The 72089-nt window shown below is 35.3% G+C and overlaps 1 protein-coding gene and 1 pseudogene across 1 annotated transcript; one reads left to right on the plus strand and one right to left on the minus strand.

The window, feature by feature from the left end:
- The first annotated feature begins 27573 nt into the window (after window positions 1-27573).
- Window positions 27574-28434, plus strand: LOC136319290 (syntaxin-7 pseudogene; annotated as a pseudogene).
- Window positions 28435-29661: 1227 nt separating this feature from the next.
- Window positions 29662-57873, minus strand: LOC136319291 (NKG2-C type II integral membrane protein-like). Its single transcript, XM_066252608.1, has 5 exons — window positions 57804-57873; window positions 57208-57309; window positions 33574-33669; window positions 32373-32524; window positions 29662-29727 (listed from the first exon to the last, which is right to left on the minus strand). The coding sequence occupies exons 1-5, from the start codon at window positions 57871-57873 to the stop codon at window positions 29662-29664; spliced, it is 486 nt and encodes a 161-aa protein (XP_066108705.1).
- Between the last annotated feature and the right edge of the window lie 14216 nt (window positions 57874-72089).

The following is a 72089-nucleotide window of genomic DNA, read 5'->3' on the forward strand; positions in this document are numbered from 1 at the left end:
ATACCTTGTTTCTTATTTCCCTTTTTATTACTTATGCTGAATATCTATGAAGGGTAGAGAAGTTCAGACAAACACTTCAGTCACTATGATCCTGCTTGTTAGAGTTGTTTTATATAAGAGAAGTAGCTGTTGAGATGAACAGGGATTTACTATACACACAAATGTCACCATTTCTCCAACACTGTCCCAGAAAGACTGATTATTTTTATTTGAAAATACTGAGTTTGACAAATTAATTACCTGTTCAGACTTATCTTTTTGATCATTTAGTTTGGAGACCTCTCTTTGAAAGTTTGATAATTTCTATTTGTTTCTCCATAGTGGTAACTGGTACAATTATGAAAAATTATTTCCATCATGAAATAGTATTTCTATTAATTTGTTAATAAATATAGTTAAAATACAAAGAACCTTATGTCTGGCAATATTGCAATTATGCAAGGAACCATGTGGTTGTACAAAGTATGCAGATATTTTATATTCTGGCTTCTGGGATCTCCATAACTGCTACAGGTAGACATGCTGCTGGTACACTACTCTTTTCTCCATATGTTGGTATGACTATTATTGTACTTTAGATAATCTGTCAGTGGATCTACATTTCTTCCCTCTGACTACTATAAGAAGAGTATTCTTTGTAGACAATTAATGAAGTGGGCCATGTGACTTGTTTTGATAATATAATGTGATTGGAAAAGTAACAGTTTATGAATTTTGAGCACAAGTATTAAGAAACACATTTTTGTTTGAAACACTGAGAGTTGCTAATCACTGCTAAGAGAAGGTCATATACCAGGTAACCCACTGTTTGAAGAATAAAATTTATAAAAATCATCTGAACTGAATCTATGGTCTGGAGCTAAGCCCATATATGCTTGGCCTTATGAACTAAAAGCCAACCAAGCCACAAATGGGTAAATAAAAAATAAATGAATGAAATAAACATTTGTTTTCAAAAGTCAATGCAACTGTGTTGTTTTAACACAACATAAGCAATTAGATACAGCTGTAAGGTATATGTTATATGAAAATAAATTTGGGAAGGAGACAAGATGGCCACAGAGTAGTTGGACATTCCAATTCCCACATCCAAGAACCAAAGTAGATTACAACATAATTTTGAGAACAGTCATCTTAAAAGACCAACTTTGGACTAAACTAAGAAAATTCTACAGTCAAAGAACCCACATTGAGACTGGTAGGAAAGGCAGAGATGCTGAAAGGGCTGCTCTGCTCCCAAGAGTGAATGGTGGGAAGGATTGCCTGGCAAGTTGTGGATTGTGGGTCCTCAGCCCCAGAACTAGAGTCCCATCCCAGAGCCCTGGAGCCTGGAAGGGGGGAACGGACTGTACTTGGCTGAGAAAGGATCCTAGATACTGTTTAAGAGGAGACAGAACTCTCGGACCCTGGCTCTGTATTAAAGGGACCACATGGAGAGCCTAGCTCACAGCAACCTTCCTGGGGCTCCAGGAGTGGGGAGCACTGGAAGGGCTGGAGTTGTCAGGGAAATTTGGTTCAAAGGCACAGGGGAGACAATTTGAGGAATGGACAACCTAATCCCTGGGTTGAATCACTTCCCAAATCTAAAGTGAATATTTGTTCTTGGAGCAGCAACACCAGCAAAGGGAAGAAATTACCCCACTCACTGGAGGTTCTCTTGCTCCAGTCAGAACAAGAAGGTACTTAGAGGTAGGCAGCATGTTAGGGACACAGGTAGGGAGTGCTGAGGTCTGAACATCCTTCCACACACACACTGCTGAGTACTTGCCAGGGGCAGACAGGCCGGTGGCAACGGGGAGTGGCTGCAGGAGCCAGGGCAGTCAAAAGAAGCACATGTGGGCCTTGCCACTAAGGCGGAAGTTGTGGCAGCCGCTATGGAGGTCAAAACGAGTGCTCAAGCCTGCCCATGGCACAAGCCCGGGCTACGGTAGAGGCAGTCCAAGTGGGCATGTGTGGGCCTGCCAGCAGACACGGGACCATAGCAGGCTGCTGCAGAAGTCTGAGTTTGCATGAAATCCTGCCTGTGGCATGAGCCCACCCTTGGCAGCAACTAGGGCCTGGGAGAACTCAGAGGTGGTTTGAGTAGCCATGAGCGGGCCAGCCAAGGGCAGTGGAAGCCACAGCAGCTGCAGAGGTGGCCTGGCACTGGCAATGCCCAAATGCTTGAGGCAGAAACAGTGGTGGCAGGGGGCTGTCAGAATGACCACACATTGGGAGCACAGAGGCTACACCCACTGAACCCTTGTGACCACATGCTTCTGAGTGCTGAAAAAGAAAAAGAAAACAAAATAAAATAAATAAAAAGTCTAGGTAGAATAACACCTAAGGCTAAAGCACAAACCACATCCAATACTGTACCTAATCACTGAATTAAAGTACTGAGCCCAACAAGTAGCCAGCAATAAGAGGCAGCAGAAAGCGGATCTCAGGGAACTTGAACTTTTAAAGGAACTTACCCCAGACCAAAAGTAGATAAAAACTAGCCTAGAGGCCCTGGCCGGTTGGCTCAATGGTAGAGTGTCGGCCTGGTGTGCAGGGGACCTGGGTTCGATTCCCGGCCAGGGCACATAGGAGAAGCGTCCATTTGCTTCTCCACCCCCGCCACCCCTTCCTTCCTCTCTGTCTCTCTCTTCCCCTCCCGCAGCCAAGGTTCCATTGGAGCAAAGATGGCCTGGGTGCTGGGGATGGCTCCTTGGCCTCTGCCCCAGGCGCTAGAGTGGCTCTGGTCACAGCAGAGCGACGCCCTGGAGGGGCAGAGCATCGCCCCCTGGTGGGCAGATCATCGCCCCCTGGTGGGGCAGAGCGTTGCCCCTGGTGGGTGTGCTGGGTGGATCCCTGTCGGGCGCATGCGGGAGTCTGTCTGACTGTCTCTCCCCATTTCCAGCTTCAGAAAAATACAAAAATACAAAAAAAACCCCCAAAAAACAAACAAAACAAAACAAAAAAAACTAGCCTAGAAATGCAGCTGATATTTACAATGGCACCTGGGCCTAGCAGAGGCAACCACAAGATCTGGATTGTCAGTAGTTCCAAAAAGGTTGATGAAAGCCAGTCATAGGCAGAGACCCCCACTGACCTGTGCCAGGACCTGGCCAAGTAGGTCCAGGGCAGGCACATCCAGCAGCCAGACATGGAGAGCATCAGTTCAGAACCTAAAAACTCTTGTTATAGTGGTAGTTTAAGGAAGGGCTCCTCACAGCTGACCCAGCTAAGACATAGAAAATGCCAACACAAATAGCAAAAATAATAATGATAGCAATAAGTATCCCACAGTAGATTACAAACAACAGCTGATGCCAACCCAAGAAGACCTAGAAACAACACAACTGAAAATTGGAGGCAGACAGTACCAACCCTAGACTCAGTTAGCTACACAAACAATACACCCAAAGGAAGGGTGCATACACAGACAAAATGGGAAGACAAAGAAATGCAATCCAAATGAATCAACAAGAGACATCCCCAGAAAAAGAACTGAGTGAGATCAAAATAACCAAATGACAGGATGCAGAGTTTAAAATAATGATTGTTAGGATGCTCAAAGACCTTAGAGCAACAATGAATGGACATAATGAACAACTAAACAAAGAGATAACAAGCATCAAAAAAGACATTGAAATCATAAAAAATAACCAGTCAGAAATGACAAATACAATATCAAAAATGAAGAATACACTAGAAGGAATTAAAAGCAGGTTGGATAAAGCAGAGAATCAAATCAGCAATTTAGAAGACAAGATAAATGAAAACATGGAAGCAAAGCAGCAAAAAGAAAAGAGTATCAAAAAGTCTGAGAAAACTCTAAGAGAGCTCTGTGACAACATGAAGGAAAATAGCATCTGCATCATAGGGGTTCCGAAGGAGAAGAGAAAGAAAAAGGGATATAGACCTGAATGAAGAAATCATAGCTGAAAACCACCCTACATTGATGCAGGAAAAAGTCACACAAGTTTCAGAAGCACAGAGATTCCCACTAAAGAGGAACCCAAAGAAACCTACACCAAGACACATCATAATTAAAATATCAAAGCTAAGATAAAGAAAGAATACTAACAGCTGCAAGAGAAAAGCAATCACCTAAAAAGAACCCCCATAAGAATGACATCTGACCTCTCAACAAAAACACTTGAAGCCTCAAGGGAATAGCAAGAAATATTCAAAGTAATGCAGAACAATAGCCTAAAATCAAGACTTCTTTATCCAGCAAGGTTATCATTTAAAGTTTAAGGAGAAATAAAAAGCTTCCCTGACAAAAAAAAATACAAAAATAAAAAAAAACAAAACTCAAGGAATTCATTACAAACAAACCAATGCTGCAAAAAATGTTAAGAGGCCTGTTGTAAACAGAACAAAGGGGGGGAAATCTAGTAAAATAAAAATGTAGATTTAAAGATTAAAGTGTCAATAAACAACTACATGTCAATAATAACTTTAAATGTAAATAGATTAAATACTCCAATCAAAAGACATAAGGTAGCAGCATGGATAAGAAAACAGGACCCATACATATGCTGTCTACAAGAGACTCACCTCAAAACAAAAGATACACATAGACTGCAAGTATAAGATTGGGAAAAAATATTTCATATTTCCATTAAAAAATATTTAATGGAAATTAAAAAAAGGCTGGGGTAGCAATACTTATATCTGATATAATAGACTTTAAAACAAAGGCTATAGTAAGAGATAAAGAAGTTCATTATGTAATGATTAGAGGAGACATTCAACAGAAAGAGATAACCATTTTAAAAATCTATGCACCTAATATAATGCACCTAAATATATAAAGCAGACTTTGATGGACATAAAGGACAAGATTAACAGCAATACTATAATAGTAGGGGATTTCAATACCTCAATAACATCACTGGATAGATCATCAAGAAAGTAAATTCACAAAGAAACAGCAGTCTTAAAGGACACACTACATCAACTGGATTTAATAGATATCTTCAGAACCTTTCACCCTAAGGCAGCAGAACATACATTCTTTTCAAGTGCTTATGGTACATTTTCTAGGATAGACCAAATGTTAGGCATAAAATGCGTCTCAACAAATTTAAGAAGTTTGAAATCATAACAAGCATCTTCTCTGACCACAATGGCATAAAACTAGAAATTAACTATAACAGAAAAAATAATAAACACTCAAACATTTGGAAACTAAAGAGCATGTTATTAAATAACAAATGGGTCAACAATGAGATCAAGGAAGAAATAAAAAATTTCCTTGAAGCAAATGAAAATGAGCAAATAGCAACTCCAAATGTATAGGACACAGCAAAAGCAGAACTGAGAAGAAAGTTCAAAGCATTACAGCATACCTTTAGGAAAAGCTCAAATAAACAACTTGACCCTGCTACTAAAAGAACTAGAAAAATAACAGCAAGTAAAGCCCAGAGTAAGTAGAAGGAAGGAAATAATAAAGACCAGAGCAAAATTAAATGACATAGAGGCTAAAAAACAATACATAGGATCAATAAAACAAGAGCTGGTTCTTTTTTTTTTTTTTTGTATATTTCTGAAGTTGGAAACAGGGAGACAGTCAGACAGACTCCCACATGCGTCCTACTGGGATCCACCCGGCATGCCCACCAGGGGGCGATGCTCCGCCCATCTGGGTCGTTGCTCTGTTGCAACCAGGGCCATTCTAGCACCTGAGGCAGAGGTCATGGAGCCATCCTTAGCGCCCAGACAAACTTTGCTCCAATGGAGCCATGGCTGTGGGAGGGGAAGAGAGAGACAGAGAGTAAGGAGAGGGGGAGGGGTGGAGAAGCAGATTAGCGCTTCTCCTGTCTACCCTGGCCAGGAATCGAACCCGGGACTCCTGCACGCCAGGCCGATGCTCTACCACTGAGCCAACCGGCCAGGGCAAGAGCTGGTTCTTTAAAAAGGTAAACAAGATTGAGGAACCTTTATCCAGACTCACCAAGAAAAAAAAAGAGAGGACTCAAATAAATAAAATTATAAATGGGAGTGGAGAATTAACAACTGACACAGCAGAAATACAAAGGATTGTAAGAAAATACTATGAATAAGAACAGTATGCCAAAAAATTAGACAACCTAGGTGAGATGGACTAATTTCATTAAATATATAATCTTTCAAAAATCAATCTGGAAGAATCAGAAAACCTAAACAGACCGATTACACCAAATGAGATCGAAACAGTTATCAAAACCCCCCTGAGAAACAAAAGCCTTGGTACAGATGGCTTCACAGGCGAATATTACCAAATATTCAAAGAAGAACTAAGTCCTATCCTTCTCAAGCTACTGTAAAAAATTCAAAAGGAGGGAAGACTTCCAAACTCCTTTTATTAGGTGAGCATAATTCTGATTCCAAAACGAGGCAAAGACACTACAAAGAAAGAAAACTATAGGCCTATATCCCTGATGAACTTAGATGCTAAAATTCTCAACAAAATATTAGCAAACTGGATCCAGCAATACATAAAAAAATAATATATCATGATCAAGTGTGATTTATTCTGGGGAGGCAAGGCCGATACAATGTTCAATCAATGTAATTCATCAAATAAACAAAAGGAAGGAGAAAAACCATAGGATAATATTAATAGATGCAGAATAAGCATTTAATAAAATCCAGCACCCATTTATGATCAAAACTCTCAGCAAAGTGGGAATATAGGAAACATACCTCAACATGATAAAGGTCATCTAAGATAAACCCACAGCCAACATCATACTCAATGGGCAAAAATTAAAAGCAATCTTCTTAAGATCAGAAACAAAAAAGGGATGCTCCCTTTAACTACTCTTATTCAATACAGTTGTGGAAGTCCTAGCCACAGTAATCAGACAAGAAAAAGAAATAAAAGGCATCCAAATTGGAATAGAAGAAGTAAAATTATTATTATTTGCTGATGATATGACACTGTACATAGAAAACCCAAATGTCTCATTCAAAAAATTACTGGACTTGATAAGTGAATTCAGCAAGGTGGCAGGATATAAAATTAATATTCAGAAACAGAGGCATTTTATACACCAACAATGAACTGTCTGAAAGCTAACTTAAGAAAACAATCCCCTTCACTATTGCAACAACAAAAAAATAAAGTACTTAGAAATAAATATAAACTAGGAGGTTAAAGACTTGCACTATGAAAATGATAAAACATTGATAAAAGAAATAGAAGCATATACCATGTTCATGGATGGGAAGAATAAACATCATTAAAATGCCTATATTACCCAAAGCAATTTAGAAATTCAGTGCAATTTTTATTAAAATACCAATGACATACTTCAAAGATATAGAACAAATATTCCAAAAATAATATGGAACCAAAAAGGAACATAATAGCCTAGCAATCTTGAAAAATAAAAATAAAGTGGGTGGTATCACACTTCCTGATATCAAGTTATACTACTAGCCATTGTACTCAAAACAGCTTAGTACTGGCATAAGAACAGGCATATAGATCAATGGAACAGAACAGAGAACACAGAAATAAACTTATACCTTTATGGATAATTGATATTTGACAAAGGAGGTGAGTGCATACACTGGAGTAAAGACAGTCTCTTTAACAAATGGTGTTGGGAAAATTGAACAACTACCTGCAAAGAAATGAAACTAGATCACCAACTTACACCATTCACAAAAATAAACTCAAAATGGATAAAAGACTAAAATATAAATTGTGAAGTCATAAGCGTCTTAAGAAAACAGAGGCAGTAAGCTGTCTGATATCTCTTGCTACAATATATTTGCTGATTTAACTCCCCGGGCAAGTGAAATAAAAGATAGGATGAACAATTGGGACTATATCAAACTAAAAAGCTTTTGCACAGCTAAAGACAATAAGAACAGAATAAAAAGACAAACTACACAATGGAGAACATAATCAACAATATGTCTGATAAGGGTTTAATAACCGAAATTTATAAAGAACTTGTAAAACTCAACATCAGGAAGATAAACAATCCAATCAAAAAATGGGAAAAAGAAATGAATAGACACTTCTCCAAAGATGACATAGAGATGGCCAACAGACAGATGAAAAAATGTTCAACATCACTAATCATTAGAGAAATGCAAATTAAAACCACAATGAGATGCCATCTTATACCAGTCAGAATGGTGCTCATTAACAAAACAACACATAATAAGTGCTAGCAAGGATGTGGAGAAAAGTGAACCCTCCTGCACTGCTGGTGGGAATGCAGACTGGTGCAGCCACTGTGGAAAACAGTATGGAGATTCCTCAAAAAATTAAAAATGGAACTGCCTTTTGACCCAGCCATCCCACTTTTAGGAATATATCCCAAGAACACCACATCACTGATGCAAAAGAAGAAATGCACTCCCATGTTTATGGCAGCATTGTTTACAATAGCGAAGATCTGGAAACAGCCTGTGTCCATCAGTGGACGAGTGGATTAAAAAGCAGTGGTACATATACACAATGGAATACCATGAAGCCATGAAATAGAAGGAAATCCTACCTTTTGCGACAACATGTGTGGACCTGGAAACTGTTATGTTAAGTGAAATAAAACAGGCAGAGAAAGAAAAATATCATATGACCTCACTCATTTGAGGAATCCAATGAACAATGTAAACTGAGGAACGGAATTGAGACAGAGATGGGATCAAAGGAACCAGAGGGAAAGCGGACAGATGGAAAGGGGATAATAGGATGGGATAATCCTGGAGGGAATGGGTGAGGGCTTTGCCGGGAGGGGACAAGAGGGATGTTGAGGGGAACACGGAGGAGGGGGGATGCATTCAGGGGGACACTAGAATCTATGTAAACACAATAAATAAAAATCAATTAAAATAGTTCAAAATGTATTTATAATCAAATAATTTAAAATGAATACGGCTGTTTTCAATTGCAATAGAATTGTTATTGCAGTACTAGATGACATTTATTATGTACTTGGTTATAAACTGTTGTTTAACTATTTTGAACAGCTATTTAAGGAGGTACAGTATAGCTCTTTGATAAAAACTTATTTATATAAAGTTAGCTTCAGAAATCTAGACAGATTTCCAACACCTTATCCAAAGTGCTGCTCAGCACTCATCTGTCTTTTTCTACTATTTCAGTTAGAGGAAGTGTTGTAACGATGTCTAAGGCAGGTACAAAATATACATATTTCTGGGTTAATCAAGCTGAAATCAGGTGCTGCCCTGACCACAGAACACAAGACATTGAATTTTAACTTTCAGATATTGGGCCATCTTTACCTTACAAAAAAATCATGTTTAAAAAATTATAAGGATATTTACAATGAGCATGCGTAAATTTCATTTTAAAAAATCAAGGAATAGCCTGACTAGGCGGTGGCGCAGTGGATAGGACGTCAGACTGAGATGCAAAGGACCCGAGTTCAAGACCCTGAGGTTGTCAGCTTGAGCACGGGCTCATCTGGCTTGAGCAAAAAGCTCACCAACTTGGACCCAAGGTCGCTGGCTCAAGCAAGGAGTTACTCGGTCTGCTGAAGGACCACAGCCAAGGCACATATGAGAAAGCAGTCAATGAACAACTAAAGTGTTGCAATGTGCAAAGAAAAACTAATGACTGATGCTTCTAATCTCTCTCTGTTCCTGTCTGTCCCTGTCTATCCCTCTCTCTGACTCACTCTCTGTCTCTGTAAATAAATAAATAAATAAATAAATAAATAAAAACTAAATGAATGAACCATTTTTAAAATTTTATTTTAAAAATATATAGACCCAGGTATATCAATTTATTTATGAAGAAAAGGTCTTCTTTTTTTATATAATAATTTTATTTTTTTAATGGGGTGACATCAATAAATCAGGATACATATATTCAAAGATAACAAGTCCAGGTTATTTTGTCTTTCAATTATGTTGCATACCCATCACCCAAAGTCAGATTGTCCTCTGTCATCTTCTATCTAGTTTTCTTTGTGCCCCTCCCCCTCCCCTTTCCCTCTCCCTTTTCCCCCTCCCCCCGTAACCACCACACTCTTATCAGTGTCTCTTATGTCTCTTAGTTTCACTTATATGTCCCACCTACGTATGGAATAATGCAGTTCCTGGTTTTTTCTGATTTACTTATTTCACTTCGTATAATGTTATCAAGATCCCACCATTTTGCTGTAAATGATCCGATGTCATCATTTTTTTGGCTGAGTAATATTCCATAGTGTATATGTGCCACATCTTCTTTATCCAGTCATCTATTGACGGACATTTTGGTTGTTTCCATGTCCTGGACACTGTGAACAATGCTGCAATGAACATGGGGCTGCATGTGTCTTTACGTATCAATGTTTCTGAGGTTTTGGGGTATATACCCAGTAGAGGGATTGCTAGGTCATAAGGTAGTTCTATTTTCAGTTTTTTGAGGAACCACCATACTTTCTTCCATAATGGTTGTACTACTTTACATTCTCACCAACAGTGGATGAGGGTTCCTTTTTCTCCACAGCCTCTCCAACATTTGCTATTATCTGTCTTGTTAATAATAGCTAATCTAATAGATGTGAGGTGGTATCTCATTGCAGTTTTGATTTGCATTTCTCTAATAACTAAAGAAGATGAGCATCTTTTCATATATCTGTTGGCCATTTGTACTTCCTCCTGGGAGAAGTGTCTGTTCATGTCCTCTTCCCATTTTTTTATTGGATTGTTTGTTTGTTGTTGAGTTTTATGAGTTCTTTGTATATTTTGGATATTAGGCCCTTAGCTGTTGTTTGAAAATATCATTTCCCATTTAGTTGGCTTTCTGTTTATTTTGTTATCAGTTTCTCTTGCTGAGCAAATCTTCTTAGTCTGATGTAGTCCCATTCATTAATTTTTGCCTTCACTTCTCTTGCCATTGGAGTCAAATTCATAAAATGCTCTTTAAAACTCAGGTCCATGAGTTTAATACCTATGTCTTCTCCCATGTACTTAATTGTTTCAGGTCTTATGTTTAGATCTTTGATCCATTTTGAGTTAATTTTAGTACAGGGGGAGAGACTCTAGTCCAGTTTCATCCTTTTGCATGTGGCTTTCCAGTTTTCCCAGCACCATTTATTGAAGAGGCTTTCTTTTCTCCATTGTGTGTTGTTGGCCCCTTAATCAAAAATTATTTGACTATATATATGTGGTTTTATTTCTGGACTTTCTATTCTGTTCCATTGGTCTGAGTGTCTACTTTTCTGCCAATACCATGCTGTTTTGATTGTCGTGGCCCTGTAACAGAGTTTGAAGTCAGGTATTGTAATGCCCCCAGCTTCATTCTTTTTCTTTAGGATTGCTTTGTCTATTCGGGGTTTTTTATAATTCCATATAAATCTGATGATTTTTTGCTCTATTTCTTTAAAAAATGTTATTGGATGTTTGATGGGAATTGCATTAAATTTGTATATTGCTTTGGGTAATATGGCCATCTTTATTATAAATTTATTCTTCCTTTCCAAGAACAAGGAATATTCTTCCATCTCATTATATCTTTTTCAATTTCCCTTAACAATGGTTTATAGTTTTCATTATATAAGTCCTTTACATTCTTTGTTATGTTTATTCCTAAGTATTTTATTTTTTTTTGTTGCAATCGTGAAGGGGATTATTCTTTTGAATTCGTTCTCAGTTGTTTCATTATTGGCATATAGAAAGGCTATTGACTTCTGTATGTTAATTTTGTATCCTGTGACCTTACTGTATTGGCTTATTGTTTCTAGTAGTCTTTTTGTGGATTCTTTGGGGTTTTCGATGTATAGGATCATATCATCTGCAAAAAGTGATATCTTTACTTATTCTTTTCCGATATGGATGCCTTTTATTTCTTTGTCTTGTCTGATTGCTCTGGCTAGAACCTCTAGTACCACATTAAATAAGAGTGGAGAGAGTGGACAACCCTGCCTTGTTCCTGATTTAAGGGGGAAAGCCTTCAGTTTAGTGCCATTTAATATGATGTTAGCTGATGGTTTATCATATATGGCCTTTATCATGTTGAGATATTTTCCTTCTATACCCATTTTGTTGAGAGTCTTAAACATAAAATTGTGTTGTATTTTATCAAAAACCTTTTCTGCGTCTATTGATAAGATCATGTGGTTTTTGTTCTTTGTTTTGTTGATATGGTGTATTACGTTAACCGTTTTACGTATGTTGAACCATCCTTGAGATTCTGGGATGAATCCCACTTGATCATGATGTATTATTTTTTTAATATGTTGTTGTATTCAATTTGCTAGTATTTTGTTTAGTATTTTAGCATCTATATTCATTAGAGATATTGGTCTGTAGTTTTCATTTTTTGTGCATCCTTGCCTGGTTTTGGTATGAGGGTTATGTTGGCCTCATAAAATGTGTTTGGAAGTATTGCTTCTTCTTCAATTTTTTGGAAAACTGAGTAGAATAGGAACCAAGTCTTCTTTGAATGTTTGATAAAATTCACTGGTATAACCGTCAGGGCCTGGACTTTTATTTTTGGGGAGGTTTTTAATGGTTTTTTCTATTTCTTCTCTACTGATAGGTCTGTTTAGGCTTTCTGCTTCTTCTTGACTCAGTCTAGGAAGGTTGTATTGTTCTAGGAATTTATCCATTTTATCTAGGTTGTTGAATTTAGTGGCATAAAGTTTTTCATAGTATTCTACAATAATTCTTTGTATATCTACGGTGTTCGTGGTGATTTCTTCTCTTTCATTTCAGATTTTGTTTATATGAGTTTTTCCTCTTTTTTCCTTGGTAAGTCTTGCCAACAGTTTGTCAATTTTGTTGATCTTTTCAAAGAACCAGCTCTTTGTTGTATTTATTTTTTCTATAGTTTTACTGTTCTCTATTTCATTTATTTCTGCTCTGATTTTTATTATCTTTTTTCTTCGGCTGGTTTTGGGTTGTCTTTGTTCTTCTTTTTCTAGTTCCTTAAGGTGGGAAGTTAAGTGGTTCACTTGGGCTCTCTCTTGTTTGTTCATATATGCCTGAAGTGATATGAACTTCCCTCTTATCACTGCTTTTGCTGCATCCCATAGATTCTGATATGTCGTATTGTAATTTTCATTAGTCTGTATATATCTTTTGATCTCTGCACTTATTTCTTCTTTGACCCATTCATTTTTTAAAAGTATGTTGTTTAGTTTCCACATTTTTGTGGGATTTTTTCCCTCTGTTTTGCAGTTGAATTCTAGTTTCAAGGCTCTATGATCAGAAAATATGCTTGGTCCAACTTCGATTTTTCTGAATTTGCTGATGTTGTTTTTGTGGCCCAACATATGGTCAATTCTTGAGAATGATCCATGTATACTGGAGAAAAATGTATGCTCAGTCACTTTGGGATAAAATGTCCTGTAGATGTCTGTCATATCCAGGTGCTCTAGTGTTTTGTTTAAGGCCACTATATCTTTGTTGATTCTCTGTTTGGATGACCGATCTAGAGCTGTCAGCGGTGTATTGAGGTCTCCAAGTATGATTGTATTTTTGTCAGTTTTTGTTTTAAGGTCAATAAGTAGCTTTCTTATATATTTTGGTGCTCCTTGGTTTGGTGCATATATATTAAGAATTGTTATGTCTTCTTGATTCAGTGTCCCCTTAGCCATTATGAAATGGCCATTTTTGTCTCTGAGTACTTTTGTAGTCAGCATTATCCGATATGAGTATTGCTACGTCTGCTTTTTTTTGTATGTTATTTGCTTGGAGTATTGTTTTCCAGCCTTTCACTTTGAATTTGTTTTTATCCTTGTTACTTAGATGAGTTTCCTGTAGGCAGTACACAGTTGGATTTTCTTTTATAATCCATTCTGCTACTCTGTGTCTTTTTATTGGTGAGTTTAATCCATTTACATTTAGTGTAATTATTGACATTTGTGAGTTCCCTAATGCCATTTTATAGATTGCTTTCTGTTAGTTTTGTGTCTTGTTTGATCCTTCTCTTTCATTTTTCTATCTTTTGTTTTTATTTGGTTGTATTCCATGCATCTTTCCTCTTTTGCTATCTTTTTTATCTCATGTGCTTCTGTGGTGGTTTTTTCAATGGTGGTTACCTTTAAGTAATGAAAAGGGTTCCTACCCTGTTCATTGTAGCGCACTATTTTGTGAGTACTTTTGCACTCCATTGTCCTTTGCTACTGTTAATCTCCATCCTCTCCCCCCTTTCTTTTTGTTGTTGTCACAGTTTAAATTTGGTTTTATTGTGTTCTTCTTGGAGCTTTTACTTGTGGCTTTGTTTTTTTTCTGTTCTTTGTATCTGATTGGAGAACCCCCTTTAGTAATTCCTGGAGTGGGGGTTTTCTGATGATAAATTCCCTCATCTTTTCTGTATCTGTGAATGTTTTTATTTCTCCTTCATATTTGAAGGATAGCTTTGATGGGTATAGTATTCGTGGCTGAAAGTTACTCTCTTTCAGGACTTTAAATATTGGGGTCCACTCTCTTCTAGCTTGTAGAGTTTCTGCTGAGAAATCTGATGATAATCTAATGGGTCTTCCTTTATATGTTGTATTCTTCTTTTCCCTGGCTGCCTTGAGAATTTTTTCTTTGCCCTTGGTTTGTGCCAATTTCATTATGATGTGCCTTGGAGTAGGTTTGTTGGGGTTAAGAAAACTCTGAGTTCTGTTTGCTTCTTGAACTTGAAGCTTTAGTTCTTTCCACAAGCTTGGGAAGTTCTCATCTATTATTTGTTTGAGTATGTTCTCCATTCCATTTTCTCTCTCTTCTCCCTCTGATATACCTATTATTCTTATGTTATTCTTTTTGATGGAGTCAGACAATTCCTGAAGCGCTTTCTCATTTTTTTTTTAATTTTTGAGTCTCTTTCTTCTCTCTGTTGTGCCTCAAGTTGCTTGTCTTCTATTTCACTAATCCTCTCTTCTATCTCGCCTGTTCTATTAGCTAAGCTTGTTACCTTGTTTTCAGCTCGTGAATTGAGTTTTTCATCTCTGTTTGATTTGTTTTTATAGTTTCAATTTCCTTGGACATATATTCTTTGTGTTCATTGAGTTGTTTTCTGAGCTCCCTAAATTGCCTTTCTGTGTTTTCTTGTATATCTCTATGTATTTTTAGGATTTCTATCTTGAATTCTCTGTCATTTAGCTCCAAGGTTTCCAATATATTAAATTTTTTCTCCATAGATTTTTCCTCATCTATATGTGTTACCTCTCTTTCTTTTGTATTCATGATATTTGATTTTCTCTTCCTTAATGGCATCTGAGGGTGGTTTTGTTGATAATATTAATGAGATTTAATAAAGTATAAAAAGTTAAAAAAATATAAAATCGAAAAAAGTTGTGTTTTTTAAAATTAATAATGAAATAAAGAAAAATAAAATAAAATAAAAATTAAAAAAAAATTATTCCCCCCCTCTTTTTTTCCTCTCTTGTCCTCTCCCCTCTTTCTTGAGAAAATCTTGTGGTGAACTGTGAATTATACTGTATAATAGAACAAACAATGCTTGTAATGGAGGGCCTGAATTGGGGAATAGTAATAAAGGGGCAAAAATAAATAAATAAATAAATAAAAAAGGGGTGTATGGACCCACAAAAAGCAAATAATGAAAAAATTTGGATCAAGAATAAAATGATTTGCGTTTAGGTGTTGTTTGAGTAAGAGTTATGATGAGAGCAATAAGAGGGAAACAGGAAATGGGGGGACAAATTAAAAAATTACTATTGTATTTAGTGGAACAAGAGCTTCATACAATAGAGAGCCAGGGATGGGAGCACTGCTAGTGATTTAGAAAGGTGAAGTAAAACCCCCCAAAATGCCACAAACATAAGTGTGAGTCCCAGATAAGATAATTTGTTCGTTATTGAAGTTTGAATGAGAGGAGATGTAAAGGAGAAAGGAAGAAACTAATATAGAGGGAGAAAAGAAAGAGAGAGAGAGAGAAAAAAAGAGGGAACCACTAAAAGAAGAAAAAAGAAAAAAGAGGAGAGAGAGAGAGTTAAGGGTTTTGGAGTACAACCCTCATAGTGAGAAAGGAAGAGGAAAGAAAAGATAATAGGAGATGTAACACTTATGGGTAGTGTAGTTCAAGGAGAGGAGAGAGTAAGACCAGCAGAGAGTTAAATGACCAAATTGGAGGAGGAAGAAAAAAATCAAGGATGAAGATAAGAGAAACAAACGAACAAATATAATAAAATGGGATAGGTTATAAAGTCTGTGGATTATTCTTGATTTTGAGAGGTTATCTTCTTGCTTTTTCTTTTCTCTCCCTCTTCCTGGTTGGTGACTCTGTACCCCGGGTTCTGCCCCTTTGGTACGCTCAGGTAGAGGTTTGCAGTTGATAAGTCTCTATGGCGATGTCATGTATTGTTCTTTAGTCTTGTTGGCAGTCGAGGCTCATTAGCATTTATAGGCTCCGACAGTGAGAGAGTCTGTGTTCCTGGAGCCTCTCTCCTAGTCTTTCCTTCCTCAATTAATAGCCTGATAATCCAGCTATGCGGTTGCTGCTGCCTCTGCCTGGATAGTAAGAGGCTCAAAGAGCTGGCCACTCCCCACTCTATTCCCACTCAGCACAGGGCTCTGGGTAAGGCTCAGTCAGTCAGAGCTGCTAGCATAATCAGCAGGGGCTTCCTTCCACTCAAAGACCTCTGGCTCTGCCACTCTGTCTGGTAACTCGGGCATGCACCCACTCCCGGGGTGCTTGGAGGAAACTCTCGCTCACTATTTGTGCACGCAGACCAGGATGTCAAGCCAGAAGTCTCGCCCTCTGAGTGAAACCCCCTGCCCCCACTGAAAAGTTCCAGCGTTGGAATTGGCTTTGGCTCCATCCCCTTGTGCGGGTTTTTCAAGGCACTGGGGTGGCCTGAGATTTCACTTTCGGCCCACACAAAGGCCCCTTACTCTGCCCCTCTGTGGGATAACACGGGCTCCCACTCCTGAGGTGCTGGGAGGAGTCTCTTGCCCACTTTCTGTGCGCACAGACCAGGATGTCAGGCCGGAAATCTCACCCTCTGAGTGAAACCCCTCCCGCACATACAAGTTCCAGTGTTGGAATTATTTCTCGCTCCCTTCCCATGCACGGCTCCCTCAGGGCGCTGGGGCGGCCCAAGATTCCACTTTTTGGCCCACACAAAGGCCCCTGACTCTGCCCCTCTGTTGGATAACACAGGCAGGCAATGTAGAGGCACTCGGAGGAATCTCTCGCTCACTATCTGCATGCGCAGACCAGGATATCAGACCAGCGGCCTCACGCTCTGAGTGAAACGCCCTCCCGCATGGAAAAGTTTCAGCATTGGAATTAGTTCTCACTCCCTCCCCATGCGCGGCTCCCCCAGGGCACTGGGTCAGCCTGGAGATTCCACTTTCGGCCCACACAAATGCCTCTGACTCTGCCTCTCTGTCGGACAACACGGGCACACATTCCTGGGGCTTTGGAAGGAATCTCTCGCCCACTATCTGTGCGCGCCGACCAGGAGATCAGATAAAATGGCTGCCCAGCTTGTCTTTCTTTGTCTGGGTTTGGCACGAGTGTTAGCTGTATTGCCCGGGTTGTCACAGGAACAGTTTTTCCTCGGCTTGGATCTCCGTGCCACAGCCTGGTTCTATTCACCCCCTTTGCCCGCCTTAGTTTCTATATTCTCAGTTCCCAGTGAAAGCAGCACTGTTTAGGTTAGTGAGGAAGGCAGAGCATTTCTTACTCCCTATTTCCTTCAGGGTTTGGTTATATATTTAGCCAATTTTTCAATCGATCATACCTTCGGGTGTATTGCGAAACATCTGGAGGCTCCGAGGATAGGTTTTTCTGTTTCTGGTTGAAGATCTTGTTGAGTTTTGGGGGAGATTTATCAGTATCGCTTCCTACCCCGCCATTACTCTGACGTCATCTCAGTAAAGGTCTTCTATAAATTAAGTTCCATCAATTAGATAATAATGTAGAGTGTATAAACTTCATTTCTACCACACAGTATCCCGAATATGGCAATACAAAAATATAAATTTTCAATGTATTGTAGATCTAAATATAAAAATTAATAAAAAAAAAGATAAGCCTTAAAGAATAAGGTAGCGGATCATCTTCACAAGTTTTCACTAACTTCCAAAATACTTGAAAAAATCACTAACACCCAAAAATGAGATATTAGACTATAGTAACATTAATAAATTCTAGTCATTAAAATATTCCAATGTGAGAATAAAAATGTAAGTAACAGTCCAAAGAGCTATTTCCACCTTACAAATTCAAAAAAGTGTTCATATCCCAAATTTAACAATGTCTAGGAAAGAAAATAATAGACAACATACAGGAAAAATTGTCAAGAGACATGAACAAACACTTCTCATTCTCACAATAGAGAATTTCATAATAATTTCTGCCTAGAAAGATGTATTCAATCTGTCAATAATCAGGAAAATACCTATTACTGTCATAATAATACTTTCATATCATGATCAGAACTTATAGCAATAAAATTCATGATAGTACCAGGTTTTGGATCATGAAATTATTTGAAAAAATGTGTATTTATAAAAGACATAAGAAATTGCTATAATAATCCAGTAAATTTGGCATAAGCATATATTTATGACTGCACTTTCATTCTGAAGAATAGTGGAAAAATTATAATGATACAAATATACAATTATAATAATATAATTTTTTGTATATTATTATAAATATAATATTTATACTGTATAAATAGGATATGTTATATGAAACATTCTTATTATATATTATTATAAATGCAAGAAAATATTTGAAAAACTTCATGTACAAGAATTTTCATTAAATAACAATCTATAATACATTAAAAACAACAATATTCTAAATGGAATAAATTTAAAATGTAATCTATATGCTATATAGCGGTGAAAATGAACAAACTTCAAAAATGCATTAATATGGAAATTCTCACTGTGCATTAATGTCATAAAATATAATTAAAGTATAGAGTTAAACAATGAAATATTATCATCCTTTAAAATAAATAAACTACAAATATATACAAAAGTATGACTGAATTTTAAAATAAAAACTAAAATAATCTTCTTAATAAAATTTTGGAAACATTTAAAGTCTTAACATTTCTTTCTGCTGCTTTGTTTAATATATAGTGTTTCCTTTATTCCTCCTACCTCAATGCCCCACTCATATTTCAGGCTGGGACCTACTCCTAATTTAGAGCTCTCTTTCCCCCTTTTGCCAACTTCTATTATGAATTTACCTTTGCCACCCAGCTTAGTGTATCCCAAAGTTCTCTTTACCATGCCACAGTTGCAGAGCTCCAAGGAAAAGCACCCTGGTCTCATCTCTCCAGGCAGTGGAGAACAGAAGCTCCATCTCAACACATGCTGCAGATGGCTTTTCCAGTCTACCTGAATCATTACCAGCTAGAAGCAGTGGTCATTGGGATTTGGGTGTGAGCTCCAAAGTATAGAATTGTGACAACAATTCCAGTGCCATGCGGACTCTTCCTGGATATGGACTTTTCCTGGACTCCTGCTCCTTGCAACAGCTTCTAACGGACTGAACTGGGGTTGGGTTGCATTTGCAGGGATTTGAAATGGTGTTGGTGCCAACTTGGACTTGGTGAACATGTTAAGGACACTACTCTTTTATGGATTTTTGTTGTATTGGCCAAGAGTTGCTTAAAGGCTTTAATCACTGTAAAAAAGTAAATAAATAAAATAAAAAATATAGAAGACTGGATAAAGAAAGTAGTATACACTATGGTATACTACTCAGCCATAAGAAATGATGATATCGGATCATTTACAACAAAATCGTGGGATCTTGATAACATATACTGAGTAACATAAGTAAATCAGAAAAAATCAAGAACTGCATTATTCCATACATTAGTGGGACATAAAAACGAGACTAAGAGACACGGACAAGAGTGTGGTGGTTATGGGGGGGAGGGAAGGAGGGAGAAGGGAAGGGGGAGGGGGAGGGGCACAAAGAAAACTAGATAGAAGGTGACGGAGGACAATCTGACTTTGGGTGATGGGTATGCAACAGAATTAATGACAAGATAACCTGGACATGTTTTCTTTGAATATATGTACCCTGATTTATTGATGTCACCCCATTAAAATTAATAAAAATTTATTTATAAAAATCTTAACATTTCTTCTTTATTATCTATGTAGAGCAGGCTAGAGTTCTCAGAAGTACATGCCAAAATGGTCTCATTCTAGGCTTTTCTTAGAGTAGTAATATAATAAAAATTGTTGAAATATCGTAACCAGTTCTTTGGACAACAAACACAATGATATGCTGAAGAAAGATTATAAGTAATTATCCAAAATTTATTTGTACTTTTAGAAATAAAAATTAATTTACACAGGTATAGACACATTTATGCAGAACATATGTATACACTTTCAAAGGCTGATTTGTATAAAAGAAAACACACTCACAAGGAATAGTTAACCGTTTACTCCCTAATGTATGTGCCCGTACAAAGCAAACACAGAAATAAAAATATCCATTCTGTATGTGTCCTGAATTTCAATGAATGAAACTACTGTTGTAGAATGCCAATTTTTTTTGAGCAAATCAGCAACAATGGGTACGGTAATTTTAAATGAATATTTTTCATATTGTTGCATAAAAAGCACTGGTTTTACAACTCAGTATTTATAAACATTCATTGCCTAATATTATAAATTATGTCCCCCCAAAAGCTATCATTTATGATTACTTTATGTCAAATACAAAGTATAAACTACACTAATATTAGTACAGAGAAAATAACTATTTATTCAATACTTTTCTGGATCTTTATTGTCAAGGAAGGATCTTTCTCCTCCAGATTTTCATTAGCTGAAAAATAAAGTAATTTTTATGAAAAATTAATATTGATCTAAATAAATAATAATGCTTTTGTTTATTAATTTAAAATGTGGTTTATTGTCTAAGATTAGAATAATTTGGACTAAAATTGATTTTACCAAGAAATATTAATGAAGCAATAATAATTTAGGGTAAAAATATTTCAAAAACCCAGAGAATAAAACTTCACTTTCACTACAGCATTTAGATTAACCAATCTCAAGAATTCATATTTCTCAATAATGTGTTCAAAATCATGCCTTCAGTTAAAAATCAGAATATATGTATATGATATATGTGAACATATATGTACATGTATTTAAAAACTATTCTCTGAAATCATTCTGATATTTATACCTTGGATAAATTCAGTATAACCATTCTACACTTAGTCTATATGCATACTTTTTAATGAGACTTGTAGTCTATAATATTATGAAATATTTAGAGGCACTGATGGACATAAAAGTGAAAAGTTCCATATAATATTACAAAAATTTACTTACAAGGAATAACAGCTATTGTTACCACAATGCACATGAGGACTCCTAGGATCCCAGAAATGGAGGTGGGAATCGCCCTCTCTGGAGGTGATGGGGAATGTGCAGGAAGAGAAAGGAAGCACTGAGAAAGGAGAGGAGGAGACAATTGTTAGTTTACACAGAGAGAATCACATTCAGACACCGGACCTCAAACTCAAACCTACCACTGTACTCTTTCTTACAGAATATACCACTGCATTTTCAGAAAATATAATGCCCCATGAGTTATTGGTCAAAGACCACACCTTACAACAATACCTGCATAAAATTAGTCCTCATCTTTCATCTTGAATACCATATTACAACTTAAAGATGAAATATATGTGAGCTCCTTTCCTACTGTTCCCCCACATCACTGTACCCCATCTGCACATCCTAGAACATTTACAGTATGTCTGTTCAATATATTAACCTTCCAAGTCATGCTTGTCATTTCTTTAAAGACCCTATAAAGCATTTTGAAGATTTAACTCTGCATAGGTTATTTCCTACTTAGTTATAGAAAATGAGTTTTTAGTGCCCTTTAGTTTACTTGCTGTCTTCTTGACTCATTAATCAGATTCAGTTCTGCATAAGTTATTTCTTGGTTATTCATGTCTGCACCTGAGTAGTGTTGTGGGACTGTGTCCTAAGATAAGTGTACTTGTGAGTAATGATATATATAGTAACAAGATCCTCGTGTAGAAAAACTGTGTGGGATAGACTATATTACCATTCATTTTTCAGTTGAAGAATCTAAAATTCTGGTTTTAAGTTTCTTAAATCTGCCTGACCAGGTGGTGGCACAGTGGGTAGAGCGTTGGACTGACAAACAGAAGAACCAGGTTCCAAACCCCAAGGTCATGGCTTGAGTGTGGACTCACTGGCTTGAGCACGGGTTCATTGGCTTGAGTGTGGGATCATAGACATGACCCATGGTCACTGTCTTGAGCCCAAAGGTCACTGACTTGAAGCCCAAGGTTCCTGGTTGATCCCAAGGTCACTGGCTTGAGTAAGGGGTTGCTCACTCTGCAGTAACATCCAGTCAAGGCACATATGAGAAAGCAATTAATGAACAACTAATGTGCAGCAATGAAGAATTGATGCCTGTTATCTCTCTCCCTTCCTATCTGTCTGTCCCTATTCATCCCTTTCTCTGATTCTCTGTCTTTGAAAAAAAATTTTTTTTTAATTTTTAGACAAGTACCTTATGGTAGCTGTAACTCATAATATTTCTGCATTTGACAATATATTATTTGTTCGAGCAGTACAATGCAATAATTCAGTAATGAATAAAAAATATCATAAGTCATAACATCCTCATTAATTAAAATTGAAAGTACCATAGAATCCAGCATATATACTTTTTGGGTATACATTCAAAGAAAATGACACAATTATATTTGAAAAGATATGTGTACCTCCATGTTTATTGAAGCATAAGTCACCATATATAATGTATGAAAGCAACCCAAGTGTCTTCATGGGTAAGTGCATAAAAAATGATAAACATACACATAATGGATTATTATTCAGTCATGAGAAAAATAAATTTCTGTTATTTGTGTCAAGGAGGAACCTGAAGACATTTTGCTTAGTGAAATAAGTGAGACAGAGAAAGACAAGAACTGTATGATATCAGTTATATGTGGAATTTAAAACTATCAGATTGGTTGGAAAGCAGTTGCTGGGGGGCTGAGGGTGGAGAAAATAGGGGAGGCTGGTAATAGAGTCAATCTTTCAATTATAAGATAAATAAGGCCTAAGGATATAATGTATTACATAGTGACTACAGGTAATAATATTGTATTCTATAATTAAACTTTACTAAGAGATATAACTTTAATCTTTTCCCAAAAGGGGAAAAAAGTAACAAAATAAGTCCCAGATTATAAAAATTTCAATTGATAAGCAACCCTGCTGAATATGAAAAGTTCTAAATAATATTCTATAAATAGTTACAAAATTGTCATGGGAATATAAACCAAAGAGTTGTATGAATATATAACCACTATGCTGTATATCTGATACTAATATAAAATGATATTGAATATCTACTGTAAAAAATAAAATCTCATTTTCAAAAATTAAAAGAAATTCTATAATATGGTTTTATTTCATTTTCTCTTTTTTTCTTTTTTTCTAGATGAGAGGAGAGGAGGTAGACAGATTCCCACATGTTCCCCGACCGTGATCCAACGGCAACTCTTGTCTCAGGCTGATGCTGTACCTATCCGGGGCCATGCTTGCAACAGAGCTATTTTTAGTGCCTAAGGCCAAGGCTCCATGGAGCAATCCTCCGAACCCAGTCTGTTGCGCCCGAACCAATTAAGTTATGGTTGCAGGAAGGGAAGAAAGAGAAAGAAATAAAATAAATATTTCTGGTGTAAGCCAAGAAACATTAAAATATAAGATTTTAGGAAGTAATAAATGATGCATGAAAACATTTTGAACAAAGTATTGAGGGATTGAGAGTCTCATCTGTCAAAGGGAATTGCAATACTACTGGAATACAATCAGAATGTTATATTTGGATGAAAACATTAGGCTGGGTGTGAAAACCATCAATGTTAACAAATTTGCTCCTAATCATCACAAAATATAGTCTTTCTTATGGCTGCAAGGATATTCTCCATTTCCCATACCTTCTTTCTTATTTCTCTTTTTGTTACTTATGCTGAATATTTGTGAAGGGTAGAGAGGTTCAGACAAATACTTCAGTCACTATGATGCTGCTTGTCAGTCATTTTCTATCAGAGACAGTTATTGAGATGAACAAAGATTTAACTATATACACTAATTTTCCCAACACTGTCTCAGAAAGTCTGATTATTTTTATTTGAAAATACTGGCTTTGATTAATGAATTACCTGTTCAGACTTCTCCTGATCATTTAGTTTAGTGACTTCTCCTCAGAAATATGATGACTTCTGTTTGTCTCTCCATAATGATAATTGGTACTTTAAATTAGAGAAAAATGTTTTCCATCATGATATAATATTTCTATTGATTTGTTAAGTAATTTATTTAAAATACAAAGAAACATATCTAGCAATATTGAAATTATGTAAGGAGCAATGTGGCTATACAAAGCATGTGGGTATTTTATATTTTGGCTTCTAGAATTTCCATAACTCATACATATGGTCATAACTACTGGTATGCTACTCTTCCCCACATGATCCCCTGGGTATTATTAAAGTTTAGAATATTTTTTTTTTGGTGAACATACATTTATTCCCTCTGAAAATTCAGAGAAAAGTACACTTTGAAGACAATTAGTAAGGTTGGCCATGTGTCTTTTTTGAAAATAAAATGTGATTGTGAAGGTAACAATTTATGAGTTCCGAGTACATACATCAAAAAACACTAATCACTGCTATAAGAAGGTCCTGTGCCAGACAGAAGATTGTTCAGAGATTAAAGTATATAAAAAAGACCTGAACTGAATCTGTGGTTTGCAGCTAAGCACATATTTGCCCAACCTTGTTAAATGAAAACCAACCAAACCACAAATAAGAATAAAATATAATAGAATGAAATAAATGTTTAAATGTCATTGTAACTGTGTTGCCTGTAGCACAACTTCAGCAATTAGATACTGCTACAAAGTATGGATTGTAAGAAACAATGTTGAATATTGACATATTGCCTTTATGGGAATATAAATAATAACTATAGACAATATAGAAACTACATCTATATTCAAAGAGATAAATGTATATGACAATTTATTTTGCAAAGAATGCACACCCACATGTAATTGAATTATGGTAATAATATCTTTGAATGACTTTCAAATTATTAAAGTTAATCCCAAATTTTCAGTAACTGACAGTTTGACTCACAATATTTTATCCTTTTACTTTTTATTCTTTTCATTTTTGGTACTTTATCTATTACATCAAAGTTTGCTTTTAAGCATAGTCATTAAGAGCGTCAAGCAGGGAGGCAGAGAATTTAATAAACAAAAGTACTTCCAAAGTATCTAAACTCCAAAAGAGGAAAACATGAACATGTAAAAAATATCAAAAGACACTGATTATTTCCCAATGAAACCACTCATTTCTACCAAAAATGAATCTAATCATTGACAATGCTGCACGAAAATAGATTCCAAAAATGTTTATGTTGGTTCCATTCTTTGAGAAAGTGAGGCATATTAAAATAGCTTTTATATAGAAACCTTGGGTTGTTACATGATAACCTTGATTGCCAATTAAGAATATCCTATTCTCAGCTCCAATTCTATCTTCATTGCCCTTTCAGAGACAATGTCACCAGGTCTTATAACCTTTTTTCCTATCAGCTCACTTGATGTTTTGCCAATAAAAGGCAATGAAGAGAAACGTCAAAAAAGTGATCTCTTCTTCCTGCTTTCATAGTGTTTTCTCTCCTGTGGCTACAATGGGGTGGTGGACAGCTGCCATGCATGCAGGCAGTGCTTATGGTGTCCACACTCCCACATGTTTCTGCAGCTAGTCACAGTCAGTGTTCCCTCTCCTCCACCCCTGCCTGCAGACACTGGCAGGAGGTCTTCCTTCTTGTCAGCACAGCTTCAGAGCTTCAGATTCATCCTTTCCAATATAGGGCACAGACTTGGAACTGCTCCAAGAAAACAGGTCTACTGTATAGTTTTCCATAGTGAACTGTCTTCTGTGAAGTCTAACACCCAAGCTAAAGAAGTGGACCTGGCTTCCGTGTCATTCCACTCTTTGACTCTTTGTACTCTTCTTTGACCTGTGGTACATTTTATAATTTTCTTCTATGTCCTCTCTGTAGGTTATCCCCCAAAATAGTTAATACTTCTTCTTCTTTTTTTTTTGTATTTTTCTGAAGTTGGAAACGGGGAGGCAGTCAGACAGACTCCCGCTTGTGCCCGACTGGGATCCACCCAGCATGCCCACCAGGGGGCAATGCTCTGCCCATCTGGGGTGTTGCTCCATTGCAACCAGAGCCATTCTAGCGCCTGAGGCAGAGGCCATAGAGCCACCCCCAGTACCCGGGCCAACTTTGCTCCAATGGAGCCCTGGCTGCCAGAGGGGAAGAAAGAGACAGAGAGGAAGGAGAGGGGAAGGGTTGGAGAAGCAGATGGGCGCTTCTCCTGTGTGCCCTGGCCGGGAATCAAATCCGGGACTCCTGCATGCCAGGCCAATGCTCTACCACTGAGCCAACCAGCCAGGGCCAGTTAATACTTCTTTAAATCAAATATCTCATGGTTTCTCTCCGGACATGACAGATTTATACACATTATCACTTTAAAATGTTCGTCCTCATTTTCAACACATAAGGGTTAGGTCAAATTAATTAATTTTGAAATATGTGTGATATTATTCAGTTTATTGTAAACTAAGAAATAAAAGTTCTTGATGTTATAATGCATAATTTATACATGATTAATTTTACTTTTTAGCAGAAGTTTTAGAAAGGTATAACATGTACCAGGATAGATATATTTTTTAAAGTAATATAAATATTGATTTAAAAATATTCTACAATCTCAAGGGTGAAGAATCAGACAAACTATGAGCTTTAAATGTTATGGTGTTTCAAAATAGATTCATTCTCAATAGCAAATGTACCACTCTGGTGAGTGATGCTGATAACAGGGAGGCTCTGCCTGTGTGGTGACGGGGAACACAGGAAATCACAGTAGCTTCTTTTAGTTTTGTTGTGAACCTGAAAATCATCTCAAAGTGATGACCTAAAAATAGTTTTACAAATGTAATCACATAGTTTTTGAAGAAACTAACACTGCTATTCAGAGCTGGTGAGAATATCATTGTACCAACTTTACGTAATCTAACGTGCTTGGTGCTTACAAACATATGTTCCTTTCTCTGAACAGGGTATAGAAGAGAGCATGGGTCTTTGAAATCCCACATATATACAATTCTTGTTCAAATGTGAATTTTTTGAGAATCTGAAATACAGAGATAATATATCATTAATCTGGTAAAATATAACTTAATATTGTAATTAATCAAGTTTATTTAGAGCAATAGTTACATATCTAAATCTGAATATTTTTCATAATTTCTTTACAGAAAAGCTTAGTTTATTTCCATAATTTTTCACACATCATTTTTTTCTTTCTCAGATTAACTCCTAACCTAGGAAGCATGGAGGCATAAAATATATGAGTGTCAAGAAACTTACAGTTTGGAAGAGGAAGTTGAGCCATTTGCCTGTACCCATAAATTATTATTGTTTCTGTGGGAGAATCCAAGCCATGGTGATATTTTGAAAATGTTCAGAAAATTCTATGAGAAAACAAATTTTATGAGAAATTAAGTAAATGCTTGCATACAGATTTGAATTTGGAAACACAAAGTAAGCCTGCAGATGGAGGAGGAGGAGGAATCCCACGAGGTCAGGGTGACTGCTAAACAAACTGCACACAGCCCACCAGCATCTGATGAAATTAGTAAGAAAAAAATGATAATCAACCCACATCTGATGAGCTGGTGACTTATCAAATCATCCAAGTGTTACATCCAAGAATTTTTGGTGACCCACCCAGATCGCCCATCATATCCAATATCCAGATGATCACACAATGTTTTGTAGAAATACAGAGAACTCTGAAGCAACATGTGACACCTTAAGATTCAAGTGAATTGAGTCAACAGCTGTCACATAAGCATCAGTATCCCAAGCAACTTGCCAAAGAAACAGATAAATACATTAAAAAGTTTGGACCTCTGTCCACCACCCTCATTAAACAGCATCAAAGGAAAATACAGAATGATCACTTACTGGCTGAGATCACATCCCTGATAAACTTTCCAGAGGTCCAGAATAAACTGCTGAAAAAAGAAAAACTGATTGTTTCTTGAAGGGGAGCCAGTTCCAGAGTATCTGGTGATTTTCCTGAGGAGAGCTCAAACATAGGAATCTTGTATCCTGGGAAAGCACACTCATCCTGAAATGCAGGTACAGGATGAGGAAATGATAAAGGATGTGTTCTGCCTTGATAAAGAGATGTTCTGCTATTAGGCAGCTTGAAGCTGATATTATGGATATCAATGAACCATTTAAAAATTTGGGAATGGCAACTTATGATGAATGAGATATGATTGCATAGAAGCCAAACTCAAAATAGGGATGCATGTCCACCAAGCCAACCAGCAACTGTCAAGGGCTGCGAATATCAGAGAAAAGTTTCCTGCATGTAGCTGTGAGATGCACAAGCTGTTAAACTGATATGGAAATCAACAACGGGGTTAATGAAGAAAAACTGAACAAAACTCTTAACTTTTGCATTTTAAATGACTATATTATATTTATTTTTATTCTGGGTTTTAACTTTTTTAAAACTTTTGAGTGCAGTTTTGGAAATATTAAACAATGAGAATGATTTCAGAAATTAATAAATTTATGTCAGAAGAAAATGGCCAAATTAGTATTTTCAGAGAACTTATTTTGAAGATCAACTTATTAAAAAAATTCTTTTTTGTACAGGTAGCTTAAATTTTGTTTTGCTTTTTGGTGTGCGGCATGTTGAATGGATATTCATATAACTTGAGAAGTGTTCACACCAATAAGTCTAGTGCCCACTGCATACCATTAATGATTATTAGAATATTGTTCACTATCTTCTCTGTGTTGTGCTTTCCATTGTTGTGACTGTTTTTGTAACTGGCAATTTAAACACAACTTTTGAGTAAAAGTTTCAAAACCTAAAAGCTTTAATCTGTTCTTCACTTTCATACATTCTGTACCATTCTTCATTAAATAAAGAATTAGATATTTTCCAATTAACTCATTTATCTCTTTAAAACAATTTTGTTTTAATGCACTATTCTGAATACTGTAAAATGAATTATCTTTTTTTATATTTCGTATTTAATAATATTCTTACTAGCAATTTGATAGCGCAAGTAATATTTTAATGGCAAGCTATAAGACTTCAAATGGAATAAATAAAATATTAAGTAACTATGAAATTGTGTATTTGCAATAAAAATAAAGATAATTTTAAGAATGAGAAAAGCAAATAAAGTTAATTCTTTCTACTTTGTAGTCTTTCAGTTTACAATATATTTTTACACATTGGACATATTAAGAAAATATATTGGTTTGATTAAGTGAAGCAGACAAATGGACAAAATTAACAATTTCACAGCTCTGATGAAATACTAACAATAACCTATGATTATATTATTGGAAAAGCAGTTAGGAATTCAAGTAAGATTAGAGCCAATTTGCAATATCTTGTCTAGGACTGCACCCATGTTTCTTCCATCCTCATCTCAGCTCATTGAGTAAGAATAAGAATTTTTACAATTTTGGGAAAGCTGGAAATATTAATGGTATTGCTGTCACAGGGAAAACTTGATTAGCAGTGGAAAGGGTTACAAAATTGCCCACTACTTTTCAGCTCAGAGTGCTGTATACACTAGGTAATAAAAGAGGAAAACCATCTGTTTCCTAGTCCAAGGTTGTGCTCTCCATGGTGTCAGGCATAGTGTCAGCCATAAATATAACAGGAAGGTACTAGAAATGAGAGTAAAGAGAGATGACATCAGCTTGCTACATGTGTTCAGCTGAAAGAAAAAATGTGTGCATGTATAGAAGAAACTAAGATGGTTCTGTAAAAAAGAACCAAAGGGACTTTGAAAACTTGACTTCAAAGTTACTAGTACTTCCCTTCATACACATGTGCGCACACACACACACACATACACACAAGTACATCAAATAGCAGAGAGCAGAAGCCATACTGACTGTAGAAGGCATAGAATACATTTTAAAAATCATTGGTTGTCAACTAAGCTATAGGTATACAAGGGAAATCCCAGGTAAGCCAGATTAAAAAAGCAAATAAACAATAAGAATTTTAAAAACTGAATAAGCAGAATCTCAAAAGAGAAGTTTTTCAGTAAAAGTTTAATTTAAGTTACAAAAAAATAAATCTAAGAAAGATGCAGATTACATATTTGCTACACTATATTATCAAAAATATATACTTACAAAAAATTAAAAAACATGCAAAGTAACTGAAAAAAATCTTCCATACCCAGGGAAGAAAATCTGTCAATAGAATATAAATTTTATTGTGATAAGATGTTGGATTTATTTGAAAAATATCTTAAAGTAATTATCATAAATATATATTTGTGTATAAATTATAAAAAAACTATGTTCAAATAACTATATGATAATCTGATAAGAGTGACAACAATTAGAGAACTAAACAGTATATTAAAGAATCAAATAAAATATGAGTTGGAAAATATGTTTAAAAATTTACAATATTTACATAAATTTTGAGATTCAGAAGAAAAAATTATGAAATTAAAGAGAATAATAAGAATGATTAATTACTGAGGATAGAGAGAAAAAGAGAAGAAAATTAACAGAGCTTCGGAGACATTTAGAATGTTATTTGGAAAACCAAAACTGGTGTAAATACTGTCTGAGAACACAGAGGGAAACAAACAAAAAATTTTTGAGATACAAGAATGAACTTCTTAAACTTTATGTTAAAAATATATAAACCTATGCATATAAATTTATTTATAAAAAAATATCATCTGTTATAAATTATATACACTGCTCACAAAAATTAGAAAATATTTTATTGCTTCATATTCATTTTGAAATATCTCCTAATTTTTGTGAAGAGTAAATATCAATTAAGCAATGATGTAGATAAATATAGTCTTCACTTGTACCACACAGCAACACAAATAACACATCACAAAAATATAAGTTTTCAATGTATTAGAGTCTTCAATGTGGAAGTTAGTCAATAAGAAGAAAAGATAAATCCTAAAGTGTAAGGTAGAAGATTATCTTTATGAACTTTGACTAATTTTTGAAATAAGTCCAAAATAATCACTAACACCTAAAATGAGATATTGTACTATGGCAACAATACTGTATTCTGGTCATTAAAAGACTACAATATAAAAATAAAAATGTAAGTAAAAGTCAAATGAACTATTTCCAACTTAGAAATTCAAAAAAGAGCTCATACACAAAATACAGTAACTTCTAGGAAAAAATAACAGGCCACATACAGGAGAAATGGATAAGAGATGTGAACAGTCACTTCTCATTTTCACAGGAGAGATTTTCATAACAATGATTGCCTAGAAAGATGTATTCAATCTATCAGTAATTGGGAAAATGCTTATCAGTGTGATAATGATACTTTTATATTATGATCAGAACTGAGAGTATTGAGTTTTCAACCATAAAACTATTGGATAAAATGTATATTACACAATAAACTGGAAAATGTTGGGATAATCTAATAATTTGGCATATGCATATATTTATGTCAATTTTATTGTGCATAGAAGACAATAACTTATAACTGTACACATATACAACTAAAATAATATAATTGTATTTAGTAATTATTATTATATTATTATAAATATAATTTTATACTATATAAAAAAGACATGACATTTATATATAATATAAATTATTTAAAATACAATATTTGTACAAATGACATACACATGGGTTTTTATAAAATAATTATTCGTAATGCCACACATTAAAAAACAACCATATTCTGAGTAGAATAGATTTAAATGTCATGCGTATACAACACAGCAGTGAAAATTAACAACAAGATAAATGCAGTATTATGGACAAAATGAAAAAAATATCTTTGGGAGTTGAAGAAGACACATAAAATGTATAATGAATCAGTTCCATTATATAAAGTTTAAAATAAAAAAGATAGTTTGTAATAAAACTATCAGAACCATGCCTAAGTGAGGAGGGGGAGAAGCTATGAGAGAGTGCACAGGAGCGGGGCCTACGCAACTGGCAACTTCTGCTTCATGATCTGATTTGTAATTTCATGGGCCTTCTCAGTTTGTGATTAATCTGCACAATCATGATATCTTTAGTTTTCTTGATGTATGGTAAAATTAAGTAGCAAAGTTTACTTAAAAAAAAAGCATTTATAGCACCATGGTTGTCTATGAAAAGCAAAAACTGAAAATGATCAAATAAGCAATAAAGGCATAAAATATAAATAAAATATAGAGTCAAACAATAAGATATTAATAGCTTTTAAAATAAACTACAAATAAATACAAAAATAGGAATGATTTCTACAAATATAGACAAAATTAAGCTGGTAAATAAAATATTGAAAACAATTAGAATCTTACCACTTCCTCTTCACTATCTATGTAGAGCAGGCTAGAGTTCTTGGAAGCACAGGCCATCAGACTCTCAGTCCAGGCCTTTTTTTCAGAACTAATGTAATAGCAGTTGTTGGAATACAGTAACCACTCCTTTGGACATTGACCACAGTTATATGCTGAAGAAAGATCATGAGTTAAGATCCAAAAACATTTCAAATTTAAAAAAATTTAAGTTGCACACGCATAGACACATTTGTGCAGATCATACACACACAGACATACACACACACACACACAGATACCTTCACCGGTTGGTCCATGTAAAAGCAAACGCACTCACATGCACTCACAGAGAAGGGTCTACCTCTTATTCCCTAGTCTATGTGCTCATATGAAGCAAATGCACAAACAAAAATATCTACTCTCTATATGTCCTGAATGTCAATGAACAAAACCACTTTGTAGAATACCAAAATTATCTTGAAAACTACTGGCAAAAATGGTTATAGTGATTTTAAATAAATGTTTCCTCATATTATTGCATGAGAAAATACTTTTCTGTACTAACAAATATAAACATTTATTGCCTAGTATTATAATTTATGTCCCCTTAATAAAACATTATTTTGACTGCCCTATGCTAAGACAAATACAAACTATACTAACATAGAACTTAAAAAATAATGATGTACCTTCCTGGATCCCGGTTATCAAGGAAGAGTTATTCTGCTCCAGTATTACATTGACTAGAAAAAAAAAGTAATATAAAAAATGTAATATTGATCTAAATAAATCAACTTTTGTTTCTTTAAAGTATAGTGTATTGCTTAGGATTAGATAATCTAGAATAAAATTTATTTTGCCAAGAAAAATTAATGAAACAATAAAAATTTAGAGGAAAGACACTTTAAAGCCTAAAGAACCAAACTTCACTTTCCCTCATAATATTTAAATTAACCAATCTCAAGAATTAATTTGTATTTTCAATAATTTGTCTAAAGCATGCCTTGAGTTATAAAGTTACAATATATATGGATATATATGATATGTTTTTAAACTACTTTCTAAAAATTTCCTGATATTTATAGCTCAAGTAAAGTCTGAATAACATTCTACATTTATCTAAATGCACACTTCAAAACGAGAGTTATGATCCATAATATTATGAAATTTAGTGGCTTTGAGATATAGTAAAACGATATCCTTAAATTTTTAGAAAACTTACAGGGCACAAAGTGCATCATTCTTACTATAGTGTACAAGACAAGGCAGACAACTCCCAGGATCCCAGCAGTGAGCTTCTCTGGAGGCGATGGTGAACCTGCAGGGAGAGAAAGGGAGGTGATGGAGACATTGTTTAGACAGTTTACATGTGAGAGAACCCACATGCACTGGGAATCATATTCATAATCTTGAATATCTAACCCTATCGACCACTGAAATCTTTCCAGGAAATATAATGTGCTATGTGTTGCTGGTCAAAGACTGCACCTTCCAACACTTGAATAAAATTAGTCTTTAGATTTCATAATAGAATCCTGTATTCTAACTTTAACCTCTGAAATCACAAATGAAAATATGTGAGGTAATTTTCTGCTCTTTCCTCCACCTCTGCACACCATCTGCACATCATAAAACAATTATACTTTGTGTGTAATACAATGTGTCACATTTGCAGTGGTCATTCTTGTCATTCTATTGAAGATTTTGAGAAGCATTTTATTTTTATTTTATTTTATTTTTTAATAAATTTTTATTAATGGTAATGGGATGACATTAATAAATCAGGGTACATATATTCAAAGAAAACATGTCTAGCTTATTTTGTCATTAAATTATGTTGCATACCCCTCGCCCAAAGTCAGATTGTCCTCTGCCACCCTCTATCTAGTTCTCTGTGCCCCTCCCCCTCCCCCTAACTCTCTCCCTCCCTCCCTCCCATGTCCTCCCTCCCCCCACCCCTGGTAACCACCACACTCTTGTCCATGTCTCTTAGTCTCGTTTTTATGTTCCACCAATGTATGGAATCATGTAGTTCTTGTTTTCTTCTGATTTACTTATTTCACTCCTTATAATGTTATCAAGATCCCACCATTTTGCTGTAAATGATCTGATGTCATCATTTCTTATGGCTGAGTAGTATTCCATAGTGTATATGTGCCACATCTTCTTTATCCAGTCTTCTATTGAAGGGCTTTTTGGTTGTTTCCATGTCTTGGCCACTGTGAACAGTGCTGCAATGAACATGGGGCTACATGTGTCTTCACGTATCAATGTTTCTGAGGTTTTGGGGTATATACCCAGTAGAGGGATTGCTGGGTCATAAGGTAGTTCTATTTGCAGTTTTTTGAGGAACCACCATACTTTTCTCCATAATGGTTGTACTACTTTACAGTCCCACCAACAGTGAATGAGGGTTCCTTTTTCTCCACAGCCTCTCCAACATTTGCTATTACCCGCCTTGTTGATAATAGCTAATCTAACAGGGGTGAGGTGGTATCTCATTATAGTTTTGATTTGCATTTCTTTGAGAAGCATTTTAAAAGTCTATTCCCACTACTTGACTGGTGGTTGCACAGTGGATAGAGCATCAACCTGGGAAGCTGAGGTCTCAGGGTTAAACCTGAGATCGCTGGCTTGAGCATTGTATCACCGTCTTGAACCCAAAGTCGCTGGCTTGCAGCTCAAGCAAAGGGTCACTGGCTTGGCATGAGCACTCCAGTCAAGACACTTATGAGAAGCAATAATGAACAACTAAAGTGATGCAATTGCGAGTTGATGTTTCTCATCTGCTTCCCTTCTTGTCTGTTCGTTTCTCTCTCCCAAAAGAAAAAAAGAAAAGAAAAGAATTAAGTCTATTCCCACATAGGATATTTGCTATAAAGTTAGTAAAATGGAAATTTTCATGCCCTTACCTTTCATTTGCTGTCTGCTTGTGCTCTTAGCCAGATTCAGTTCTGAGTAGTTTTCTCATTGAATAAAGAAAGTTACCATTTCTGCTGTTGAGTAGTATCAGGGAGGGTGCCTATGATTACAATACTTAAAGTAGTTAACAAATGATTTAAATAATGACTATCTATAGAATAGTCAATGTGGGTGGAATCTAAGATATGCAACCATAATCACTTTGCATTTGATCAATGTGAAGTCTTGTTCTATTTTAGAGATTCAAATCTGTCTCATGATAGAATAATAGTTCTTATAATGATATTCTATGTTTGACATGTTGTTATAGGTTGAAGAAGTGAGAAGTTTAAGTTAGTAAATAATAAAAAAGGCCACAATAATAATAATAATATCATTATTGAAGTCAGATTCCATTGAAACATTTTAAGACTGTTATAATAACTGTAAAAATTGCAATGCTATAAATATCCACTAATTTTTGTATCCACTAATGTATATAGATTTTTTCATAGTAATGAGGAATAGTAGTTTTAGCACACACCTGTGCCTCAGTTTATGAATAATATAGATTCTATAGATTTGAATATATTTAGGTACATATATGCAAAAAATGTCAAAATAAATTCTATGTTAAGGTAAACACCTAAGTTTAATTTAATAGATAAATGTACTTGTTCCAGCTTACATACAAATACAACTGAAGAACAAACTATGGAAACTATATCTTTTGTAACCTGGGGACTGCCTGTATAATGCAATAAATTAATTCTATTTAGTCACTTACATTTATTTACTAATAGAACATATGAGATGTCATCAAATGGTATTTATTTTGAATGATTGTGGAGTTCTGAGAAATCATTAAAATTTAATGGAATATTTTATGTGTTGAAAAATGTTATACAAGGCACTAGTTATCCAAAATTGAATAAATAATAAAATCTATAGAACATTAAAGGATTTTTTAAAAGTACTCACTTTACACAAGTAACTTGCAAATTATTTAGTGGTTAAAATATGAAACATAAAATGATGAATGTGTGGAACATTTATGGAGGAGCACTGTCGGTAAAAATTCCAGAAAGATCCTATAGCTTTCAAAGTCAGTAAAGATAATGTTAGTATGTAGGCAGATGTAATAAGTCAGATAACAGAACTATTTTAGGTAATGTAATTTAAAGATTTAGTAACTCTGCAGTCTGTGAGATCTATAATACATTCTGGCTTTAAAATTTCTAATGTACAACCTTTAATATTATTTAGTGTCCAGAAACCTAATATACCAATCAAAAGTAGAAATAAAAATATGTAAAATACATACATGACTATAAAACTGTTCACAATCTGACATTTATAAACTATCAATATGTTACTCATTTGAACTATTTCAACACAATTGCCATTTCTGATTCATACCAGACAATGCAACATAATTCATTCCACAAAAGTCTCTTATCAGTGTGGCATCTCTTTCTACAATGTTTATTCAGTTTCTAAAACATCTTCTGATTGTTTATGTTCAAGTTTAAATAAACATTTTACAAAGACTACTAAACCCTGATTTTAATTACGAATTGAATAGCCTTATTTAATTAAAGTGTGTGCATGAGGAACTACATTTGACTTTCATGATTTAATAAATTTATTTTAAGAATCTATTTTTAAAGTCCGGTTAAATATAAAATAATACATATTTATAATTATATCCATTAATTACAAAATCTAAAGTTACTTGTTTCTTGTCTTGATGCTTTCAAGATTTCATTTAAATTATACTGATATTCAAACCCAAATAACACCTGTGTGCATGCTTTTTAGTAATTTTACAGGCAAATATTTGAACATTTAAGATATCTTCCAAAATATTTCATATTATACTCTTTTAACCCTAAATTGTACAAATAAGGACACCAATATTTGATTTGGTTTGTATATTAATTATACTTCAGTTGGATCACATCTAACATTTGTAATTTCCCATTAAATGAATTGGGCCAGTAGAGAGAGGAGAGGAGAGACACATACCTCTGGGAGTCAGAAAGTCAGGCATTCTTTTCGGGGAGACCAGGGTGCTCCTGTAAACAAACAGAATCTGTGGTTCAAAGGCTGCCCTGTGAAGACTGACAGTTAAAAGTAGAGAAAAGTAGATTTCTCATCACTGCGTCACTTAAAGTTTGGACAGGAAATTCTTACACTTGGGCAATTTTGAAGTTGGCTTATCTGATACACACCTTCAGAATATAGGACACTTTGAGCTTCTAGTGCATCATTTAGTCAGTCCATTGGTAAGAGCCTCTGAGAAAATTATTTTCATATTCTAAAAGATACCTGAGAAAAAAGACATGACCTCCTTGTTGTTAACTTACTTCCATCTCCAAATCAAACACAACTAAAACTTAGGCCTCATTTAGAGTATTTTGAATAATAAAGTAATTTTCCCTTCCAATTTGGGAGGCAACTCCATACTGCTTTCCACAGTGGCTGCACAAATCTGCATTCTCTCCAGCAGTGCAAGAAAGCTTTCTTGTCATCATCCCCACCAGCACTTATTTGTGGGTTTATTGATGATAGCCATTCTAATGAGTGTGAGGTGATATCTCATTGTGATTTTAATTTGTATTTCTCTGGTGATTAGTGACATTGAACATCTTTTCATATGTTTATTGTTTATCTGTATGTTTTCTTTGGAGAAGTGTCTATTCAGGTCCTTTATCCATTTTCTAATTAGTTTGTTTGACTTTTAGTATTCAGTTTTATAAGTTCCTTATAAATTTTGGATGTTAAGCACTGAGATGTATCAGGAAATAGGTTCTCCCATTCAGTAGGTTGTCTTTTCATTTTGTTAATAGTTTCCTTTGCTGTGCAAAAACTTTTTTGTTTTGATTTAGTCCCATTTTTTAATCTATTTTTTGTTTCTCCTGCCAAAGGTGATATCAGAAAAAATATTGCTAAAGGAAATGCCCAATATTTTATTGCCTATGTTGCCTGATGATCCTGCAATTCTTGTTCTGGGAATATATCCAAAGAAACCCAAAACTCTAATTTGAAAGAGTTTATGCACTCCTATATTTATTGCAGCATTATATATAAGCCAAGACATGGAAGCAACTCTTGTGCCCATCAGCAGATGAATGAATAACAAAGTTGTGATATATTTACACAATGAAATACTACTCAGCCATAAAAAAGAAGGAAATCTTACCTTTTGTGACAGCATCAATGTACCTGTAGATTATTATTATAAGAAAATGTTCACTAAGCCAGTCAGAGAAAGACTGGTGATTTCATTTATATGTGGAATCAAATGAACAAAATAAACTAAGAACTAAAATAGAAACAGATTCATAGATGCAGAGAACAGACTGACAGCTGTCAGAAAAGAAGGATGCTAAGGGCTGGGTGAAAAAGGTAAATTAATTAAGCAAAGAAAAAAACTCACAGACACAGACAACAATATAGTGATTACAAGAGAGAAAGGGAGCCTTGACCAGCCAGTGGTGCAGCGGATAGAACATCAGATTCGAGGACCCAAGTTCAAGACTTCAATGTCACCAGCTTGAGTTGCAGGCACATCTGGTTTGAACAAGGCTCAGCAGCTTGATCCTAAGGTCACTGGTTTGAGCAAGGGGTCACTCGGTCTGCTGTAGCTGCGGGGTCAAGGCACATATGAGAAGGCCATCAATGAACATCTAAGGTGACGCAACAAAGAATTGATGCTTCTCATCTCTCTAACTTCCTGTCTGTCTGTCCTCATTTGTCCCTCTCTGTCTCTGTAACAACAACACAAAAAGAGTGAATGGGGGATGGAGGGTGCAGAAGAGGGTACAGGAGGAATAAATGGTGATGGATGGAAACTTGACTTGGAGTGGTGAACACACAGTGCAATATACAGATGAAGTATAATAGAATTTTACATTGAGTGGAGTACAGAGAACAAGTGTGTAAGGTCGGTGGATAGAGGGATGGTCACGTGGGGAACCCAGACCTGAACTTTGGCTAGGACCGCCCACAATCAAGCACGCAAAAGGAAGCTTCCCAGGAACCATTTGGAAAGAAACTATCGTCTGCCAGCCAGTGAAATTTCACCACGTCATGTTAGCTCCACTTCCCTAGAGGGACCCTTTAAATATCTCCCACATGGTTTAATCCATGCAACACAATGGAAAAAAGAAAGCCTCTTCAACAAATGGTGCTGGGAAAACTGGAAGGCCACATGCAAAAAGAAGACATAGGTTCTAAACTCATGGACCTTGGTTTTAAAGAGCATTTTATGAATTTGACTCCAAAGGCAAGGGAAGTGAAGGCAAAAATAAATGAATGGGACTACATCAGACTAAGAAGTTTTTGCTCAGCAAGAGAAACTGACAACAAAATAAACAGACAGCCAACTGAATGGGAAATGATCTTTTCAAACAACAGCTCAGATAAGGGCTTAATATCCAAAATATACAAAGAACTCATAAAACTCAACAACAAACAAACAAACAAAACAATCCAATAAAAAATGGGAAGAAGACATGAACAGACACTTCTCTCAGGAAGAAATACAAATGGCCAACAGATATATGAAAATATGCTTATCTTCATTAGTTATTAGAGAAATGCAAATCAAAACTGCAATGAGATACCACCTCACACCTGTTAGATTAGCTATTGTCAACAAGACAGATAATAGCAAATGTTGGAGAGACTGTGGAGAAAAAGGAACCCTCATTCACTGTTGGTGGGAATGTAAAATAGTACAACCATTATGGAAAAAAGTATGGTGGTTCCTCAAAACACTGAAAACAGAACTATCTTATGACCCTGCAATCCCTCTACTGGGTATATACCCCCAAAACTCAGAAACTTTGATACGTAAAGACACATGCAGCCCCATGTTCATTGCAGCATTGTTCACAGTGGCCAAGACATGGAAACAACCAAAAAGCCCTTCATAGAAGACTGAATAAAGAAGATGTGGCACATATACACTATGGAGTACTACTCAGCTATAAGAAATGAGGACATTGGATCATTTACAACAAAATGGTGGGATCTTGATAACATTATATGGAGTGAAATAAGTAAATCAGAAAAAAACAAGAACTGTATTATTCTATACGTAGGTGGGACATAAAAACGAGACTAAGAGACATTTATAAGAGTGTGGTGGTTACGGGGAGAGGGAGAGGAAAAATGGAGGGGGAGGGCACAAAGAAAACTAGATAGAAGGTGACGGAGGACAATCTGACTTTGGGGGATGGGTATGCAACAAAATTGATTGACAAGATAACCTGGACCTGTTTGCTTAGAACATATGTAGCCTGATTTATTGATGTCACCCTAGTAAAATTGATTAAAAAAAAAAAAAAAATGTCTGTCATTTGTGACCAGGATGAACTTGAAGGCATTTTGCTTAGTGAAATTAGCTAGACTGAGAAAGACAAACACTGCATGGAATCATTTATATACATTATTTAAAAATGTCAAATTTGTAGAAATGTGCCAAGGTCTGGGAGTGGAGAAAATAAGGGGTGGTTGGTAAAAAGGTACACACTTTCAGTTATAAGATGAATAAGGCCAAAGGATCTTGATGACTAGAGCAAATAACACTGTAGTATATAATTAAAATTTACTAAGGGATAGAAATTAAATGTTCTCACAAGACAAAGAAAGATAAAACAAACCCCAGATTGTAAAAATCTCAATTGATATGCAACCCTACTGAATATGAGATGTTACAAAAAAAGACTATAAATTGGTAGTTAAGAAAGTGTAATGGGGATATAAAGCACAAGGAAGGTAGTCAATAATATTGAAATAGCTATATATGGTGCCAGGTTGGCAACAGACTTATGTAGGAATCACTTCATCAGTTATATAAACGTCCAACCACTATGTTGTACATATGAAACGAATAGAAAAATAATATTGAATGTCAACTGTAATTGAAAAATAAAATGAAATTTTATTTGCAAAAGATAAAAATGAAATTCTATAATGTGGTTTTATCCCAATCTCTAAGTGCAATTTTTGAAAGCTTAAAGAGCAATGTCATTTTTTATACCTGTTACATTTTGAGATGTATAATTGAGGTAAGAAAATTATGGGATGAAAGTCTGGTCTTAAAAAAATGCACTTCATTAACACAAAATAAAAACCAACACAAACAACTTTTCCTAAGAATGTGCTATGTTTGTTACTTTGAAAAAAAATGTTAGTGGAAGTTTTGTTATTTTGAGAGAATAAGGCTAAATTATTTAAAGTTTTAAGCTTAATTATCATGCCATCAGTTTTTAATTTTCTGAACTAGAAAAACAAGGAAATGTGTTTATGGCATCAAGGAGATTATTTCCATTACAGCATTAAAGAGAGAAACAATAATCTAACTGATGTTTTTATTTTGTAACCAATTGGCTTATCTGGTTAAATTAGTCTGAAATGAATTGTCTGGGAAATACTCAAAATAAAATGATCAAGTCTCAGGTTTCACATATATTGCCGTTATTTTTGCAATTCTTTTCCTCTCTGTCCCTAAACTATCAGAATCAGTAAATGTTATAGGAATGTATAATACCTATGAAACACAAATACCTATGATTTTCCTTATATGTGGTATCAAATGTACAAAATAGATTAACAAAGAATATAGATACAGACTCCTAGAAATGGAGAAAAAACTGACAGCTGTCAGAGAGATCGGGGTTTGGGAGGCTGGGTATAAATAATTGAAAAATAAAGCAAAGAAAAACCTCATAGACAAAAATAGCAGTATGGGGATTACAACAGGGAAAGGGGGGCGGGGTGAGGCAGAAGAGGGTAAAGAGGATAAATGGTGAAGGAAAGAGACAACTGGGTGGTGAACATACAATACAATGTGCACATGATGTGTTATAGGGCTGTACACCCGAAACCTACATAATTTTATTAACCAATGTGCCCCCAATAAATTCAATAAAAAGTCAAAAAAGAAAAAAGAAAGAACATTTTGGCCTTTTAAAAATTGAACTATAAATAGTGCAGAATCATCATTCAGTGTGTTCTCCACTTCTTATGAAAATAATACAACAGTGTTATTTTTTAATTTTTTTTAATTTTTCAAATTTTTTACAGAGACAGAGAGTGAGTCAGAGAGAAGGATAGACAGGAACAGACAGACAGGAACAGAGTGATGAGAAGCATCAATCATTAGTTTTTCACTGCGCATTGCAACACCTTTGTTGTTTATTGATTGTTTTTTCATATGTGCCTTGACCGCGGGCCTTCAGCAGACTGAGTTACCCCTTGCTGGAGCCAGCGACCTTAGGCTCAATCTGGTGGAATTTTGCTCAAACCAGATGAGCCCGCGCTCAAGCTGGTAACCTCGGGGGTTTCGAACCTGAGTCCTCTGCATCCCAGTCCGACCCTCTATCCACTGTGCCATCACCTGGTCAGGTAGTGTTATTTTTTTTTTTAACAAATCATATTGACAGGTGCTGAATGTTATGAAGTACTGTGCAAAGCATTTTGGGCCATTTTAAAGCAAGTAATAAAACAAATACATTATCAACTATGTAAATTGTGAGACTATGTAAAAAAAATGAGGTAAAAATAAGATTTGCCTCTAAATCAAATTAAAATTTTGAGATTTCCAAATTTGATGTTGTTAAGAAAATCAGTCTGACTATGGAAATTCAAACTGTAGTCTCTGTATAAACTGTAAAACAGTTGGATAACCTACATGTAGAAGAGATCCTATAATTTTACATCATCAGATACCTTGTGGATTTTTACATGGCTTGTGGACTTTTCTATCCTTTTATGGTAAAAATTTTAGTTAACAGGCGTCTTTACCATTCATCTTTTTTTGAAACTTGTATATATTGTTTGTGCCTTCTAAATTTTGTTACTCTGTCTTAATAACACCTAAAAGAATGAAAGACTTTAAATTTTGAAAAGAATAAAATATTCAATGTTGATCAAATTTAAGTATGCAAAAAGTGATATACGTGTAACTAACTGTGTATGAGTTAACTATTTGGAAATAATTATCATTAATCTCTAATAAAACATGTTTACTTGGGTATTTTGATAGTTATAATTTAAAGTGTTAAGAATGTTAAAATACTTGAAATTTCACGGAGAGGTAAATTCTAGGTTGCTTTTGATTTTATGCCAGGACATTTTTTCCATCTCTTTGAGAGCTTTCATATCACATTGCCAGCATTTAACATGTATATGTTTGGAAGTGAGTTTTCACAAACACCCAAGCACATTATTTCCAGCTACAATGATACTCAGACAAAAGATTTGGACATTAGCCTCTTCTTTTTACTCATTTTCTAGAATAACATACCCATAACCCTAAAAACCCCAAATTAATGTCTACTACAGCCAGTGAATATGACCTTAATTAGGAACAGGACCTTTGCAAATGTAATCAAGTTAAGATGAGGTCATACTGGTGTAGGGTGGACTTTAATGAATAAATATGATGTCCAGAAGAGGGACATTTGGACACAGAGACAGAGACACACAGGGAGAAGAATGGGATGATAGAGCCAAAGACTGAAGCAATATGTTTATAAGCCAAGGAATGCCAAGGATGCAGAGCTACATCCCAAACTAAGAGAAATGCATGAGACAGTTTCCCCTGGCGTCTTCAAAGTGAAGCCAGCCCTGTTCATACCTTCCTTTTAGACTTCAAGCCTCCAGAACTGTAATAGAGCAAATATTTTAGGTGTACATCAGAAAAAACTAAAATATATCATGTTAGGAGGTAATAAATGTTGCATAAAGACATTTTGAATAAAGTGTGAGTAGTTGAGAGTACCTTCTACTGTTACAGGGAACTGTAATTTCATTGGGATCCACTGGGAATGTTATATTTGGACAGAGACATGAAGTTGGTATGAAAACCAGCAATGTCAACAAATTTGCTCCTAATCATTACAAAATATCAGTCTTTGTTATGGTCTCCAGGAGATTTTTCATTTCTCACACCTTATTCTTATTTCTGTTTTTGTTATTGATGCTAAATATCTGTGAAGGGTAGAGCAGATCAGACAAACTCTTCAATCACTATGATGCTGCTTGTCATAGTTATTTTACATCAGAGAAGTAGCTGTTGAGATGAACAGAGATATACTTATATGCACAAAAATTACCCTTTCCCAAATCCATCTCAGAAAGTCGAATTACTCTTATTAGAAATATTGGCTTCGGTTTACTAATAACTTATTCAGATTTATTCTCCTGATCATTTAGTTGGCGACTTCTCCAAAGTTTGATAATTCTTGTTTGTTACTCTATAATGATAACTGGTACTATAATAGAGGAAATCTTTATAATATTTCTATTAATTTGTTAATTAGTATAATTAAAATACAAAGAAAAATGTCTAGAAAAGGTACAATTGCTTGAGAAATCATGTGAATATAAAACAAATGTGGATATTTTATATATTGAATTTTGGAATTATAAATTATCTCATATAAAATGGTCCTAACTCCAGGTACAATACCTTCCTTTCCACATGTTCCTATTGCTATTATAGTAGCTTAGATTGTCTGGTAGTGAATCCACATTTCTTCCCTTTGACTACTATGAGAAGAGTACACTTTGCAGAGCATTAATAAGGTTGGCCATGTGACTTCTCTGATAAAATCATGTGATCAGGAAAGTAACAGTTTTTGAGGTCTGAGCTCAAGCATTAAGAAGCACATTTCTTTAGACCCACTGAGAATTGCTAATCTCTGCTACTAGAAGGTTGTGTGTCAAGTAGCTTACTATTCAGAGAATGAAATACATAAAAAAGACTTGATCTAAATCTGTGGTTTTGAACTAAGCATACACACATGCCTGGTAACCAACCAAACCACAAATGGGTAAATCAGAAAAATGAACAAAATAAATGTTTGGTTTTATATGTCAATGCAACTGTGTTGCTTATAACTCAGCTTCGGCAATTAGATATAGCTATATGTACCTATTATATGAAAGTAATTTTGAATACTGACATATTTTCTCATTGTGACATAAGGAATAAATATATTTTATATATAGTACAAAGAGAAGAATTGTGTTCAAAGAGATAAACATATATGAACTATTAATGTATTTTTCAGATTTTAAGCAAGTGTAGCATTTCTCCCAATTGAAATTGAATTATGGTAAAAATATCTCTGAATGATTGCCTAATTACTAAAGTTATCCCAAAACATGTCAATAGATAACTGTTTAACCCACACAAATAGTTTATCTGTTTAATTTTTATTTTATTCACAATATAAATATATATTTTCCATCAAAGTATGTTTCTAAGCATAGTGACTAAGAGTGTCAAAAGGGGGAGGCAGAAGATATAATAAAACAAGGTAACATCAAAATGTCTAAAATCCAATAGAGTAGGCCCTGGCCAGTTGGCTCAGTGGTAGAGCGTCAGCCTGGCATGCAGGAGTCCCGGGTTCGATTCCCAGCCAGGGCACACAGGAGAAGCTCCCATCTGTTTCTCCATCCCTCCCCCTCTCCTTCCTCTCTGTCTCTTCCCTTCCTGCAGCCAAGGCTCCATTGGAACAAAGTTGGCCCAGGCGCTGGGGATGGCTCTGTGGCCTCTGCCTCAGGCACTAGAATGGCTCTGGTTGCAACAGAGCAACGCCCCATATGGGCAGAGCATCGCCCTTTGGTGGGCATGCCGGGATGCGGGAGTCTGTCTGACTGCCTCCCCGTTTCCAACTTTAGAAAAATACAAAAAAAAAAAAATCCAATAGAGTTAAAACAACGAATCTAATCATTGATAAAACTGCACCCAAATAGACTCAGAAGATATATATGATAGTTCCTTTCTCTGAGTGAGACATATTCAAATAGATTTTTATAGAAACTTTGGGACTATTTGCTGAGAAAGTTAAATGTCAATTAAGAATTTATAACTCTCACCTCCAAAGATATCTTTGTTGCCTTTTTGAGACAATGTTGTGGGTCCTATAACCCTTTTTCCTTTGTCTGCTCACTTGACATTTTAGCAGTAAAAAGCAGTGGAGAGACAAGTCAGAGAAAGGGCTCTTCTTTCTTGTTTCATAGAGTTTTCTCTCCTTTGTCTACAGTGGGGTGGTGGACAGCTGCATGCATGTAGGCAGTGCTTGTGGTGTCCACCCTCCAGCAAGTTTCTGCGGCTAGTCACACTCAGAGTTCCCTCTCCTCCAGGCCCTGCCTGCTGACATTGACAGGGAGGTCTTCCTGCTTGTCAGCACAGCTTGAGATCCATCTTCTCCAATATCGGCCAGCAGACTTGGAACTGCTCCAAGAAAACAGGTCTACTGTATAGTTTTCCATAGTGAACTGTCTTCAGTGAAGTCAAACACCCATGCTGAAGAAGTAGACCTGGCTTCCATGTGATTCCATGCTTTGTACTGTTCTTTGACCTGTGGTACATTTTATAATTTTCTTCTATGTCCTCTTTGTAGGTTATCCCCAGAAATAATTAATACTATTTAAATCAAATATCTCACGGTTTCTCTCCTGACTCGATGGATTTATACACATTATCACTTTAAAATGTTCGTCCTCATTTTCAACACATAAGAGCTAGGTCAAATCAATTAATTTGGAAATATTTGTGATATTTAGTTTATTATATACTAAGAAATAAAAGTTCTTGATGTTATAATTCAAAATTTATGCATAATTAATTTTAACTTTTAGCAGAAGTTTTAGAAAGGTATTACATGTACATGGATAGATATTTTTTCAAGTAATATAAATATAGATTTAATAATATTCTACAATCCCAAGGGTGAAAAATCAGATAAACTGTGAACTTTAAGTGTTATGATGTTTCAAAGTAGATTCATTCTCAATAGCAAAAGTACCACTCTGGTGAGTGATGCTGATAATGGGGAGGCTCTGACTGTGTGGTGACAGGGAAAACAGGAAATCACAGTAGCTTCTTTTAATTTTGTTGTGAACCTGGAAATCATCTCTAATCGATGTCCTAAAAATAGCTTTACAAAAATAATCATAGAGTTCTTGAAGAAACTAAAACTGCTATTTAGAGTTGGTGAGAATATCATTGTACCAAATTTATGTAATCTAATATGCTTGGTGCTTACAAACATAAGTTCCTTTTTCTGAACAGGGTTTAGAAGAGAGCATGGGTCTTTGAAATCCCACATATGTACAATTCTTGTTCAAATGTGAATTTTTTGAGAATCTGAAATACAGAAATAATATATCATTAATCTGGTAATATATAACTTAATATTGTAATTAATCAATTTTATTTAGAGAAATAGTTACATATCTAAATCTAAATATTTCTCATAATTTCTCTACAGAAAAGTTTAGTTTATTTACATAATTTTTCACACATTGTTTTTTTCTTTCTAAGATTAATTCCTAACCTAGAAAGCATGGATACATGAATATATGAGTGTCAAGAAACTTACAGTTTGGAAGAGAAAGTTGAGCCATTTGCCTGTACCCATAAATTATTATTGTTTCTGTGGGAGAGTCCAAGCCATGGTAATATTTTGAAAATGTTCAAAAAATTCTGTGAGAAAACAAATTTTATGAGACATGAAGTAAATGCTTGCATATGGATTTGAATTTGGCAACACAAAATAGGCTTAAAATGGAGGAGGAGAAGGAATCCCATTAGGACAGGGTGACTGCTAAACAAACTGCACACAATCTATCAGCATCTTGTGAAATTAGTAAGAAAATAAAAAGTTTTAAAAAAGGAAAATCAACCTACATCTGATTAATTTGGTGAGTTATCAAATCATTCAAGTCTTATATCCAGGAATTGTTGGTACCCCACCCAGCTTGCCCAGCATATTTAAAGTACAGTTAATCACACAATCTTTTGTAGAAAAACAGAGGACTCTGAAGCTACATGGAACACCTCAAGATTCACTGGAATGGAATCCACAGCTGCCATATAAGCAGCAGTGTCTTAACCAGTTTGCCAAAGAAACAGGGAAGTACGTAAAAGGGTTTGAATAACTGCCCTCCATCCCTACTAAATAGAGTCAAATGAAAATACAGAAGGATCACTAAGTAGCTGAGATCAACTCACTGACAAACATTCCAAAATTCTGGAACAAGTTGCTGAAAAAAGGAAACTGGTAGTTGCTAATAATATTCTTATTAGCAGTTTGATAACAAAGGTAATATATATGGCAAGCTCAAGACTTCATAGGTGAACAAATAAAATATTAAGTAACTATGTAAATCATGTATTAGCAGCCAAAATAAAGATAATTTTAAAAATAAGAAAAACAAATAAAGCTAATTCTTTCTAATTTATAGTCTTTCAACTTATAATATAATTTTACACATTGGACACATTACGAAAATGTATTGGTATGAGTAAGTGAGAAGGACAAATGGACAAAATTAGCAATTTCACAGCTCTGAAAGGTGATCAGAAACTGATAACTTTTAATGATTTATTATGGGAAAAGCTGCTAAGGATTCATGAGCATATATGAGTCTTCTTGTCTAGGATGCTCCCATGCCTCCTCTAATCCCTAGCTTAGCTCAGTTAGAATTGCAATCTGTACAGTTAGAAGAAGGCTGCAAATATTAATGATGTCGTTGGCCACAAGGGTAGACTTCATTGGCAGTGGAAGAGGTTGGTAAATTGCCCGTTACATTTTCCACTGAGTGCTGAATGCGCCAAGTAATAAATGAGGAAAACCATTTCTTTCCTAGTCTGAGGTTGTACTCTTCACGGTGTCAAGGACAGTGCCAGACAGAAATATAACAGGAGATACTGAAAATGAGGGTACAATAAGAGAGATGACACCAGCTTTCTACATGTTTGGCTAATGGAAAAATATGTGCTCATGTGTAGATGATGATTCAGTAAAAAAACAAAACAAAAAAACAAAGGGGACTTCGAGGACTGATTTCAAAGTCAAAAATACTCCCTTACACACACAAAACACACACACACAACACACACACACACACAAAAAACATAAAATAGCAGAAGGCAGAAGTCATACTGACATGAGGCATTTGAATACATTTAAAAAAAATGTTGGTTGTCAAGTAAGCACGATATACTCAAGGGAAATTCTGGGTAAGCCAGGCTAAAAATACAAATAAACAAGAATTTAAAAAATGAAATAAACACATTCAAAATGGAACATTCTACAGTAAAAAGTTATTCAAGTTACAAAAGAATAAAACTACTAAGGTTGAAGGAGAATTCATACTGTACTATATTATAAAAAATATGTACTTACAAAAAATTAGAAAACATGTAAAGAACCTGGAAAATGTCTTTCATATTCTCATGAAGGAAATCAGTTTATGGAATCTAACAGTGTTCACAAAAATTAGGGAAATTTTATAGTTTCATATTTATTTTGAAATATCTCCTAATTTCTGTGAGCAGTATATTACCGGCATAAGATGTTGGTTTTATTAAAAAATATTTAAAAATAATCATTATAAATTGGTATTTATACATAAATTATTAAAACTATCTTTATTTATTTTTTTATTTATTTATTTTATTTTTTTCCATTTTTCTGAAGCTGGAAACGGGGAGAGACAGTCAGACAGACTCCCGCATGCGCCCGACCGGGATCCACCCGGCACGCCCACCAGGGGCGACGCTCTGCCCACCAGGGGGCGATGCTCTGCCCATCCTGGGCGTCGCCATGTTGCGACCAGAGCCACTCTAGCGCCTGAGGTAGAGGCCACAGAGCCATCCCCAGCGCCCGGGCCATCTTTGCTCCAATGGAGCCTTGGCTGCGGGAGGGGAAGAGAGAGACAGAGAGGAAAGCGCGGCGGAGGGGTGGAGAAGCAAATGGGCGCTTCTCCTGTGTGCCCTGGCCGGGAATCGAACCCGGGTCCTCCGCACGCTAGGCCGATGCTCTACCGCTGAGCCAACCGGCCAGGGCTTAAAACTATCTTTAAATAACTATATAAAAATATGATGGCAGTGACAGAAAGATTAGAAAAATCAAAACTATATGAATAAATCAAATAAAAATTTAGAGCTGAAAAAACATTACCAGCATTGAAACATTCACTACATTTACATAAAATTTGGGATTCAGAAGAAAGAGTTGATGAAGTTAAAAATGGAGTAAAGAAATTATTCACTCTTGAAGCTAGAGAGAAAAGGAGGGAAAAATTAATGGAGCCTCAGGGACTTTTAAAAACAGAATCAGGGAAACTACATTAGTATAAAATTTGTCTGAGAATATGAAGAGTGATAGAAAAAACCCCAGAAAATAATTTAAAAGACATAATAAATGAACAAATTCATAAACTTTATGTTAAAAATATACACAGTCATGTATATTAAGTTAGTTATGAAGAAAAGATCATCTCCTATAAATTATGTTTAATCAATTAGATGTGATATAAAAAAGTATAAACTTCATTTCTACCAAGAGCATTACAAATATACCAGCAAGGATCTAAATTCTCTATGTGTTATAGATTTAAATGTATAAATGAATAAAAAAAAAGTTAAACCCTAAAGAGTAATGTAGCAAATTATCTGCATGAACTTAAACCAATTTCTGAAATAAGTCCAAAATTATCACTAAAAACCAAAATGCAATATTGGACTATGGTAATGTTAATAAATTCTGATCATTAAAAAACTTCAATATGAGTCAGACCCATTGCTGGTGCAGTGGGTAGAGTATTGACCTGGGATGCTGAGGACCTAGATTTGAAACTCTGGGTCATTGACTTGAGTGCAGGCACATCCAGCTTGAGAACGGGGTTGCCAGCTTGAACTTGGGAACATAGACATGACCCGTGTGGCTGGTTTGACCAAGAGGTCATTGGCTCTGCTGAAGCTCCTTGGTCAAGGCACATATGATAAAGCTATCAAGGAATAACTAATATGCCGCTACTATGAGTTAATGATCTCATCTGTCTTTCTTCTTGTCTACCTCTGCCTCTCTCTTTCTGTGTCTCTCTAAAGTTCTCTATCTTGATACAGTAAAAAAAAGATTTCTGTAAGATAATAGAAGTGTAAATACAGCAATTTCCAACTTATAAGTGAAAAAAGAGTTCATATCCAAAATATAACAACTTTCTGGAAGAAAAAACATGCAACATAAAAGAGAAATGCTCAAGAAACTTGAACAGTCAATACTCATTTTTACAATAGAAAATTTCATTATAATTACTGCCTAGAAAGATGTATTCAATGTATCAGTAATCAGTAAAATGCCTATTAATGTCTTAATGATAGTTTTATATAATAATCAGAATTTATAGCACGATAATGCCTAAGTTTTGGATCATGAAATTATTGGGTAAAATGTGTATTTCTACAGTAAACTAGAATGCTGGGATAAGCCAAACTTTATGATGCTGCTATTTCATTCTGACACAGAGGATAATAAATTATAATTATACACATATACAATTATAATAATATAATTGTGTTTATAAATTATTATATAGTTATCAATATAATAGTTATCTTATATAAGTAGGTATGTCTTATGTAACATTTATATATCATATAAACTATTTTAAATATAACATAATATTGAAAAAAGATACATGAAGATTTTCATAAAATATTTATGATACCTACACATTAAATAAAATCTATATTCTAAGTACAATAGATTTAAAATGTCATGTATCTATAATACAGCAGTGAAAATGAATAAACTAAAGAGAAAGGCAGTAATATGGATAAATTGCAAAAATATCATACGGGAGTTAAAGGAGACACACAAAATGCATAATGAATGACTCCCTTTATATAAAGTTCAACATTAAACAAAGATAATTTGTAATATAAAAAATCAGAATAATTGTTAAGTGAGGAGGGGGAGAAGCTATGAGAAAGTGCATAGAAGTGGGGCCACTGTGGACTGGCAACTTCTGCTTCATGATCTGATTTGTAATTACATGGGGCTTTGGAGTATATAATTAATCTGTGCAACCATGATATCTTTACTTTCCATGAGGTATTGCAAAATTAAGTAGCAATGTTTATGTTAGAAATATAAAAACATTTATACAAACATGGTTGTCTCTGAAAAGCAAGACCTGGAAATTATCAAATGAGTATTAATGGCATAAAATATGAATAAAATATTAGCATCAAACAATGTAATATTAGCAGCCTTTAAAAGAAATCAACTAGCCCTGGCCGTCTGGCTCAGTGGTAGAGCATCAGCCCTGCATGTGGAAGTCCCAGGTTTGATTCCCGTTCAGGGCACACAGGAGAAGTGCCCATCTGCTTCTCCACCCCCCCTCCTTCCTCTCTGTCTCTCTCTTCCCCTCCCGCAGCCGAGGCTCCATTGGAGCAAAGATGGCCTGGGCGCTGGGGATGGCTCCTTGGCCTCTGCCCCAGGCGCTAGAATGGCTCTGGTCGCGGCAGAGCGACACCCCGGAGGGGCAGAGCATCGCCCCCTGGTGGGCAGAGCGTTGCCCCTGGTGGCCGTGCCAGGTGGATCCCAGTCGGGCGCATGCGGGCATCTGTCTGACTGTCTCTCCCCGTTTCCAGCTTCAGAAAAATACAAAAAAAAAAAAAAAAAAGAATATATACACTTCCAAGAGAAGATTCTACAGTAAATGCTTTTCATCCTACAAAATAATTAATAAATCTAAGAAAAATAAAGCAGATGTTATACTGACTATATTATATTTTCAAAAATATGTACTTATACAAACATAAAAAACATGCAAAGAACCTGAGAAATGTCTTCCATACTCTTAAGGGGAAAATCAGTCAATAGAATATGACTTTTACTGAGAAAATGTTAGAGACATTAGAAAAATATTTTAAAATAATTATAAATTTAAATGTATATATATAATAAAACTATGTTCAAATAATAATACAAAAATATAATGGCAGTGATGAAATAATTAAAGATATTAAAAACTGTATGAATGAATCAAATAAAAATTCACAGTTGAAAAATACATTATTACCTCCATTGAAAAATGTAGTACATTTACATAAATTTTGACATGCAAAAGAAGAACTGATGGCATTAAAGCAGGAGTAAAGAAATGATTAATTCCTGAGGCTAAAGAGAGATAAGTTAAATATTAATGGAGACCCAGAAGCCTTTAGAACAATATTAGGAAAACTGGCATAGGTGTGAATATTGTCTGAGAATACAAAAAGAGAAAGAAAAATAGTTTTTAAGACAAATGAACAGCCTCTTAAATTTTATGTTAAAATATATATAGACCCGTGTGTACAAACTTATTCATGAAGAAAGGATCATTTGCTAAAGATTATACTCCATTAATTAGATAATAAGAAAAGTATAAACTTCACTTCTACCATACAGCATGACAAAGACAGAAGCACAAAGAATAAATTTTCAGTGCATTATAGTTCCAAATGTATGTTAATCATTAATTAAGAAGATAAACCCTAAGAGTAATGTAGTTGATTACCTTTATGAATATTGACTATGTTTTGATGGGCCCCCTATAATCACTAACAGGCAAAATAAGATATTGGATCAGGGTAACATTAATATATTTAGGTCATGAAAAGATTCCAATATGAGAATAATAATGTAAATAACAGTCAAAAGAGCTATTTCTGTCTTATAAAGTAAAAAAAGGTCTCATGCCCCAAATATAACAATTTCTAGAAAGGAAAAAATCAGGCAAGACACAGGGGAAATCGGCAAGAGACATGAACAGTCACTTCTCATTCTCACAACAGAGAATCTCATAATGATTACTGCCTAGATGATGTGCTCAGTCTCTCAGTAATCAGGAAAATACCTCTAAATGTCATAATGATATACTTTCATATACTGATCAAAACGTATAGCATTTAAATTCCTGACAGTGCTTAGTGTTGGATAAAAAATTATTGGATAAAATGTATATTAACATAATAAACAAGAAAGTGGTGGGATAATCTAATAAATTTTTCATATGCATATATTGATGAACCTGCTATTTCCATTTGATACATAGAGGTTAATAAATTATAAATATACACTTTTATAATTACAATATAATAATAAAGTTGTTTTTATAAATTATTATTATAAATTTATTTTTGCTACATAAATATATATGTAGCATTTATCTGTAATGTACATTATTTTAAATACAATATATTTCAGAAAAATATACAAGAATTTTTGTAAAATAATTATTTATAATGCAGACACATTAAAAGCAACTATATTCTTAGTAGAAAAAATAAAATATCACATGTATACAATATAGCAGGAAAAATCAACAAACTAAAGATTAAGGCAATAATACAGATAAATTGCAAAAATATTATATGGAAGTTTAAGGAAACATCAAATACATAATGAATGACTCCCTTTATATAAAGTTCAACATGAAGCAAAAATAATTTTTCATATAAAAATCAAAATAATGGGTAAATGAGAAAGTGGAGAAGCTATGAGAAGGTGCACAGGAGCAGGGCTACTGCGGACTGGCCACTTCCACTTCATGATCTGATTTGTAATTTCCTTGGGCTTTGCAGGTCGGAATTAATCTGCACAGTCACGATATCTTTACTTTCCATGACGTATAGCAAAATTAAGTAGCAAAGTTTACATTAGAAAAACAAAGGAATTATAGAAGCATGGATGTTTCTGATAAGCAAGAACTGGAAATTATCAAATGAGCATTAATGACATAAAATATGTATAAATAAAATATAGTCAAACAATGTAATATTACCAGCCTTTAAAAGAAATAAACCACTAATATATACAAAATAGGAATGAATTCTACAAATATAGACTAAATTAACCTGGTAAACAAAATGCTGGAAACAATTAAAATCTTACCACTTCTTCTTCATTATCTATGTAGAGGAGGCTAGAGTTCTTGGAAGCACAGGCAAGTAAACTTTCATTCCAGGCTTTTCTTTCAGTACTAATGTAATAGCAGTTGTTGGAATACAGTAACCACTCCTTTGGACAATGACCACAGTGATATGCTGAAGAAAGATCATGACTTATTATCCAAAAACCATTTAAATTTTAAATAATTAATTTACATATTTATACAGGCATGGACACATTTGTGCAGAACATATGGATACACCCTCACCGGCTGGTCCATGTAAAAGCAAACACACTCACACACACTCACAGGGAAGGGTCAGCCTCTCATTCCCTAATCTATGTGCTCGTATGAAGCAAACATACAAACAAATGTATCTGCTCTCAACATGTACTGAATGTCAATGAATGAAGCCACATTTGTAGAATACAAAAATTATTTTGAGTAATTGGTAATCATGGGTATGATAATTTGAATAAATATTTTTTTCTACTGTTGCATAAAATCTCTCTTCTGTACCCATTATTTATAAACATTCATTGCTTAGTATTATAATTTATGTTCCCCTCCCTCCCAGAAAACTATGGTTTTGTTGATTACTTTATATCAGATACAAAGTATGAACTGTTCTAATATCACAACTTACAAAATAATGTTACCTGTCTGGTTCTTGGTTGTCAAGGAGAAATTATTTTTTTCCTGGTTTTCATTAGCTAGGAAAAAAAAGAAATTTTTACAAAATAACCAATTTTGACATAAATAATATTATAATATATATGTTTCTACATTAAAATATGATGTATTGTCTAGGACTAGAATAATTTAGAAAAATTGATTTTACTAAAAAATATGTTGAAGCGCCTGACCAGGCAGTGGTGCAGTGGATAGAGCGTTGAACTGGGATACCGAGGACTCAGGTTCAAGACCCTGAGGTGCCAGCTTGAACGTGGGCTCATCTGGTTTGAGCAAAAGTTCACCAGCTTGGACCCAATGTTGCTGGCTCGAGCAAGGGGTCACTCGGTCTGCTGAAGGCCCACCGTCAAGGCACAAATGAGAAAGCAATCAATGAACAACTATGTGTCGCAATGCGCAACAAAAAACTAATGACTGATGCTTCTCATCTCTCTATTCCTGTCTGTCTATCCCTGTTTATCTCTCTCTCTGACTCTCTCTCTGTCTCTGTTAAAAAAAATAACATGTTGAAGCAATGATGATTTCAGGAAAAAAATAATTCAAAAGCCTAGTAAACCAAACTTTATCTCTTTTGCATTTGGATTAAGCAATCTCAAAAATAAATTTGTTTTTCTAAATAATGTGCCTAAAGCATCCTTGAGTTATAAAATCAAAATATATGTGGATATACAGTGTGTCCATAAAGTTATAATGCACTTTTGACCGGTCACAGGAAAGCAACAAAAGATGATAGAAATGTGAAATCTGCACTAAATAAAAGAAAAACATTCCCAGTTTCTGTAGGATGATGTGGCAGCATGTGTGCATGCGCAGATGATGATGTAACACCGTGTATACAGTGGAGCAGGCCACGGCTATGCCAGTTGAGATGTGGACGATACAGAGGAAAGTTCAGTGTGTTCTGTGGCTCACTAAATTTGAATCCGTGACCAAAGTGCAACGTGAATATCAGTGCGTTTATAACGAAGCGCCATGACATTAATCACTTAAAACAGGGAATCACAGACATTATTCACTCTGTTACACCAGACGTCCTTACCGGTGTGTGGCAAGAACTTCACTATTGTTTGGATGTGTGTAGCGCAACAAATGGAGCCCACATCAAACTGCACTGAATAGGTATGAAATTGGAAGAGTTTTCCTTTTATTTGGTGCAGATTTCACATTTCTATCATCTTTTGTTGCTTTCCTGTGACCAGTCAAAAGTGCACCATAACTTTATGGACACACTGTAATATGAACACACACACACACACACACACACACATACAGAGAGTAATATATATATATATATATATATATATATATATATATATATATATATATATAAACTACTCTCTAAAATCATTTTGATATATATATCCTGGATAAATATAAAATAACTATTTCACACTTATTCTAAATGCATACTTTGAAATCAGAGTTCTATTCCATAATATTTTGAAATTTATGGGTCATTGAGATCCAATCAAGTGAGAAGTTCTCTTAAAATATAGCAACAACTTACTCACGGGAATGAAATGCAACACTCTTACTACAGCATAAATCAAGATGAGACAGACGACTCCCAGGATTCCAGCAATGAGCTTCTCTGGAGGTGATGGTGAACCTGCAGAGAGAGAAAGGAGGAATGGAGACATTACTTATATAGTTTATATAAAAGAGAACCCACATGCACAGGGAATCATATACATTATCTTGAACCCCAAAAACATATCTCCCACTGTAATCTTCGTCTTAGAATACACCACTGCATTTTCAGTAAATATAATGCTGCATGAGCTGCTGGTCAAGGACTACACCTTACAACAATTCTGAATAAAATTTATTCTCAGATTTCATATTAGAACACTGCATCCCAACCTTAGGTTCTGATCCTCACAAATGAAAAATAGGCGAGCTAATGGCCTACTCATTCCCCTACACCTCCCCATGACATCTGCACATCGTAGAACAGTTATACTGTGTGTGTATTAAATGTGTCATTTTTGCAGTGGTCATTCTTGTCATTCCATTGAAAACTTGGAGATGTGTTTTGAAAGTTTATTACCACATAAAATATTTGCTGTTCAGTTTTTAAAATGGAGCTTTTCATACCCTTACCTCTCACTTGCTGTCCCCTTCTGTCCTTGGCCAGACTCATTTCTGAGTAGTTTTCTTGTTGGATCTCCATCTCTGCAGCTGAGTCAGACCAGGGATGGTGCCTATGATAACAATACCTGAGTGGTAAGTAAATGATATGAATAATGACAAGATCCCTACGATAGTCACTGTGGGTGGAGTCTGAGATAAGTAAAGGCACTCACTTTTCCTTTGGCCAATGTGAAGTCTTGTTCTAATTTACTTAAAGATTTAAATAAGTATTTCATAATAGAACAATGGCTCTTAAAATGCTATTTTATATTTAACACAATATTATTGTTTGAAGCAATAACTTAGTGAAGAATAGAAAAAGTCAGAATAATAATATGTTAATAAAAGTCAGAGTCCACTGAATAACTTTAACACTATTAGAATAACTGTGAAAATTAAAAGGCTGTATAGAAAGAAATACAATTTTTATGACAATTTTGAAATGCATCAATGGTCAAAATTGAGAGTTCTAAAGTTGGGAGACTAGTGGTGTTCCCATATTTAGCAATTTCTTGTATATAAAGTTTTTATTTAGTCAAATTTATTTACTAAGGGTAGATGAGAAACTATCAAATAATATTTTAATTTAAATCATGCAGTTTTGAAAACTTAAAATTTAATGAAATATATGCTGTAAAACATTACATGACACACTAAAGTTAACCAAAACTTAATAAATAATAAAGCAAAAGAACAATAAAGAATTTTAAAAAATACTTAGTTTACACAAGTAACTTAAATTTATTTAATGGTTAAGATATGAAATCATAAAATAATAAATACATATGTAGTCAATTATGAAAAATCACTCGGTGCAAAATTCCAGAAACATCTTATGGCTGTCAGAGTCAGTAGATAACTTTAATGTTGAGGCAAATAAAATAAATCAGACACTGTAATTTAGTAATTCAGTTACTGGGCTTCATAACTGTGAAATCTAGAAAAATTTTCGCTTTGAAATTTGTAATGTATGACATTTCAAATTTATTAAGTGTCTAGAATTGAACTCATTAATCTAAAGTGAGAACAAAAATTTGTACAATACAGTGCATATAAAACACTTAAAATTCAAGCTAACATTTATAACTTTTAGAAATGTAACTCATTGTAATTATTTTAACACAGTTACCATGCTACTATTTCTGATCATATCAGATAATGTAATATAATTCATTCTACAGCAGCCTCTTATCAGTGTGCCATCTGTTTTTGTAACATTTTATCCAATTTCTAAAAGGTCTTTTAATCATTTATAACTAAGTTTAAATAAACATTTTTCAGAGGTTCTTAAATAGAAATTTGTATTACAAAACAGATTTTATTTAATTGAATTGCATTTAGGAGGAATTATGTTTGACCTTCACAATTTGGTCAATTCATTTCAAGAATCAATTTTTAAGTCTGGGGTAAATAAAAATAATATACATATAGAGTTATATTTATTAATTACAAAATCCAAAATTACCAGTCTTTCTCTTCATGCTATGGGATGTCATTTTAAGTTATATTGGTTTTCAAACCCAAATACACCCAAATGCATGCTCTTTAGTAATTTTTCACAGCTAAAAATTGAAATATTTTGATACCTTTCAACATATTTCATATTTTACTCTCTTTACCCTAATTTGTACAATAAGGACACCAATATTTTCATAGATTTGTTTGTATATTAATGGTACTTCTGTTGTATCACGTCTAGCCTGTGTAATTTCCCTTAAATGAATTGGGCCATTGAGAGAGAGAGGAGTAGAGACACATACCTGTGTGAGTCAGAAAGCCGTGCATCCTTTACGGGGAGACCAGGGTGTTCCTGTGACCAAACAGTATCTGTGGTTCAGAAGCTGCCCTGTGAAGACTGATGGTGAGGCTAAGGAAAAAAAGGTTGATTTCTCATCACTGCACCACTTAAAGTTTGGACAGGAAATTCTTACACTTGGGCAATTTTGAAGCTGATTTAATTCAGCATACCCTCAGAATATAAGACACTTTGAGCCTATAGTGTGTCACTAATTTGTCTATTGGTAAGTGCCTCTAAGAAATTTTTATTTCTGAAACAAATGATTTGACAATTCACATTTTTAACTTATTTCTGTTCTAAAATCACACACACTAAAAACTGGGGCCTTGTTCAGAGTATCTGAGAGGGCAGTTCTGTGTTAATCTTCTGAGATAACTCCATTCTGCTATCCACAGTGACTGCCCCCACTTGCATTCCCATCAACAATACACCAGGATTCCCTTTTCTCCACATCCTCACTAAAACTTGTTTGTGGACTTACTGATGATAACATTGTAACAGTTGTGAAGCGATATGTCATTGTGATTTTAATTTGCCTTTCTCTGACGATTAGTGATGTTGAACATCTTTTCATATGTCTATTGTCTTATTTTGAGAAGTGTTTAGTCACATTTCTTGTCCATTTTTTCATTGGAGTGTTTGTTTTTTATTTCGAGTATTATAAGTTCTTATACATTATGGCTATTAAGCCCTTATCAGATGAACTGATAAGTATGTTCTCCCATTCAGTTGGTTGTCTTTTTATTTTGTTGACGGTTTCTTTTGCAGTGCAAGAACTTTTTGGTTTGATGTGATCACAATTATTTACCATTTTTTGTTTCCCTTGCCTGAATTAATATATCAGAAAAACTATTGCTATGAGAAATGTGTGAGATTTTATTGCTACTGCTTTATGAACCAGCAATTTCACTTCTGGAAATATAGCCAAAGAAACCTAAAACACAAATTCAAATGAGTATATGCATTACTTTATTGCAGCAATATTTACAATAGCCGGAATATGGAATCGTACCTAGTATCCATCAGTAGATGAGTGGGTAAAAAATCTGTGGTATATTTACACAATGGAATACTACTCAGCCATAAAAAGAAAATCTTACCTTCTGCAACAGCACAGATGGACTTGGAGATTATTATGCTAAATTAAATAAGCCTGTCAGAGCCCTGGCCAATTGGCTCAGTGGTAGAGTGTCGGCCTGGCATGTAGTAGTCCCGAGTTTAATTTCCGGCCAGGGCACACAGGAGAAGTGCCCATCTGCTTCTCCACCTCTCTCCTTCTCCTTCCTCTCTGTCTCTCTCTTCCCCTCCCACAGCTCTATGGCCTCTGCCTCAGGCTCTAAAATGGTTATGGTTGCAACAGAGCGACACCCCAGATGGGCAGAGCATCGCCCCTTGGTGGGCAGAGCATCGCCTTCTGGTGGGCATGCCGGGTGGATCCCGGTCAGGCACATGCGGGAGTCTGTCTGACTGCCTCCCCATTTTCAACTTCAGAAAAATACAAAAAAATAAAATAAATAAATAAGCCTGTCAGAAAAAGATAAGTACCATATGACATTACTTATATGTGAAATCTAATTAACCAAATAAACTAAAAAACGTAGAAACAGACTCATTGATACTGATAACAAACTGACAGATGTAGGAAGGGAAAAGGTTTGGAGACTGGCAGAAAAAGGTAAAGGGATTAAACAGGAAAAACTCATAGAGACAGACAACACTATAGAGATTTCAAGAGAGAAAGGTGGTGAGAGGCTGGAGAGGAGTATAAAGGGGAGGATAAATGGTGATGGAAGGAGACTTGACTTGTTTTGGTGAATACATAATACAATATACAGATATGTATTGTGAAATTGTACTCCTGAAACATACACTTTTATTAAACACAGAATTTTATTACTGCAAACAAATACAATAAAAAAAAGAGTACAAGAATAAAAGCTATCTTAGAAGTTTAAGTTCTACTCTTCAGTACTTTTTAGCAATGTTGTGAAATAATGGCCTTACTTAATTTTATTTTTACAGTCATTATGTTATTTATATTATAATGGAAGTAATAAAAAATAGTAATCCCATTAACAATAGGTACATAATGGTAGTTGTTATTAATACTCTAAAGAACTGCTACATTTTTAACTTATGGTAACTGTCACAAATATTACTTTCCAAACATATCTACTCTGCCCTACTTCTGAAAAATCACTGCATTCTATTTTATTATGTTTACATAAATCACTAATATTTCCCCTGAGTAAAATAAATACCATTTCGAAGGACTAAATATTAAGCAACATTAAACCATTCCATAATGTAATAAATTAAAATATTAAATTACCACTCATTATACTATTCATTAACTCATCTTACCATTACAATTAGTTGTCTGTATTTAAATACATATATTTGTTTTGAATGTCAAAGCCCAACCAACTATGTAAGAAGATAGCAAATACAATTTTAAAAAATGTTATCTATGTGAAACTAGGGAGGGCAGAAAAAGTAGACTTTGAAAACACAAGTTAAAAGAAACATTAATATCAGAGGTAATAAAACATTAAATCTAAATTATTTAATGTATATCAGATGAAATTGTTTTCATCCTTGTCATATTATATCATAAAAAGTAGAAATGTTTATATATCATTGGTAATTAAATTTATATGAAAAGTACCATGTGATTCAGCAATCACATTTCTAGGTATATATCAAAGAAAATGACATAATTGTTTTGAAGAGATATGCATACTTTTCTGTTTATTGAAATATTCTTCACCTTAGGTGAAGTATAAAAGCAACCTTAGTGTTTTCACTGGATGAATGGATAAAGAAAATTTTATGCACATACACACACATGCACACATCCAACACAGAATGTACTATCATTCAGCCATGAGGGAAAAAATTTTCTGTCATTTGAGACAGGGATGAACTTGAAAATATTTTGCTTCCTGAAATAAGCTACACAGAGGAAGTAAAATATTTTATGGTATTATATATATGAGAAATTTAAAAATATCAAATTTGTAGAAAAGTGATTGACAAGGTCTGGGATGGAGAAAATAAGGGAGATTGGTAAAGGCTACAAACAAAAAACATGTATACAGGAGGAGGAGTCTTGGTGGGCCCAGCCAGTTTTATAAGGAGAGTGGAGAGAATGCAGTGCTGAAGAAGAAGTGAATTTTGCAGGAGGGGGAAGATACCAGGTCCCAAAATTAAGGTGCATTTTATACATGGGAACAACTTATAAATGAGGAAATAAGGAGTCTTGGAAAACAAGATGGCGATGGAGTAGGTGGATGTACCACCTTCTACCTCACAGAACCAAAGTGGATTACAAGATAATTTTAAGAACCATCATCTGGAGAAACCAACTTTGGACTAAACTATGAGGACTTTTTAACCAAGGAACACTGAAGAAGCCATACTAAGACTGGTAAGAAAAGCAGAAATGTGGAGAGGGCTGCTCAGCTCCCTGGAGTGAACGGCAGCCGGGAGAGACTTGCGTGGCTGGAAGTGAGTTTAGCAGAGTGGGGAGGGTCCTGAGTCCCAGGAACAAAGCCCCAGACTGCAGCCCCAGAGCCTGGAAGAGGCGTATGGACAATATTTAGCTAAAAACAAGAAAGGATACTGTTTGTGAGAAAGAGACAGATTTCTCAGACCCAGGATTCATTTTAAAGGGACCACGCAGAAAACCTCTCTCACAACCACTCACCCAGGGCTCCGGGGGATGGGGAGAGAGGAGAGGACTGAAGTAGCAGGAACAGAGTGTAATCTAGGAGGCACAGGGGGAAACATTTTGAGACACAGACACCCTAACACCTGGGACGAGTAACTCCCCAAATCTAAGTGAATATTTCCCCTGGAAACAGCAATACCAGCAAAGGGAAGTGGGACACCAGCCAAACAAGCTCTCCAGCAGCACTCAGAGCAGAGTTGCTTAGAAGGAGGAAGCTTTCGAGTCTTAGGGTCTAAGCTGCAGTGCCCCCAGCCACACAGCTGAGGACTCACCTGAGGGTGGGCGGTGGCAGGATGCAGAAGTGTGGTTCTGTCAGCAATGACAGAAGCCGGCTGGCCACCACTGAGGCCCAGGTGTAAGCTCAGTCTTGCCTGACTGGGGAGGAGGGGATGTGCAAAAGTGGTCAAGCCCAGCTGCGAGCTGCCTGCAGTCCATCCTGTGGGGGAAGGGCAGGAGCCCCAGAAGGGGTGGAGACCCACCCTTGAGCAGGGGCACAGGAGCACAGCCTTGCCCCACCCACAGAACCAAAGCTTGTGGCCTGACTTGGGAGCCGGCTTCTCTCACAGAGGTGAGCCAAAAGCCTAGAACAGGCAGAGTCCCACTACTGAGTGTGGGCACACAGTCCCGCCCGGCCTGTGGAGCCAAGGCTTGCAGCCATCCCATGTGTGGGCTCCACCTGCAGGGGTGGGGCAAAAGCCCTGAATCAGGGAAGACCCACAGCTGAGTAAAGGTGCTCACTGCTGCCCTCAGGACTAAACATAACACCACCCATGGGAGCTGGGCGAAGGCCAAGGCCATGAACTTCTACACCCGAGCACTTGATCACAGCCACTCCTGTGAAGGAGAGGTGGAAACCATAGCAACAATTCCAGTGGGCATGCACTGTCAACGCCCATACCCAAATGCCCTAGGCAGCAACAGCAGAGGGGGTGCTGGGCCTGCAGACAGACCACACCTAGGGAACACAGAGGCCACACCCAGTAGACTCCAGTGGCCAAATTCTTCTTTTACACAGACAAAAATGAGAAGGTAGAGAAATGCAACACAAATGAATCAAGAGAAATACCCAGGAAAGAACTTGAATGAGTCACATATAACCAAATTACCAGATGCAGAGTTTAAAATAAGGATTGTTAGGATGCTCAAAGATATTAGAACAACAATAGATGGTCGTTACAAACACCTAAATAAAGAGATAACAAGGGTGAGATCAGCAGCAATACTATAATAGTAGGGAATTTCAATACCTGCACTAACATCATTAGATAGATCCTCAAGAAAGAAAATTAACAAAGAAACAGCAGACTTAAAAGACATACTAGGTCATCTCCATTTAATAGATATCTTCAGAACCTTTCACCCTAAACAGCAGAATATACATTCTTTTCAAGTGCTCATGGTACATTCTCTAGGATAGACCACATGTTAGGGCACAAAAGCAGTCTCAACAAATTTAAGAAGATTGAAATCGTATCAAGCACTTTCTCTGATCACAATGGCATAAAACTAGAAATCAACCACAACAGAAAAACTGAAAAATACTCAAACACTTGAAAACTAAATAGCATGTTATTAAATAACGAATGGGTTAACAATAAGATCAAAGAAGAAATTAAAAAAATTCCTAGAAATGAATGGTAATGAGCATACATCAACTCAAAATTTATGGGACACAGAAAAAGCAGTCCTGAGAGGGAAGTTCATAGCATTACAGGCATATCTTAAGAAGCTAGAAAACTCTCAAATAAACAACTTGACCCTGCATCTAAAAGAACTAGAAAAAGAACATCAAGTAAAGCCCAGAGCTAGTAGAAGGAAGGAAATAATAAAGATCAGAGCAGAAATAAATGACATGGACGCTACAGAAACAATACAAAGGATCAATGAAACTAGGAGCTGGTTCTTTGAAAAGGTAAACAAGATCGATGATCCTTTAACCAGACTCACCAAGAAAAAAAGAGAGAGGACTCAAATAAATAAAATTAGAAAGGAGAGTGGAGAAATAACAACTGACACAACAGAAATACAAAGGATTGTAAGAAAATACTATGAAGAACTGTACGCCAAAAAACTAGACAACCTAGATGAAATGGACAAATTTCTTGAAACATATAATCTTCCAAATATCAATCTGGAAGAATCAGAAAACCTAAAAGACAAATTGCAACAAATGAGATTGAAACAGTTATCAAAAAACTCCCAAAAAGGAAAAGTCCTGGGCCTAATGGCTTCACAGGTGAATTTCACCAAATATTCAAAGAAAAACTAACTCCTATCCTTCTCAAGCTATTTCAAAAACTCAAGAGGAAGGAAGATTTCCAAGTTTCTTTTATGAGGCGAGTATAATTCTTATTTCAAAACCAGGCAAAGACAACACAAAGAAAGATAATTATAGGCCAATATCCCTGATGAATTTAGGTGCTAAAATCCTTAACAAAATATTAGCAAACCAGATTCAGCAATATTGAAAAAAATCACACACCATGAACAAGTGAGATTTATTCTTGGGAGGCAAGGCTGGTACAATATTTGCAAATTAATCAATGTGATTCATCACATAAACTAAAGGAAGGAGAAAAACCACATGATAATTTCAATAGTTGCAGAAAAAGCATTTGATAAAATCCAGCAACCATTCATGATCAAAACTCTCAGCAAAGTGGGAATATAGGAAACATACCTCAACATGACAAAGGCCATCTATGAGAAACCCAGAGCCAACATCATACTCAACAGGCAAAAATGAAAAGCAATCCCCTTAAGATCAGGAACAAGGTAGGGTGTCCCCTTTCACCACTCTTATTCAACATAATCCTGGAAGTCCTAGCCACAGCAATCACACACACACAAAAATAAATAAAAGGCAACCAAATTGGAAAAGAAGAAGTAAAACTAACATTATTTGCAGATGATATGATATTGTATATAGAAAACCCTAAAGTCTCAGTCAAAAAACTACTGGACCTAATAAATGAATTCAGCAAAGTGGCAGAATATAAAATTAATACTCAGAAATTAGAGGCATTTTTATACACTAAGAATGAACTCTCAGAAAGAAAAATTAAGGAAGTAATTCCCTTCTCCATTGCAACCAAAAAAATAAAATTCCTAGAAATAAATTTAACCAGGGAGATTAAGACTTGTACTTGGAAAATTATAAAACATTGATAAAAGAAATTAGGGAAGATACAAACAAGTGGAAGCATATACCGTGCTCATGGTTAGGAAGAATAAACATCATTAAAATATCTATAGTACCCAAGCAATTTATAAATTCAATGCAATACTGATTAAAATACCAATGACTTACTTCAAAGATATAGGACACATATTCCAAAAATTTATATGGAACCAAAAGATTACACGAGTAGCCTCAGCAATCTTGAAAAGGAAGTATAAAGTGGGAGGTATCACACTTCCGAATATCAAGTTTATACTACAAGTCCATTGTACTCAAAACAGCCTGGTACTGGCATGAGAACAGGCATATAGATCAATGGAACAGAACTGAGAACCCAGAAATAAACCCACACTTTTATGAACAACTGATATTTGACAAAGGATGTAAGAGCATACATTGGAGTAAAGACAGACTCTTCAACAATTGGTGTTGGGAAAATTTGACAGCTACCTGCAAAAAAATGAAACTAGACCACCAACTTACACCATTCACAAAAATAAATTCAAAATGGATAAAAGACTTAAATGTAAGCCGTAAAACCATAAGCATCTTAGAAGAAAACATAGGCAGTAAGCTCTCCGACATCTCTCGCAGCAATACATTTGCCAATTTATCTCCATGGGCAAGTGAAATAAAAGAAAGGTAAACAAAATATTAGCAAACCGGGCTGTATCAAACCAAATGGGACTGTATCAAACCAAAAAGCTTTTGCACAGCTAAAGACAGTAAGAACAGAATAAAAAGACAAACTACACAATGGGAGAACATATTTGACAATACGTCTGATAAGGGGTTATTAACCAAAATTTATAAAAACTTGTAAAATTCAATACCAGGAAGACAAACAATCCAATCAAAAAATGGGCAAAAGAAATGAATAGACACTGCTCCAAAGAGGACATACAGATGGCCAATAGGCATATGAAAAAATGCTAAACTTCACTAATCATTAGAGAAATGCAAATTAAAACCACAATGAGATATCACCTCACACCAGTCTGAATGGCGCTCATTAACAAAACAACACCGAATAAATGCTGGTGAGGATATGGAGAAAAGGGAACCCTCCTGCACTGCTGGTGGGGATGTAGACTGGTGCAGCCACTGTGGAAAACAGTATGGAGATTCCTCAAGAAATTAAAAATGGAACTGCCTTTTGACCCAGCTATCCCACTTTTAGGAATATACCCCAACACCATAGAATTGTTTCAAAAGGAGAAATGCACCCCCATGTTTATGGCAGCATTGTTCACAATTGCAAAGATCTGGAAACAACCCATGTTTCTGTCAGTGGACAAGTGGATTAAAAAGCTTTGGTACATATATACTATGGAATACTACTCAGCCATAAGAAATGATGACATCGAATCATTTAGAACAACATGGATGTGCCTTGATAACATTATACTGAGCGAAATAAGTAAATCAGAAAAAACAAAGAACTATATCATTCCATACATAGGTGGAACATAAAAACTAAACTCAGATACATGAACAAGAGAGTGGGGGTTATGGGGTGGGGGGGGAGGAGAAAGAGGATGTTGGGTAGAGGAGGGGCACAAAGAAAACCAGTTAGAAGGTGACAGAAGACAATTGGACTTTGGGTGATGGGAATGCAGCATAATCAAATGTCAAAATAACCTAGAGATGTTTTCTTTGAACATATGTACCCTGATTTATCAATGTCACCCCATTAAATTTAATTTAAAAAAACCATGAATACAATCCTAGGATGTCATGTATTACATGGTGACTATAGTCAATAACACCAGAAAATATAATTAAAACTTACTAAGAGATGGAACTGGATCTTAGATGTTCTCTCCTAAGGAGAAGAAAGGTAAGAAAATGAACTCCAGATTATAAAAGTTACAACTGATAAGCAACCTTGTTGAATATGAAAAGTTCTAAAAAAATTCTATAAATTGTTCATTACAAAATTGTCACAGGATATAAAGCATAGGGAATATAGTCAGTTGTGTTGTAATGACTATATGTGGAGCCAGCTGGGTCCCAGACTTCCTTAGGGATTATTTCAAAAGTTATATAAATGTCTATCCACTATGATGTACACCTGAAACTAATATAAAATATATTAAATTTCAACTGTAATAGCAGAATGAAAAATTAAAAAATTGTATTTGAAAACATAAAGAAAGTTCTATAATATGGTTTTATTCTATTCTCTTAGTAAAACTTTTAAAAGCCCTGTCAACAATGTCATTACTTATTACCTGTTATATTCTGAGAAGTATAATGGAGGTCAGAAACTTATGGGATGAAAGTATGGTCTTAAAAGCATGCACTTCATTATCACAGAAGAGAAATGACAACACAAACAAACTTTCCCTAAGAGTATGATATACACGTTCATTAAATAAAAAAAAAAAGTTTAACAGAAGTGTTCCTGTTTTAGGAGAAAAACAGGCTAACTTATTTAAAGGTTGTTTTTTTTTTTTTTTTTCAGAGACAGAGTCAGAGATGGGATAGATAGGGACAGACAGGAATGAAGAGAGATCAGAATCATCAATTATCAGTTTTTCATTGCAACACCTTAGTTGTTCATTGATTGCTTTCTCATATGTGCCTTGACCATGGGCCTTCAGCAGTCCAAGTAATCCCTTGATCAAACCAGCGACCCAACCCCTTAATTGGGTCCAAGCTGGTGAGCTTTTACTCAAACCAGATGAGCCTGTGCTCAGGTTGGCCACCTCGAGGTCTCGACCTGGGACCTCAGCATCTCAGTTTGATACTCTATCCACTGCATCACTGCCAGGTCAGGCTTATTTAAAGTTTTAAGCTTAATTTTTATGCCATCAGTTTTTAATTTTCTGAACTAGTAAAATAAAGCATTGTTTATGGCATCAAGGATATTATTTCCATTACACCATTGTAGAGGAAAACAATAATGACCAACGTGTTTATTTTGCAACCAATTAACGTATCTGTGAAATTTCATCTAAAACGAGTTACCAGAGAAATATTCAAAAAAACTTATCGGCCCTGGCTGGTTGGCTCAGTTGTGGATTGTTGGCCTAGCAGTGCACATATGGGGTTTGATTCTTGGACAGGGCACACAGGAGAAGTGACCCTCTGCTTCTCCACTGTTTCCCTCTCCCTTCATTCTCTCTCTCTCTTCCCCTTCTAGAGCCATGGCTCTATTGATTTGAGTACATAGACCCCAGGTGCTGAGGATTGCTCTGGGGAGCCTCTGCTTCAGGTGTTAAAAATAGCTCGGGTTGCCAGGATGACCCCAGATGAGCAGAGCTTCGGCACCAGATGGGGGTCGCCAGGTGGATCCCTGTTGCACCGCATGTAGGAACCTGTCTGTCTATCCCCCCTCCTCTCACTTGAGAAAAGAAGAAATAAAAAGAATGAAAATTATTTAGTCTCAGAAATCACATATATTGTCATTGTTTTGTCATTATTTTTCTCTCTGATTTTCACTCTGTCCCTAAACTGTCAGAATCAGTGAATGTTAGGTGATTGTAAAAACACAAATGCCATGTGATTTTACTTATATGTGCCATCAAATGTACAAAATAAACTAACAAACAAAATAGAAACAGACTCCTAGACACAGAGAACAGACTGATAGCTGTCAGAGAGGTTGGGGCGTGGGAGGCTGGGTGAAAAAATGAAGGGATTAAGCTGAGAAGAAAATCATATACAACAGTATGGGGATTACATGAGGGAAATGGGGTGGGCGAAGGAGGAGACAGTAAATAGGAGATAAACGGGGATGAAATGAGACTTGACTTGGGGTGGTGAACACACAATATAATGTACAGATGATGTGCATATCATAGAATTGTACAGGTAAAGTCCATATAATTTTATTAACCAATGTAAACTCAATAAATTCAATAAATTTTTTAAAAGAAAACATAGCCTTTTAAATTATGAAGCATAAATAGGCAAAAAAAAAAAATCACCATTTGTTTTGATCTCCCTACTTCTTCTGGGAATAGTACAATAGAATTCTTGTTTTATTTTTTTATTGATTTAAGGAAGAGAGAGAGGAAGGGAGAGCTAGAGAGAGAGAAAAAAAAAGCATCAACTTGTTCCTTTCAGTTGTTCCATTTTTAGTATGCCCTTATTAGTTGCTTCTAGTATGTGTATTGATCTCAGATCTTATCTGTTACCTCCATGCAACAGAACATGCTCTGTTCACTGTACCACCCGGCCAGGGCCTACCAAAAATTCTTTAAACAAATCTTATCTTTAACAGGCACTGAATGCTATGAAGAGCTATGAAAAGAGTAGTAGGTTATCTTGAACAGGTAATAAAACATATTGTCAACTATATAAATTGTCTGTCTTTGAAAAAAGAAGTCTATTAAAGCTTAGTTTTGCTTCTAAATCAAATTAAGATTTTGACAATTTTTATTTGAGATTGTCTCAGGTTCATAAAATCACAGTTTGTTTAAAGAAGTTCATACTGCAGTCTTTTGTATTAACCATAAAACAGCTAATCTATGCCAGATGAGATCATGTAATTTTACATATTAAATATCTTGTGGATTTTTATATATCTTATGAATTTCCTCACCCCATTTGAGTAGAAATATAAGTTAAATGTTCTATATTAATATTTATCATTTGTAGTACTTTTATATATTAGTTTGTGCCATTTAAATTTTATGTACTCTTTTTTATTGATGCCTAAAACAATGGAAGAGTTTAAGTTGTGAAAAATATAAAATATACAGTGTTGATAAAATTAAGGAATTTATGTGTCATGAAATGTAATATATCTGTAACTGTGTATAAGGTAATTATTCCAAAATAATTTTCATTATTCTCAATCAAAGCAGTTTTTAGGAGGTTGTTTTTAGGTTGTTATGTTTTAAAGTGTTAAGAATGCTGAAAGACTTGCTATGTTATGAAGAGATGAATTCTTGGGGAACTGCTGCTTCTCATTTTATGCCAGAGCATTTTCCCTTCTCTTCTGAGAGCCTTAACATCACACTGCCAACCTTTAACATATACATGGTTGGAAGTCAGTTTTCACAAATACTAAACCAAATATTATTTCCTGTTACAATGATGCCCAGACAAAAGTTGTGAAAGTTGTTATTTTTAGGCGTTTCTAGTATCACATTCTCACACACCTCCAACCCCCAAATTAATGTCTACTAGAGCCAGTGAATGTGTCCTGAATTGGATATAGGGCCTTTGCAAATGCAATCAAGTTAGGATGAGGGTATACTGGTGTAAGATGGGACTTATATAATACATATGATGTTCTTTTTTTTTTGCATTTTTCTGAAGCTGGAAACAGGGAGAGACAGTCAGACAGACTCCCGCATGCGCCCGACCGGGATCCACCCGGCACGCCCACCATGGGGCGATGCTCTGCCCATCCTGGGCGTCGCCATGTTGCGACCAGAGCCACTCTAGCGCCTGAGGCAGAGGCCACAGAGCCATCCCCAGCGCCCGGGCCATCTTTGCTACAATGGAGCCTTGGCTGCGGGAGGGGAAGAGAGAAACAGAGAGGAAAGCGCGGCGGAGGGGTGGAGAAGCAAATGGGCGCTTCTCCTG

This window comes from Saccopteryx bilineata, chromosome 1, assembly GCF_036850765.1.
Source record: "Saccopteryx bilineata isolate mSacBil1 chromosome 1, mSacBil1_pri_phased_curated, whole genome shotgun sequence".
In the NCBI taxonomy this organism is placed as follows: Eukaryota; Metazoa; Chordata; class Mammalia; order Chiroptera; family Emballonuridae; genus Saccopteryx; species Saccopteryx bilineata.

Coding starts and splice junctions, on each gene's coding strand:
- LOC136319291 (XM_066252608.1), bottom strand. CDS start 57,873: ATGGAGATCCAACAAGAAAACTACTCAGAAATGAGTCTGGCCAAGGAC. Junction 57,310..57,803: donor AAGGGGACAGCAAGTGAGAG/GTAAGGGTATGA, acceptor CTCTCTCTGCAG/GTTCACCATCACCTCCAGAG. Junction 29,728..32,372: donor TAGATAGTGAAGAGGAAGTG/GTAAGATTCTAA, acceptor TCTCATTTCTAG/TACCTTCCTGTTATATTTAT.